This window comes from Seriola lalandi, unplaced genomic scaffold, assembly GCF_002814215.2.
Source record: "Seriola lalandi dorsalis isolate HSWRI2012SDOR001 ecotype SW California unplaced genomic scaffold, Sedor1 jcf7180002054364, whole genome shotgun sequence".
In the NCBI taxonomy this organism is placed as follows: domain Eukaryota; kingdom Metazoa; phylum Chordata; class Actinopteri; order Carangiformes; family Carangidae; genus Seriola; species Seriola lalandi.
This window is the reverse complement of record NW_019524917.1, coordinates 1-71216: the sequence shown is the minus strand read 5'-3', so window position 1 is coordinate 71216 and position 71216 is coordinate 1. Positions and strand designations below refer to the sequence as shown.

The following is a 71216-nucleotide window of genomic DNA, read 5'->3' as shown; positions in this document are numbered from 1 at the left end:
CTAAATTATGGTATTTACCATTATATTTGTGTTGTGTATTCAACATAATAAAGGTGAACGTTCCCTGTACTGTGCCCATGTTGCCTCATAGGCCTATTGTTTAAAATGCACCACAAGGTGGCACAATAGTCATTATATGGTTGTGGAAGAACAGTGTTATGGTCCGCACAGTGTGAGGCTGAGGTGATTGAGAGAGCATGTTTGCTACTGATTAAATGCTATAAACCTGCCAGGACTGCTTTATCTGCTGCTTTATCAAAGTGAGAAATGGTGCGTATTTAATGACGTCCTTCACTTAAAACAGAAACGGAAAGCAGAGTCTGATCATAGTGTTGGTTTAATATAGAGATAATGAATTTCTTCCTCCTGTGCCAGCCTGATCATCTTTAATAACTGTGACTTCCAACATCTTTCTACGGAGGATGCGTGGATGTGTCTGGTATGAACTGTAGCTAAAACAATAGAACAACTCATTTGTGACCATCTATGAATCCTTTGTCTCGAGCCTTACGTCACATCTGGCTGTGGCTCAGCCAGGCTGTGTTCTTCATCACATCCTGACTGAGGTGGGGGAGGGGAGGGCAAATTTGAAACCCCACTGATGGGATTTGTAGTCAGCGCTCCTTAAACGCTGCTACTAGCTCCTTAAAATGCTGCTATTTACTACTAGTGGCAAATGAACATAAAAGAATCTGTCACAATATTGAGCTGGATATGAAGCCATGGCAGCATAGGAAAGGCAGAAAAACTTGTTTTTGCTATTACATCACTGAATCAAATCTGACAGCAGGCTGATTTCCAGTAGTTTAATGCTTTGAAAGGTTTATGACAAAATTTTGGCTGAAATTTATTTCAGTCCTGAATCAAAAATGTGACCGCACAAGAGTTTGAGAGGACACTCCGACTGATTCTTACCTGCCGCCTCTTCAAATAATCCAGTGCTATTTGTACATTCTGGAGTCTGTGGAAGCGCATCCTCCCTCTCTCCCGAGGCTATGGACATAAAGAGGGAAGAGGAGCCATGCATGGTAATCAGGTTCTTCTCAATATCACAGAACAAATTACAAAAATGATTAGTGGCATAGAAGACGCAGGACATCAGGACATGCTTTTAGGTTCTTACCCGCTGATCTGGTGAGGTAAAGACTTAAAAGAACACACACACACACACAAAAAAACTCTACCAATAACAGGAGCATCCATTCCTGCAAGTCCACTCAAAATCTGTGCATACTGTACATATAATCTACCATCCTAGAACATTTTCCACCATTTCCACCTCCACAAATTCGCTCTGAACTTGCTATAACAGATTAAGTAACATAACCTGCTCGATAACCCGCTCTGACAGCCAAAGGTGCAATTGAAATATATTTACGCTCAGTTCTCGGTGCTGTAAAATGTCGTATTATGTGATCTTGTGTGGCAAAATGCACGTGGACGGTCAGGGGCCACAGCGTGAGGTAATGAAATGGAAAATGCACTCAAGCCGGGGTGCAGCAGCAACGGCAAAAGACTTGTGCCGCATTCAGCCATATCTCTACGCTGATGGTAGGAAGAGGATGACGAATCCCGCTCATCTCAGTAGCAAAGCAACAACACTTCATAAAAACCCATGTCTTTCATTCGGTGAGTGTCATTCACTTATGAAGCCTTCTGCAAAAATACTCCAAAGCAGCGGATGAGAAGTGTCCTGATGCTCACGCAGGTTCGGAGCACTTTGACTGTATGGTTCAATAATGTGCAGAGTTTTTTTTTTTCTTTTTTTTTTTTCTTTGCAATTTATTACATCTTTTTTTTGCTAGGCCAGTATGCCAGACTTCTTATTGTTTCCTCTTTTTTTTTATTATCTCAAATATACTGTACGTTAAAAAGAAGATTTGAGCAGGAAGCTGCCTGGGTCTCTGGATCATCGCTATCATCTGGTATGTGAAACAAAGATTCTGACATTGTTTCCTGATCAAAAGAAGTGGCATTATGAAACATAACGTTCCATAGAAATCACAAATTTAGCAAATTGGAAAAAGGGGAAAATACTCTATAAGTGTATAGAGGAACTACAATATCTGCTAAAGCAATTAAGTGAGACTATACACAGAGACAAATCATACAGTGGGATTGTTTCTACACCTCTGTTAACTGGCCACAGCACGCTCTGAATTAGTTTGTTACAAGGGGGTGGAGGGGGTGAGCCACACGTACCCCCTTATCATCATCCACCGTGTCTCCATGCTGCTCAACTGCACATGCTTCTGTCCCACTCACCAACCGCAATGTCTTCAGAAAATCACGCTCCCTTGGCTTATCACCGAAAAGGCAACACATGGGGAAGAAAGGAGGACATGGACCATACACATACAGAAACACACGCACACACACAGCGGCCAAACCAAAGGAAGTTAGACAATGGACAGAAAACGATCAAAGAGTGGAGAACAGAAGATGGGGAAAGTAGGATGTAAACAGAAAATAGATAGCTGTTTAGAGGATGAAAGTTAGTCACAGTGGAGAGGGGGGTAACTGCTTGGGTTCCTCCTACAGGAATACATGCAGTTTAACTATATAGTAAGGGACATCACAGCATGATAACATTGTGTAACTTCACAGAGACTGTATCAGCATACTTCAATATAAGAGGAAAGAATGGCATGTTAAAAGAGATGAAAATACTACTGTAAATAACCTGCTTAATAACATGCAGCACATCAGTACCATGTGTCTTAGGCCAAAGCACTACAGCTACATACACTGTGCAGCTACGTGCTCTATATGTGAGCGATTAGACACATACACATACTGAACTGTGCATGAATTCGAACCCATATGATTTCCTTATTAACGAAGTTAAAAAGGCCGTTGTTTACTTCCACCATCCCTATTTGTTAGGAAATATTGTAATATTTTCGGCTGAATAACAAAAGGGAAAAAGTGCCTCTAGGGGCCCTGGATTAACACATTATCAGATGATGAACCTAACTACAAACAAATTTGACTGATATCTGTGAAAGATTTTTGTTTCTTATAATTTCCTGCTCATTCCAAGTTTTGACTGACTGGAAATTGATTACACAGCCGTTACCGTGATCACTCCAGCTGTGCTTTAATCACCGTAACACAGCAGCTTCCTGCACTCACAAACACTGCTCATGATTGCATATTCAAGCTGGCTGTGTGTCCAGTGCAGTAATGTTTGTCCTTTGAGTGACTTTGTGTGCACAGAACTGCAGCAATGTACAACAAACAAGCATGGTAAAGTCCATAGCAAGTTATTCACTGTATTGTTATTTATCTTGTACAAACTGTTACATTGGTGCCTTCTCTACATACATACTGTATCCATGTAGGGTACTGTATTCATGCTAGCAAGTTAACCTTTGGCAGTTAGTGAGTTAAAAAAAAAAGCTAGTTAGCGAGTTAAACTTTGTTAATGACCAATTACTGGCTGCCAAGAACTTGCTGGAAACTCCAGTGGGCAACCAGAGAACTTTTCCCACTTGTTAGATTTCTCCCGATGTGTGTATAACAACTTGTTGTGGGTACCGTAGTTTATATCTCACTTGAGCATCACTGCTACAACTGTGGCTCAAAGTTCCCCATCTCTGCCTGTATTCTGACTGTACGCGCAGGAGATTTAAAGCAGGGCATACTATATCACCTTGTTTCATATTACTTGCACCTACTAGCACCGCAAAACTAATCACAGTGATTTGCACATCAGTTGGTTTCATTGATATCCCAGAATGGACAAGGAAGAAGAAATGAACAAACGAAAAAACCTGCATAGAATTTTGAGTAGGTTTCAGTGAATGCTAAATCACACAGGATCTGCTTACAGACCATCAAATCCCAGGATTCCCTCTTCCCTCCTACCATCAGTTACATAAGTCAGGGGGGTGGGGGGGGTCTATATGAAGAGGTTCTCTCACTGTCCTTCATGGTGTCTAATGACAATCTGAATGTTTTGTGTTTTCATGACACTGATCTCAATGGAAATTTTTCTGACTAAAATTTCAATAGGTTTGTTTTGAGCTCTTATCCCTTTAAGAAAAGCCGACCATGAAAACGAAGATGACAGAAAAGCATGAACTCACCAATGTGTCTCCAGACAAAACCTCCAGCAGCGAGATCAGGTTATGTCCATCTCGTAAGTCTTCGTACAGGTCATTTATATGCTTCCGTACCTGCAGACAAAGAGGAAGAAAGCAAAGTGTGAGCAAACTGAAGGTATCATTACTGCTTACAACTGTTAATACATACTGTTACACACTATAACAAATACCTTTAATCGACTACTGTACATATAATCAACGTCTTTGAGGACATTCTTACATCTGGCATAACTACACCTCACGCATTGCCTTTGATGTTTCTTACTTATGTCATTCATTCAACTTGGTGTTCAGTTTCCGGTTAAAAAACAGTTTCGGCCCACATTTTACAACATGATTGTTTTTTTTCCCTCACATTTCTCTCTATACTGAAATGCATATATCATAAAACACTAGGTAATAATTGCCCGGGCAGCATATCTTTGTGACACCTTATCTAAGCACTTGAGCAAGGCACTTAACAAGTCCAGTCCTCCCAGCAGGCCCATCTCTCCTTCCTGTCCTAAATACCGCGTGTCTGAAATCACGCTGCTGCCCGTTGACCTGCTTTCACACAGGGCTTTCAGCACTGTAATCCCACATAGCAGCTACAGCTGTGGAGCCAAAATAGACCTGCACCCTTATGTTATGGGGTCAGCCAAACAGTTCCCCAACTATTACTCAGCACCTCTGATTTCTCATGGACCATACGTGTAGCCTGCTGATAAAGACCTAACGGTAAGCTAAAGATGCCTGAAATACAGCTGTCAAAACCTGGCCGTCCAACGTGAAATAAAAGGCAAAAATCCAACAGGTTCAAACCCCTTTGGTTTTTATACACATGTTGTTATTAATCTCTGCAGCTTCATGTGCATGTGTCATATTTTTATTGCAGAACTGTAGAGATAAAATATAATTTCCTTCTTTCTTAAACCAAGATTGTGAGAAAGTTTCGTGGAACAGTTTGAGGTGCAGCCGGCACCTCGTGAAGGCAGAACTGGAACCAGTAGCTCCTTAGGGCCTCAAGCATCTTTCTAATTATTGTCGTATTGGCAATAATAAATGCATTCCAGTTTGAAAACATCACACACAAGTGTTCATAAAACTAGTCATCAGCACGGATCCATGGGAAGCCCAGTCCCTCATCAAGTAAAGACTGGTCTAATTGGCAGAGACCCTCTAACTTACCCTTCAGGACACCAAGCTTTGAAGATGATTATCAAAGAAACCCCCCCCCCCTCAGGGGCAAAACAGTAAATACAACATGGTAGGTAGAAAAAGAGAGGCCCACTGTTATGTAATAATTTAAGTCTGTTCACACTGTGGCACTTGATTTGCATTTCTGAGGAAGACTGGTAACGGGTTAGCTGCAGTGTAACCAGCTGTGGGGCTGGACCAGAGGTTTTGTTTTATAATGAACAATAAGAGAATAAGAGTCCACAGCTATATTATATTATAGTATTGAACAAATTCAAATTTTGATGTGATTATAGCGCTTGATGAAAAGTCACAGGACGATCAAAATTAAAGTTAGTCCAGAGGATGACATGTCTGAATTGAGACAACAGGAGATCATCACAGTCTGCAGGATTCACCATCTAGGAACAATGAATGTATCTTACACAGTTTCGGGCAAATCCATCTAGTTTATATTGAGATATTTCACTTCACATGTGAAATCTTTGCCCTGCTTGTGGGACTAGAGGAAAGGTCAGGGAATCGCCAGCATTATGAGCTTCATCCTTTGAAGGTGTACAAAGTTTTAATGGCAATCCATCTGCAAACTGCATCCATTTTCCAAAGCATACCATTAGTTTTTGATTGATTTCCTACCTTTCCTGCATAATTTGCATTTCAATATGGTATGAATATACCAAGTACTGAATACTCTTTTTATTCCAGTGAATTTACTGTCACATGGTACCGCTTTTGCAAGAATGGATGACGGACAATAAAAAAAAAAAACTCATCTTGTTGAGACAGCTTGTGCAAAAGCAACCAATTTTCTATGGTTGATCATCGCTCTCACTGGCTCTATAACTGAGCACTGAGCTGCCAAACACAATAAGCCACATCTAGCCACTTTATTTTTGAGAGTTACTGCCAGGCTAGCTTGAAACGTTTCTGTTAGCTTGACCCCATTTTCTGCTCTCCACTTTTATCTGGCAAGCAAACGACTACTTGAAAGATGTCCAATTTTCAAGACATAATGCATCTAGTACCAACCAATTTCACGTCTAAAATTTTTTTATTTTTTTAAAGTCCCTTTAATTTAGAGGCTATATCACAGATCCATGTTTATGTCTTACATACGTGTATGACACAAGAACCCTATAAAGTACAATATTACATTTGATTCCCAGGCAATGATTCATTTTTTTTAAGAAAGGCGTATTGGCAGTGACTTGCTAACGCTTGTCCGTCTGTTAATGTGTTTCATTAAATTCAACGGACAGATGAAACAGCGGAGTAAGTGATTCAAATGCCTGAGTCAACAAAAGACAACCTGCTGCTGCAGCAACATAGCAGCACATGTCATACTAAATGACTTTTATCAAGCTTTAATAAGGAGGGAGGAATGTTAGCATGTTGGGACCTAACATGGTAAATGTTATTACTGTCAACACCTCTCTAATGGATTGTTTAAGTTTGAGGACGTTTTGCTGATCGTTGGAATTTTAACTATTATTTAGGTTTCATCTCTGTATTAGTGACTATAGTTTCCATATAAACACATAGGGCGCAAATGAGTTCGATTTCTAGATCAGCTTCCATATTATGAAATTCTAAATTAAATAGACAGGACAAACAAACTGTTCTTACCTTCAGCAGATGCTGGTTTATCCATTTTGTAAATGTCTTCTTCTGCACTCTGTCTCTTTCATCTGAGGAAGGGAGCAAGAACAGAAAACACGTCTTGTGATTTTTTTTCACTTTATAAAGCAATCATCAGAGGTGTACGGGCAGCACACTTTTTGTGAAGGTTTCTGGAGTAGCTTAATTCTCCTCTGTGTAAGCCGGTTATGTAGCCTATTAGGTTGCATGGCATTTAATGGCATACAAGGTCAGAGACAAATACAGAGGGCACAAATACATAACTGCATCTGTTGAGCATGTGAGCGCCTCGAGGTTTTGAAGCATTTCATTTTAGTAGCTAAATCCTCTGTTTCCTGTTGCAGACAGTCAGTTATTTATACTTTCATTGAAAGTGATGGAAGAACTAATGAAGACCTCAAGTCCCTGTGGCTGAAAAAGAAGGATGTTGTTACCCAGAGACTGAAATGGCATCACTCTTTCCTGCATGCTGCTGACCACATTATGTTTCTTGTTTCCCATCACCATAGCAACCACACTTCCTGCCACCAGTGACATATGTGAGACCAGGATGCGAATGGATGCAATAAAATAGGGAAAAAAAGTTTTATCCTTTTTTTTTTTTTCTTTTTTTTGCTCACTCATTTTTTTTTCTAGTAGTAGTATAATGAAGAAAAGGAACACCAGTTCTTACACTGCATCTCATATATGTTTTCTTTACAGTATTATGAGCAACTCATATTTTTTGTCACCGTATTTTCTTTAAGACTGTCCTTTATGCAGTGTCAGAGCACAGGAGGATTCATGCCAGCCACCACAACCATGACTCATGTCACGGCTGCCACGCCTCCCAGTATGACAGAAACAACTCCTCTCAATTATCCTTCAGCGAACACCAAAAAAACACACACGCACAATCGATCACATCTACAACATCATCTGCCAACTAGGTCGCATTCAGTTCACAACAACTAGGTGGATGACAATCAGCATTTTCCTGAACTTTGACCACGGGACTTACAACACAGATAACATCCTCCCTTTAATTTTCCTCAGTGCGGATTACAAAATGAGTTTTGCTCAAGGATAACTTACCTACTATTAGTCATGAACGAGCACGGACATGAATAATCTCTCAAGGAAATGACAAGAAGCAGTAAGATTAATACTGATTAATACTGACCCATGCAGCACATGAGAGTAACCAGGTGAGTCCTACGCTCCCTCTCAGTTTTAAGCGGGTACTTCATTCTCTGAACCAGCTCCCGAGGGCTGTCAAGAGGATCGTGGTTCAGGTAGACGGATGCCATGTGGATAAGCGACTGAGGAAGGAGTTACAGTCGCCGTCTTCTTGCCTGACTGCCTTGCTGCCTGCCTGCCAGCCTCTAGGGCAGCCGTGACTCCCTTTCTCATCAAGCTTCCAGAACGAGTTCTGTCAGGTTTTCCATCGCTACACACTATTTTGAGTTTCCACGCGGTTAAGTGTTTATCTAGCAGCAGCACTCAAAACCACACAAGAAATCAGTGCTTCTTGTAAAAGAAAATGAAGGGGGGAAAAAAAAAAGAAGAAAAGTTCCTTGCTGACATGTTTAAGGAAAGACTGCGGCAGGATACAGTTCAAGATGTTATTTAAGAGAAATGTACCATGATTTGTTCTGGCAGCATGGTACACTTGATTAAGGCTAATATCTTATCCTGTGTATCTTGAGCAATATAACCATGCGCAACTATATACTTTAATGTTCAAAGGTGAAAACATTCTCAGGTCATTATATTGTGCATCAGCAGAAACAACTGAGAACACATCCAGACAAATAACAACATCAACACTCTTCCTGAAGCAACCTGACCAAAAAAGGCCAAGCGATCTTTCAACGCAAGTTATTCAGATCTGATTTTTTTAATGGAATTTCTACATTTGTTTTTTGATAATTTGTGTACCAGTTACATAAGGCAGTCACAGAAAACGAAAGCAGGCCTACCTCTGACAGGGTGGCATCTTTTTCATTTGACAGTTGCTGTGGGTGGTTATTCTTATATAACAGACCAGGCTGACTTATCATAACGCCTGAAACACACATTTCCAGGACAACAGGGGTACCTTAAGAGTCCTGTGACTGTACTCTGCAGATTTTTACATTTAGTTCATCTAAAAATAGTCCATGTGTAAAAGCTGCTGAGAATTAGAAAGTGGGTTGATCTGACAATTTATCATTATGTATGTTGGTCTAGATGAGGGCCTGACATGAAGCTGAAACATCACATAAAAGAAGGAACACTTTGGCCTGTCAAAGCAGTTCGACTAAGATGACTCACTAAACGTGATCAATTAAAGAATCCTACCAAATAAGGAAAGTAGTCTGTGATCACATCGAAACAGTGATGCAGCGAGAGGCCTTTACCCGGCAGTGCTGCTGTGTCATCGCCGATGCGTCCGTCCCTGTGACTCTACAGTAGAGCTGAATCACAGAGAGAGATAAAGCAGTGCAGTCTGCAGTAGGATACCAATTTGGTTTGTAATGCCCATATCTAAGCTCTCTGCTGCATAATATATAAACCTCCACTGAAAAACTCATTAATATAGATTGGCCGGGCAAGTATTCAGGGAAACTCTCCAGCTCAGATCAAGGACAGGCTCAAACAGAGTGCTATCAGATGTGGTCAACAATAGGCTGCTGTGCTTCACATATTGCACAGATTACTGATAACAGACACACTGAACACATCACATCAACATCAGCTAGTGTCAGATGGTGAGATACCCGGTTATTCATTATTTATGCCATCCCTATTAAATCTTTAATACTAGCAGCATAAACAGAAACAGAAGTAGGCAGCAGGTTTGTATATGCAATAAGATGAGTTATTTCTATACATGTGCTTCCCAAAAAAACATGAAGGTGAGCTTAATAGTATAGTGCCCTCTTGAGGATCTTATGAGAATAAAACGTAAGGATTAACTGGTTTATTGTCAGTCCAACAGAAACTGAATGCTCCCATCTTTTAAACAGCAGTCTCAGATTATTTGGTCATAAAATGAAAACAGTCCTAAAGATAAATAAAGGTCAAATATCAGACATTAAACAAATCAGCTTTCCCCCTCTAACAATAACAATGACATAATGTCAGATCAAATATGATCATCTCATTCTCCTGACGTTGCACAACTTTATCCGCCCAATCAATCTCATTCTACTTATCACATCTAATAAAATACATGATTATGCTACTTGGACTTTCACACTTTTTTTACCTATTAAACCCCATATCTGATTCAATTAGCGACAGTACAATACTGTGGCTTATTGTGCAGACGTGTGTTCCATTTCTTTATTGCTTTTCTCATTATTTAGATTTGTTTCATACGGCTTACACAAGGCTTTCTTATAGTGTAAAGAGCCTCCAAATTGTGATCACTGACGCCAACTAGAACTACATACAGTAACTGCTTTTACTGAAAATACAGTACTTATTCAAATCCACCACACTGCTTTACGTATTTAAGAATAACACAAATTTTCCTTTTGACGTTTAAACATTCGCACACATTCAAGTAGTTAGATGAATCACATCCAGCAGAGGTCTGGGAACAGCTTAGAGTATAACCAACAGCTTGTGACCTTTGACTTTAATGGGTTGATGTTTGAAGGATCACATGAAAAAGCCAGACTAACCACCTGTCTCTCTCGTTATATTTGCACTTCTTGATGTTTGGGTGCCATCTAAAAGATTTTGCCATTACAGCCTCCCTGCAGAAGTGCAATTTTACACCATGATAGGAGGTTGACCTGTGAGTAATTAAGGTATTATTTACTGTACAGTACATCGTACACACCGGTTTGTGGCCTGTCTTTTCCCTGACTATAAACTAAGCCCAGCACTAGCCAAGAGTCCACCACAGCATTCAAACGGACAGCCATGGAGCTCCTGAGACTGTTATTTGTAGACCTCAGCAAAGCACATGTGCACAGCTATAAATAGCCACAACTCTAAACCATGCTGCCATTGAAACTGCAGACCACATAATCTGTGGCCCTTAGGTGACGTCCTTCATTTCCTTACGTACAATAAAGATGACTGAAGTTAATGTACGTAGTAAAGTTAAACTTATAGTAGAGTTGTCTTTGAATGAATGAATGAATGATAGTTACTAAACTGTGTCCAACAACGCACAACCAAACTGTTGGAAATTCAACCGGCAGCAGTAAAGTCTACAGCACTTCACACCGGCTTTTCATTACAATATTTTTACAAGATTCTTTGAACAATAGAACGGATAAACTGTTGTTTTCCAGAGAATGACTTGCACAGGGGGGGCTGGTGACATCCTTTGGCATCTTGTTGCGTCAGGATGCCTAAAATATCCTCACATGATTCTGAGCAGAGCAAAGTCAAAAAGTCCTCGCAATCAAAATCCAGCCTGTGTAATCCTCTTGACCTCGTATGGGAGGGGGATCAAAACAGACAAAGTGTAAACTGAAAAGCCCTCAACCTTCCAGCGTATGACAAGGACTCGCTAAACATTCTTGCTCAACAGCTCTCATTTCACCTCTTGTGTGTCATAACCAGCTCAGTGAGCAAAGACATGTATGCCTCTGCTTTGTTTTGGGTACAAGGCCATATACTGCGTAGCAGTGGCAGAGATTTTGAAGTAGGTACTGGTCTTTGTCACTGTTATCCTGCTCGAGGTTAACATCTTACACCTCTGACTGAACAGGCTTCCCTTTGATGAGTAGCAAAATTCTCAAAATGTTCCTTAAAGTACACATCGAGGGAATCTCCTTCATAGCAGCATAATTCTGTGCGTTCATGGTCACATATACACAGTCAGTGTAAAAGTATCCAAAATGAAAAAGCTTCGCTACATCCTACAGCTCAGCTCTAGATCAACGTTCATGCTTCATTAGGACACGCAATGTGCAAAAGACATTGTTCACTCTTCCAGTGCTTGCGGAAATGGTGAGGCTGTACTATAGGAACAGTGGTGCTTTGAGCTAAATGCACAATGACCATACTGAGATGCTGATGTGTAGGGAGTATAAAGTTTACCATGTTAGCTTGACTTGTTAGCCTGGCTTGTTAGCATTGCTTATTGAACAGAAAACACAAGTACAGATGAGGTTGATGGGAATGTTATTAGCTTTAGGTATTTGGCTATAGATTAATTAAAGTAGAGCTGCAATGATTAATTGATTAACTGATTATTTGACCAATAGACTGACACCGCCATCCTTTTTAGCCATGACAGTATCCTGGCTAAAAATGATCTGTTGCAACTTACAGATCAGTCACACTTGTGAATTAATGTATATATTGCCCTTTATGACTGAGGCCCACAGGAGTGGTGACTCAGCACAAATGGCTACCACTGGATTTTACTGTTTGACAACTCTGTCAAAGTGGTATCTGGGTAGCTAGTAAACAAAACTACAATGTGAGACGATGATGGGGAAATACCTGTCATTCTTTGTAAGTGAGAATACTCTTTTCAGAGGGGCAGGGCTGAGTCTGAAATATGTAACTGAAACAGGTTGTCAAGGCTTCAAAGCAGCCCTCCAACTCAGCCTTTGCTTTGTCTTAAGCCTGGAGACTAAATTAAAGGAGACTGCAAGAAAAGGGTACAATGCCTGAGCATCTGTGCAGAGTATTGTTATTATCTTGTCCGTCTTGTTTTGAGCCAATTCCGCATAAAATTTTCAGCATTCTCCTCTGATCAGTATTTTCCTGAACTTCAAACTAAATCACAGTGAACAGTGGCTTCTACACAGAGCAGTAGTGACTGATTATATACACAGAGCTTACTGACTAACTTTGTGACTAATTTTACTGTGTAGTGCATCAAGAGGTGTCTTCTTAATTAATGACTGGCTTTTTATTCATTAAGTTTCAGGCTATTCAGATATAATACTCAGTATATTCACCAGTGATGATAGAATATTCCATGAACCTTGATGAAAAGCAAATGGAGGATCAAGGTGAAGCTGTCAAAGTACCCTTAGGCATGAGCTATCACTACAGAGGCACTCAGCAAAGTCAAGGAGAGGAAAAGGGGGAGCATTAACGACAGCTAATGGGACATACATACACACTAACGGTACTAACATGAACGCACACACAGTTACTAACACTCACTTTCTAGCCTCCATATGTGCAACAGCTGCAACTGCCACATTTAAGTGAGTATTTGCTCATGGAAATCTGTTCCCCCTCCTCCCTCTCACTTTGACTACGGAAAATCCTGATCAAGATTTATAATTTATGATAATTCTGTGTAAATTTTTAGCTGTGATACAATTACACAGGGGCTGTTAAACACATTCATCCTTTTTTGAAAAAACACCATAGAAATGTTGGCTTGGCACTGCCAAAATCCCAAAAAAAAAACAGCTACCCACTGTAAATATATATATTTTTCCAATATCATCCTAAATAAAGTTACAATTTTCAGTCATGTTGAATTATTTTGCATAAAAATGAGCTATAGCAACTACAAAGAGGGGCTACTTTCCATCATTTTCAAACAAAGCTTTTCTTGATCAGCCCAACTGAAGGAGCTACTTGTAAGTATTGATATTGCTACACAGTCAGTGTTAGCATTAACTGCTGGTTAGCGTACTTATGAGTCTTGGCAAGAGCTTCAGCCGTTGCTGCATTAAGAAGACAATAAGTTATAATACACCATCTGAGCAGCGCCACTTCTTTAGGATTAGCTTCTTTAAGGTATCAAAGTAGAATTGACATGAATTCATTAGCTAGTATATATTGATGATAATTACGTTAGCAATATAAAATAGATTTGGTGAGTTGTTTGTTTTTGCAACTCGCATTTTGAACAATCTTCACTCTAAAAGGTAAAATGGTTTTTGTATGTTATTACTTAAATTATACAGATGGGTGACAAAGTAAAGAAAAAAACAGATTCTACAAGCCTCTGAAACTTCACTGAAGGGATAAAAACTATTTCTTTATAAGATATTCCCATATTTGGTGTTTTGATGATGGTGCCGGAGGGCGCTGTCTCACACAGTGTAAAACGCGAACATAAAAGTCACAGTATATGATTCACATCATTTTCATACTCATCAAAACATTCAGCGGTCCCCTGTACCCTATATGGAAGCATCTGTATTTGTTATGTTTCTCCTCTCTTGTATTCAGGTTTTTCCTTTAATTCATCACCAGTCTGTATCTTCACACTAGACCCACTTCTCACTAATGGGCACTCAAAAAAAATAAATCCTTTAATGTTATTTTCACAATTAGCTTCTGATATAATCCAATTCATGTGAGGATCACAAAGGTTTTAAAACAATAGCTTTTATGATGTGGAGTTCACATAAAAGCAGATGGAGCTGCCCGTTTCTTGCCCACCCAATAAAAAGTGGAGAAAGGAAATCTGTTTCCTGCTGCTAGTGTGTGATTGCTTCCCAGCATCTGCTGCATTCAGGAGAGAAGGGTGGTGCCGCTGGAGCGGGAGAGGAAAGGCAACCGAGCATGAGTCAGGGGTGGGACAGAGACTCAAAAGATGATCTCATGTAAGTGGAGCTAAGCAAAGCTGTGGAATGAGGTTCGGCCACGCTGGTCTTCCCGTCACCATGACAGCATATAAATACAACATTTAGAAATATAACAGAGAACAGGCATCACGCTCTGGCACAGACATGATGCAATTGAATGTGACTGCACTGAAGTTATATTTCATTTAACTTCCTAAACATATGTTGATAATATTAATCAAATGTATTCCAAAGGGGCAATGCATGTGCTACCTATCTATAAATGAGTAATGCAGGAATAATATATGATTGAAGAAAAAAACAAAAACAAAATAGATTTCTGAGAAAGACTGATGGAGCAGTAAGAAGCTTTCTGCGAGCCCTGGTTTGGATTACACGGCCCATTTTAAATGAAGTCTATTGATCAGATCAGTGAGGAGCATGGCAACAAGAACAATATTATGTTTTATCTTAAGTACTTCTAGCGTAGTGCGTATTTACTGTTAATGGTTCATATTTTTTAACATTTTGTTTTTCCACGGAAAAAGCTTGACAAACTGATGGACAATGACGGCAAATGCCCCGACATTGGGTTTCTGACTGCAGATAACTTGCATTCTGATCTGAGAACACATATTAGTGAAGCCTGTAAAATGAAACCATGGGCAGCTGTTTTCATTGCTTCAAATCAGCCTCTGCTCGATGTTATTGTGAGGTTATGGAGCAGAAAGTTGAGCTTGTGCTGGAAACTGATCCAAAGATCTGATGCACTTAATTAGCTATTAGAACTTAGCACTTTGAATTCTGGCCGTAGTAGCTGAGAAATTACCCTAGAACACACCATACACTATAATTAGACAGCCTAGTGATTATACTATCTAAATCATATTTGCGCACATTTTTGCTATCAAATACATCATGTCCAAGTGCCATATTTTTTTCCTGATAATCTTCTAGAATGGAAAAAAAATTTAAATCAAAATTAAATCTTGCTTTAAGTGGAAGTAATTGTTTCATTTGATGTCGTTAGAAAATTATTGGTTGGCAGATATAAAGTGTACATACTTGAAATAATATGTATTCTCCCTTTCTACCAATCTGAAAAACAGGGTTTAACTTAAACCTATGAAGCATGATCCTGTTGTTTGTGAACAATACAGGTTAGTGGTTAGTGCTACAATGGCCAGCTGTGCACGTGCAATATGCAGTACGGAACATTAAGTCGTAGGTTGAATTAGGTGGAAAGAGACCACCTTCAAAGTGAGGCTCCTTGATGTTTAAGCCTCAATGAAACGCCAAAAAAGGAGTGACACCATCATCAGCTTGACACATGAACAAGTCTGTGGAACTTGGATGTTGCTCGCCCTAAAAAACAAAGTGTCTTTTGTATGGCAGCAGACAGTCTCCATAGAAGCAGCCTGCTGCATGTGTGGGCCACTGGGCCATTTGAATGTGATGAGTGGGCTGTCGACATAGAGCAGAGGGGTTGGGCTGGGCACGGCCCAGGAGGATGGACAAAGGCAGTGACTGTGCAAAAAACACAATGCTCTCTCACTCATCACTGTTTGACAACACAGGATAATATGAGTATAATATAAGGGTATATGAGGGTGATTTGAATAATAATAAGGTATTTCTTATTGTTTCTACAGAAGTCCTACTTGTAATGAGAGATTAAATCATAAGGCAGACTGCAGTGATTCACAGACAGAAATGTCAGACAGCCAGTGAGAGACCACACCCTCATATAACACATAACTTACAAAGCAGCCATCCTACAGACTGGTAGTGTATATGGGCGTCTACTGAAAGGAATTAAATCTGTAACAGTCAATACAATATACTGTATATGTCTGTAATCTAAAGCCTTGCACAAAAGATCGTTTTTTCAAACTTGGGAAATGAGCTTAATGGATGTTTGATAAATAATAGATCAATGAATTAATAATAAATTAATAAATGTAAATTTAAACATTGTCTTCTAGTAATGTTTATTAAGACAAAAATATATTTGGCCACAAATAAAAAAAAAATGGTGTTCATGCACAAAAGTCACAAAGCAAGTCACCAAATTGAAAAACAATAAAAAAAATTAGAATTTTCTGCATATTTTCTGCAAGACTTTCAGTTCACTCAATAAGCAAAACCTGCTCATTTTGGGTCCACCTCTAGAAATATACTTTCCTTCCATCTACTCAAACTATTGACTCCATATGGCACCTTAAAAACAAAATGAACCAACTGCAAGAAGAGCTGACTGAACCACCAAATGTCTAATCCATTAAATCTTCCCTGATGTCAGAGGATGATCATCTGCTGGGAAACTCGCTCCCATCATGTTGAGGACCGACCAAGCAGGCTCTGCTAGAACAGTGCAATCCAACAACAGCCACTACCCAGTGTATTTAACTGTTGTGTGTGTCCAGGAAACCATGTCTTTAACTCATTCCTCAAGTTAACAGTCTTTTGTAAAGCCTGCATTGAATTTCATCCTGGCCTAAAGCAATTCCATCGCAAAGTGTATAATTAACTCTAATACCTAATTAGTGTGACATTCTTAAGGTTGGAGCAATACGAACTACATGCATGGACCCAGTCAATGGCAATTGTGCTTAAGCTCAAGAAACATCCGAAACTCACAGTTCAGCTCTTCATATGGTTTTTCCTTGATCTTGAAAATTTGCCAATTTATTTCTAATGGTTAAGTTCACTAAGGGTCACACTGGAGGTCAACAAGTGCATGTGTCGCGCCACATGGCACTCACTCACCACAGTGAAGACTACAGTTTTGTACAGTTTTCTCTAGAAACTGACAGCTGACATTATCTCAGAGGTGTTTGATGACTCTGGAACCAAGCCAAACCACCAATGACAACCACCCACGTAAACACAAAGTCACCAGTGCACGTACTAACAATAAATTACAATGTGTTTGCCTGAACTTCCACTGTCCAATATGAAAAGGATCCGATCCTATATCTTGATTTGGAGAAACAAAGAAAAAACTGTTCCCTACTTTATAGCTGGCCCTCTTGCTGCTCTGTTTACTGGTTTGTTTGTTTGGTTACTGATGATGACTTGGCGATGAAAATGTCTCTCTTTGATAAGCTTAGCATCACATGAAGAGAAGCTTGGGGGCTCTGGCTAATTCTGTCAACTGCAAATAAAACTTTTAAAAATTAAAAACAAGGATTTTTCCTGCACTTAGCCAGCACTCTATAGACATATTAAGCAAAGAAATGTTTTATGAAAGCAAATGTTTTATGGGAAGATTGGGATTGATTGGGAACTAGATCATTTTAAGAAGGTAGAAGGTATTTGGCTCTGATGTAAGGATACATATTTAGGCCTAATCATCCTGTTATATATGCTGACATACTGTACACTGTGCTATGGTGTTGTATACCTAACTTTCATAAGCTAAGATCTAACTTTCTAAAGCTTTGCTAATATTCATTTTTATCAATTGTCGTTATCTCACTCACCACTCTCCAGCATTATCAGGTACAAGCATGGAGCCCACTACCTTGCAAAGAAATTATGAATTCTTCATGTTTATAACCCAGCTATAGTCTCAGCTATAGCTCCCTCTCTCCTTAGCTGAACCCTGGTAAATAAATGTTGATAGTGTTGAAGACTTTCTGCTTCAGCTCTCTAAGCTGGAACTTTTTTTCCTGCCAATGATTAGCCCATCTGCTAAACTCAACTTTCTACCAGGAAGGCTCTGTAGCCAAAAAAAGACAAATCTGTGCAGAATGCTATTGATAAGCCAAAAAGACACTTAATTCAGCCAATTTTACTTAAGAAATAGTCAGCATAATAAATTGGTTGGATTGAAACTACATTAGAATTACTGTAAGACGATAACACTCCAGAAAATTTGGAAATTTGTTGCTAAAATTATTTTTTTAAAAATACAAAAGAATACCTTACCCCTCTTTGATACGTTCATTGTTCATGCACCAGCTGGCGGGGAGTCAAATATCTCCCAAGAATCAATACTTAACATGTAAAAACTAATGCGAGTGGTAGTTAGTGATATGAGAAAACAGAAAAACTAAGTAAGCTCATTGTGTGTCAAAGCTCCTCTGCCTGAAGAAAACAGATACAGATTCCTAATGATGCTACATCATATGATCCCATTAAGAGTCCAGTCAGGGCGTTTAAGCCGTATACCACAGCTGACTGGCCCTGCTGGCTACAATGCTTCAACAGCTGAGAGAAAAAGCTCATGGCAAGCATGAATACAATAGTCCACAGTCTGTTAGTTATTGTGCTGTTGTTTCACTTTGTTAGCCTGATTGAAAAGGAAACTCAAGAGTTAAAACCTCTGCTGTCAGTGTGAATGCAGCTCCACTGGATCTCCTCGGGCCTCAGAGTACATGTGTATGATTTTGTCAACGAGCTCTCGCTGTCGCAGAGACACTGAATAATATAGATCTCTATATGTGTAATGGATTTGATCTAATTAATGGGACTGACCTAAAAGGAGCAGCTACATGAAACGACACGAGCCACTGATATGAGCTAACGCCTCACCCTGCTATGTCATTGTCCTGTCTGCCTTGAGACACCACATAGGTCAGCGAAGCACTATTCACTCAGTGGTATTTCTATAGGCGATCAGCCAAAACCTATACAAATACATCATTTATATTGTGAAAGTACAATTAAGTCAAACAACAGACTTGATTTATCTGTTTAGATCTTTCAGACTGAAGGTAAACAATGCAGACACTGTAATCGTCTGGCTTGATTTCTTGTTTTTCCAGGCATATTTCGAGCTACAAATTTTCATACCACAGCTAAACAAGAGAAATAATCCCATAATCTAATGATCAGATGTGATCATATAATAAGGCCTTTGTTTTGGCTACTAAAAATCAGCCTAAACGTGATGTCATGCAGGAAATATTCTCACTTTTCCACTGCGGGGATAAGGACACTAGGAGCAGCCGGTCACCAGAGGAAGAGAGGGGCGCATGCTGACATTTATCGAGCTGTCAAGCAGTAATCAGGCAATTTCCTCATCGTCCCAAAGCTGAAGCAATTGGCTATCCAATCACCATTGATCCTACCTTTGTATTTTTCCAAAACATCCTCATAGGCTTGGAGGTATTCCTGTTCGTCGGAGAGCACATAAGCCTGCGGTGCGTACTGAGCCATAACCCGGGCTCCACAAACTGGACATTCACCAGCGGCGGACAGGGACACAGCGTGTGTGAGTGTATGTGTGTGTGTGTGTGTATGTATGTATGTATGTGTGTGTGCATGTGTATGTGCTGAGGACTCGAGAGTGATCGGCGCTGTTGTTGCACTAAAGGAAACGCCCTAAGTCCCTCCCTTGTCTGCGTTCTGTCCAATAGTGGCCACACTTCCTCTCTGGAGTTCACGGATTGATAGGGAGGACAGCCGGACGTGCTGCACTGCAAAAAAAAATGCCTCTTTTAACAAGTCAATCAGCCGGACGGCGAAAGTGAGATTTATATCTTACTCTCTTATCACGAGAGGATACATCTCAGCAGGTCTGACGCCCATGTGCGCGATTTTCGCACCAGTGAGTAAAATTACCTGCGTAAACCAAACTGAATGGTCAGTTCACTTTTTATAGTGTGATAATAAACTCAGGCTTCTCAGTACCGGCTCGTGACATGGACCACTTTCTTTTTCGCTGCTGTCCACCTGCCAAAGACTTTAAACAACTCTGGCACATTTACAGGACTTACTGTTTGAGAAGATGTCAGTCTCTTTGCTGCCAGTGGTTCAGATCAGCTGTCACCATACTGTCACACTAAGCTGCAAGCTTTCATTGAAAAGTTCACCCACAACACTCCCTATATCGATCTGACTTTATTTCTTATGGCGTTTTTTTAAAACGTCCAAGAGTATCATTATTAAATAGCCTACACGAGTGCTATAAACTTCAGCTCTCTAAGCTTGTTATAAAGAGTGAAACGAACAAGTGTCCACATGAGAAGGATTTTTTTTTTTTTTTTTTTTAATTTATAGGGAACAAATGTGACCTTTGGGCATTAAGATGCGTCCTCGTGAGGGTTAGGGTGTCTCAATAAATAATTTAAATGAAAAATGAAATCATACATTAAAATGGGCCTTTAAAGCTACTCATTGACAGAGGCTGGCTCAAAGAAAAATACAGTTGTTTCCTTTTGAAATTACACTACATATCCAATACCGCTTTGGTTCATTTTAAAGCACCATATCCAGAATAAGAACTGACCAAAATACCATCACATGTACCACAGGTCCATGTCACTTCAGACCCTGTGTTTAGGTCCCTAAATAACACTGGGTTTACCAGGAAAAGATACAGCTTAATAAGTCGCTATGAGCTCATCATTCTCCGTATATTGCAGCATATTCCAGCGTTGTTTTTCTCTTTACCGCACTATCTGATAACCGGACAACAACAAGGAGTCAGCCGCTCACCTGCGATCCTGAGCACGGCTCTCTCTGCCGGATCCAGCACGGATCCTCCTTGGATTTTCCTCTTGGACCGCTCGTGTCTGGGCAGGTTCCAGGGTAAAGTGTCCCCCGGAGCCGGCGATGCCGACCCGGATTTAACGCTGTAATCATCCTCGTCTGAGAAATCCGCCGAGGAAGACATGGAGCAGTGGAGGGAAGGGTTCCCCGAACTGGAGCTCTGTGAGACAAAAGAAAACGGGGGATAAAGAGAGAGAGAGGAAAAAATGAACAATGCTTGTCTTGATTTCACTCCCAGGCAAAAATGAAAGAGAACGTGGCGCAGGAATAACAAGCGCAAATCAGATGATTTCTCACCATTGCGGGTCAAAGTGCGTAATGTGAGCGCATGTTAGGTGTGAGGACGCTCCGTGACATGAGCCGACAGCTCGCAATCATCCATAACAATTAAAAATTGAGCCAAATAAAGGCGATGTGAAATCAACAGTAAATGGCTCCCCCGCCAGGTCAACAATAAGACTTACCACTGTATACATGGAGACCTGTCAGCTGGAAGAAGAGAAGAAGAAGAAGAAGAAGAAGAAGGGGGAAAAAAATCCTATTTGTGCGTTATTAGCTTCCACTCTTCAGTCACACATTTCGTGCGTTAATTTCTCAAGGTGCCACGCCCTTTGAGGGATGCTCCGGCCATCGGAGCATTAAGGATGTGAGGTGATGTCAGATCTCCGGAGGGCTGATGGGGATGGTACGCTGTGTGCTGTCGAGGCAGAGCTGGACTGTGATGGGGAGAGCAGACTGCATGTGTCTCCGCGTCACAGCCGGTGTAGCCAACAACAGCAGCTCCAACAGCAACGGCGGTGTTAGAGCGCCATCCCTGCACAAAAAGAGGTGCTGGCTGGCTACACATTTACCTCCGAGGCGAGTGTGTGTGTGTGTGTGTGTGGGGGGGTAATAGGAAGACAAGGGCTCCCACGGTTTCTCATGGCAAGGACTTCGCTACAGATGCACATTATAATCTCCTACACTGTAGGTGGTGTGTAAACCACAGAGGGTAGGGTGGGAAGCATTCATATACATTGTGCTAATTACCTGAGAGGATGGAGTGGATCATGGGTGTACAACAAAAGCAGTTGGATTAAGTGGGTTTAACCGGGTTTAATTATAAACCCGGTTAAAGGCTACTTTAACCAGAAAAACATATAATAACGCCATTAAATGCAACCCATCCAGGATTATCTCTGACTGTTATTGTTCCTTGAACTTTTGCAGACATTTTCCAGCTGTAACTCGAGCTGCTAATAACATAATTGCTCACAAAAAGGAAAATTATGAAGTAATGACTTTCCTGCTGCACCCTGACACACCTGAGGTTGAGCAACGGAGCAAATGCAGGTTAACACAACCTGACTTAGAAGGAGATGGGTGGGGCGCTAAAATACCTGTATGATGACACCTTATTTGCTTAATGATAAAGGGGAAATGCAACCTAAAAACTGACTATGATCCTGCCTGGGTGATATTTTTAATATAGTAAATCTGGATGCATGAAATGTAAATGTGCAGGATAAACTTGAAAGTGTCTGCAAATAAGTTCTGGTTTAAAATAGCAGTAGAGGAATCTGCTTCGGGTTCTAGTGCGGGGTCATTCAGTGCAGAATCTGTAAGAGCTGATAAAAGCAACACACTGCTAATATTAGCAGCCTTTTCATCATTGCATCACTTTTCGTCAGGATAAAACTGCAGCTTAGCGTTGCACTTTTTTATCAGCTTTCTGCTTATTCATAATTCCTCCTACTAAAAGGGGAGAAAAAAAAATCTCCATGATTTGAGGAAATTTAATGTGCACTATTATGAAATAATTATTAGTTTGGGCTGTTATGATTTCCCAAGTCTGTTTTCCACCTTCTTTATGAGGAACAAACTGCACAGGGATAAGAATAGTTGACAGACTGGAGGCCCTCCCCCATCACTTCATACACAGCTTATCCTCTCCCTTAGAGAATGTACAAAATTCTTTATTCTTTAATACCCAATATTCTTTGTTCAGGAGCTGTTACTGTTAACAAAAAGGGATATGAGGACATTATACTATATCTGTGTATCAATGAAAAAACACAAAATATAGGTTTCACCAAGACATGGCAACCACTCTGGATGATTCATTTTTTAGTCATGCAAATATATCATGAATGATGCATGCTGGGCCGATCGAGGCCTGCACTAGTTTATACTTCTCAATTACATATTAAAGTCTGCTCATTTACAGCCACATCATGGAGCTCCCACGATTCCTTAAATCTCCAAATAGTTTTTAATGTTGTGATCCCCAGTCACTTTTCTATTATTACAATAACAATATTAGCCAACACAGATTTGCTTTTTGTTCAATGCCACATTAAGTATTTCATTTGTATATTGTATCAATAATATTTTAAACATTTTGGTTTTGTTTTACCCATGGCAACAAAATATTCGATCTAAAGGCATCAGAAACCACAATAACACATCGATATGCACCTCGTTGTGGTGGCAACGTAATCATTGGCTGGATTATGTTCAGGTAGTTGTATATAAACATAATTTCCATCAGACAAGATTGTGATATGAAAAGTCTTCTCTACTATAGGTGGTTCTAGTCACATTGATGTGTGTAGTTTGCTGACAATGGCAATAAGAAAAAGAACCAAACTGTTTGTGTCTGTTATCTGCAGTATTGCAGAACAGAAGCTTGACATTGCAACATGTTCGCACAGATCAATAAGTTCCTTTGAACACAGTCAGTAAGTTCAGCATCAGCATCATGTCAAGTCTTGACATGATTTGAGATGTTTAGTATAGGGATAAATGTTGGGTAGGATATTTAATGTTCTGGATACAATAAATGACATTCAACACACCCAGAAACATCCAGAGACTCTGTGATTTGATCATTCTCTCGGATCCGAGCGGCAGTACATACAGATAACCCAGCAAACCTGAGGGGGTCATGGCTATGCTCTCTGATTCACGTCCCCTCAAGTCAATATTTCCAGTCTGGCCCAGGGTTTCCCGTCTCTCCTCACTTTACATTTTAACTGCACTATCTGAAGCTGATAACGGTATTGAAGGATGGTGAGCACGCTCTTGTTCGGAAACAGAGCAGCTGGTTCACAGGGTGACATAAAGATGCAGATATGAAAACCTGAAGGCCTAAAGCTGTGGTGAGTTAACAAAGGGCTGAGCTGTTGATCCACATGAGACACATTATGTTTTCATGCCAACATGGTAAATTGTTAACAGGCTTCGAATGGATAAGAGAGGACACCTGCTGAGATGCTGACTAAGATGACTACAAACCAAGGCAAAATGAATAGATCCCATGGAATCTTTTGAAATGGAGGAACTGGAAATCAGTAAAAATCAATTTGTTCAGGTTCTCAGGTAAATACCTTATAAAACCTGTGATTCTTGAATAAGTAAAATGCTCAGGGATGTGTTTGTGAAACATATTCAATACCGCTTTTTAACACCAAGGCTGCTACACCTTTAGAAATTGAACATTAATGTCAAAATACTGGACCAGAGTGGTTCAATCTAATGTAGAACTTCATATCAGGTATGAATTCATGGTGTCATTTTGTGATTACTAAATATTTCTTATTACACAAAACAAAACAAAAATTGTAGTTGTAGTTGCTTAGAAGCATTTAAGATTTTTTGGCGGCTTACCTGAAGAAAAAGTAGATTACCTCCAGGACAAGTATGAAATGGTTCATGCCAAATCTATGGGATCTGTTGTTAAAGGTGCGACTCTGGAGCCTTATTGTCTTTTGTGCAAAAATCCGTGACCACCATATTTGTCATATGATGATAAATAAGTCAACAATACACCTACGGATACAAGGTACCGGTTTTCATTTCATAAGACCTATAGTGTAAAGAGACCATAATTCAACAGCACACCCAGGGTCCAAGCCCTGTAGTCAAACACTTGCCCTGTGTCCTTGAGTAAGTTACTGAATCCTTACCGGCTTCAAAGGCACAAGGGTGTCCCTGTGGAGGGGAGCAAGCAAAAAAATAGTATCACTTTATCATCATGTGTTAATCAAGGTTACAGGTAAGGGGGGGTACCTACAGGTTTGCGTGTGGGGGTGACTTGTACAGACTGGTAAAATTCTGGCAGGACTCTCTTCTTCACTTTGCGTTTCCGTAGAGTGGTTGATGAGTCAGGTTCACTCTCAGGAACCTCAACCAGATTGGGTTTTTCCTCTGTCACTCGAGCATGTATGCTCCTTCTTGCGTGACGTGGACTGTGCCTGAAGCCCTGGGAAACCATGAACAAATGTCAAGCACACAGCAGATAAGACTTTCAGCAGATTTAGCAAGAGAAATTATAAGCTTCATTATAAAAGGAATAATAATTGTGATGTGATCCAGGCTTCTTAAGCTAGGGGGGGATCTGTTGTGTGACCTAGATTTCAGAGTCAGAGAAAGATGATACAGCAATTCCAATCACCACACAGGAAGGAAAGGAAAATATTTCAGTGTAAATTCCGACATTTCTAACTATCGCCCTCTTCCTTCGACCCTCTCTGTGTTTTTCTTTAAGAAGCTGTTTATTGTTACACGTTAAGTTTGAAGGTAATAATCAAGGAGACTGGTCTCAGCAACTGTCCTGCTGTTGTGTCCTTGAACATGATACTGAATATCCACCAGCTACAGCACTGAGTTGGTAGGGATTCAGTGTCCTGTGGTTAGATAACATAACCCGCTATGGAACGGCAAGCTTTTGATTTAGGAACATTTTAACCACAGTCAGTCACGAAAAGACAAAGAAAAGACAGAAAAAAGAAGACCGTACGCATCAGTGTATCAAATGCAAATGTGGCAATGAACCTGAATAATCACTAAATAATGAGTTTATGTGCTAAAATTGCTTTTCACCAACCCCTCTTTAGTTTTAGTTTTAATGAAATTACAGACAAAGCCTCTCCATACAGACCATGCCAGGAAGATAGATTATAGAAACAGCCTATTTTGGCAAAGGCTGCCTACTAAAGCAACCTTTGCCATTATATACAATAATATACAATTTTAAATGTTAAGATGCCAAATTTGTGGTGATAATGGTTTAAATTTGTTTTTATGCAGTTGATGTATTTACGAGCTTTAAAATGTCAGGTTTTATTTTGAAAACAATATGCGTAAAACGGAAACGGATCGCCTGAAGCTCTACTGGACGCATTCACACAAGCATCAAACATGAAGGATGAATACAGTTTATGGACCATACATTTGAGTAGCTTTCTCTCGGCTCACTAAGACCTGAGTTTCAAGCAATGCGTTTTGGAGAACACAATTTAAAGAGTTTCCATCCACCTTAAAGTATGAAACTGCAAAATCACCTATATGATTTATTGATAACACATGCGCATTGCGCACATCATGGTCCTTAAAATAGTCACGCAGCCCTTCGATAAAAGTCAAAAGAATCAAGACTTGTGTGTGAAGCATTCGTTATATTATACATAGAAGGATCATGCAGCCTGAACAAAGCTTTAACACATTTAAAGTACCATCTCTCCTGGCTATTAGATAATATTGAATCACAATGACTCAAGCCCATAATGTAAAAAGTTCATCCTACCTCTGATCGAAAATGGTGCGTTCGGAGGCCAACTACAGGACAGATAACAGATGTTAGAATGGGGTGTTATGATCAAATATTTACCATGAATGTATGACATGTCACATATCAGATATACGTTCGTTCAATATAGCCTATTATAACTTTAAGACATTTCTGACCAGTTTAACTAAAACCTTAATTGCCTTAAAACCTTCCGGAAAATCATGTGTTTGTTTGATCAGCCCAAACTGCAGAGGTGCAATTGCTACAGACTTTTGCTACTAGCTACAACAAATAAGAGAAACATACTATGAAGACGCACAGAGGATACAGTAAATGTCCAGACATAAGATGAGCTGGCAGGGTGAGGAGATGCGGCTGGCCTGCGCTACTCACCGCGGCTCTTGGAGCGTCCGGACAGCACAGATTTTATTGGATGTTTTCCATTACGAAGCCTGCGATGCCAGCAGCAAAAAAACAAAATAGTCGCAATAGTCCCGAGCAAAAGCAGCAATAATAGCAGCACACATTGAATACTGTACGGCCTTAGCAGGACCAAAAACGCCGCAGCGATCATCATAAGACGAGATGTAGGACAGATCCCGCAGCATCAGACAGCTGGTTCCTTCCCCTGCCGTTACACCGCTGAAAGCTCAAGAGGAGAATAAGGACGCTGAGCGACATACGTGAAGCATCGCACAGCAAACCGTGTCAAGCGTGTAGGTTCAAAGTAGACAGCCCAGACTATTGATATCATTATTGTGAGGCACAATGCATGACTCAGCAGAGACGCAAGTTTTATTTATTTATTTTCTCTAACAGGGGGCAGGGAGAGTCAGCAGATTCATCTGAGCATCGCAGTGATGTGCTGCAGAGTCGACAGCCCAGACGGATGATGCTGTAATACTAGTAGTAACAAGCCTATAAGGATCCACATAGACATTCGTGGGTATGTGAAAGTCAACAGTCCAGTGATATAGTTTATATGGAACAGATTTTGCATTCACAACCCATGGTATACCTAAAATGTTACTATTATGTTTGGATCACTATTATTGGTAATACAAAATGCCTGTCTGATACAGTTTATTATGAGTACCTAGGTATATTTTTCTGTACAGGCTTACTACCCCTGTAAAATGTAGCATGCTGTGCTGGCAGGCCCTGCAACGAGGCAGGTGCTATGCACAGACACTTGCAGGATTAGGGGGGAAAAATAGAAACCAAATCTAATCATAATCCAACATGGATTATATAATTTTTTTGATGAACTAACATCATGTGCAGGTTTTTTCTTCAGTCAGATGTAAGACTCGGACAAGCAAAGTGTAATGGGTGAAAAAAAGTTTTATTTTCAAATTTAGAAGGGTAATTCTGCACCCAAACAAAAAGCCAGAGGCTGCCATTGATAAACATAGTACTAAACATAGTATGTTAGCACGTGTTATACAACAAACCAATATAACATTGTATTATATTTTTTACATGTACAAAATAAATCTGAATACAGTATGTTATCATACATATGACTCATTAGAATGTATGTAGGCTACTGTATAAGGTTATTCTTATATAGCATGTATTCACTTATGTAGCATTATTAAATACAAAGTAGTGTTATTCCCACGTCAGAAGAGGCAGAGTATTCCATGTACCCTATGACAACCTATGCTCAGTTACATTGATATGTATGTTAATATACAGAACATTCAGTACTTAGACACACGTGCAAAATCTAATACAACAGGTTAGTCGTAAATTCTACCTATAGATAATAATGTTCACTTTTTCATGACACTGTCAGACATATTAATTCAATGTTTTTTATTGAGGTTGTGGTTGGCAGTGGTATTGCACTGGACAGCATTACACTGAGAGATGTTACTGATGTTTTGCCCACCCGATTTACATACATGAGTGGGGAAGAATATTAGAAACATATTTCAATATAATTCAGCCCAGGGAACCTCCGGCACTAAACAACCACAACAATAAACATATAGTTGAATAAACATATCTCGGAAAGTTTAAACAAAAACTGGCTATAAGATTTGTTAGGATGGAATATGTGGCAGAGATGTTGTATTGGACTGAGTTAGATTATATACAGTATGTGTACCTAATAGAGTGACCAGGGGTTGCATCTGCAAATACAACTAATTGTCATGTGTGCCGAGTTCTGAGTATGTCAACATGTGTTCTTATTTGCTAGAAATGCTCACATTATTAGTTTATTTATTTAACATTTTGTTATACATGTCTTAGATTTATGTAAGCGATGCACTGTATAATCATTCTTATTGTAATACATGTAAATGTATACCGTGAGCTTGCATAAATACCATTATCATTTGTATACACACATTTTCATAAGCAACCACACACTGGCATGAGGCTGCAGTTTCAATGTTTGCTTAGTCTTGCTTTATTTTATTTTTAGGTGGGGAGGGGTGGGGGTGTTATTTCTTTTTGTGTGTTGTTCTTCCTGTGTGCATACGAATTTAAACACAGAGGTTTTCAACTGGATGCTGCAAATTACTTAGGCACTAGTGTTTTTTTTTTAAAAGGTTCATACTACAACATCTCCACATAATCACAATGCATTTATGTACTTAACATTTGTGCAGTCATTGCCGGTCAGTACATTTTTGTTGCATGGATGTTACATACAGTATAGCATAACTATATGTCAAATTCATTCACTATATGGTGTCAGAATAATTTAAAATATGTGACATGTATGGATACATAGTTAACTAGGCTACTGCTAATACGTTTCTCAAATGAATGGTGTCAATTACTTACAATGTATGTTTAGTTATTCATCCGACTGGGGCAATTAAAACATTCAGAGAGTGATACCGTGCCACAGCTTCATACTTCGAGCAGAACAACTAACTACAGACGGGCGGAGTTTGTCCCAACATCTAATAACCCCGTCCATGCGGCACACTCCGCGCAGAAAAGGAGCGCTTCAGTGACACATTACGTCGCAGACCAGACTAGCTGCGTTTACTTTGATTTGGGATGTTGTAGCTAGCCGCTTCTCTTCTCAACTGAGGAATCAGCGGAAAAAGCAGCAGGTAATGTGATGCTCAGCTTCATTCATCAGCTTGTTTCAATCATATGTGATTAACACTAACCCAAGTCCCAGTTTGGCGTGTTTAACTTACTGTAGTTTAGAGGTGCAAAGCCCTTGCAACTGCAAACGAGAGAGAGCTAACGTTAGCTTACCCGGAGTCCGGACGTTGGGACCGTTCTGGATTGCTGTCAAAATAAAGCGCCGATTTCAAAATCTCGCTGTTCATAAAGTTGCTGAAAAGACGACGGTTTATAATACAAACCCATCAGATTGCAGGTGAATTTCTTAGCGACAGATTAGGATACTTCACGTCGATGTCAAGTGTGTGTACGTTAGCAAACATACGCGTTACCTCGATGGAGTGCCGCTAAATGCCTATTAAACTCGAGGCAGTCCATGCAGTCCTTTATGGCGCGTAACTTTATCCTCGCTCCTCCTGGGGTTGTTGCTTTAGCAGCTCGGCGGCGCTCACTGCTGCCACCGGAGGCCGAGGGCTATATTGCAACAACAGCGTGATTTAAGAGTATTGTAGACCGTTGCAATTTTGCTTCCACCCGTCTATGGCAGCATGAATGAGAAGCAATGTGAGCGGTACACGAGGAAGAATTTACCCCGCCGCCCCCCTGTTGGATTTTACATTGGTTGTATTGAATTCAATGGAGCGACTTGTATAGCACCGGAGTAAGTCGTGTTTTTTTGTAACTGTGCACAAGCCTGACATCGATGCAAGGTTCCCGGATCAGTTGCCGGGTGTAATAACTGCACTCCAATGTATTTTTACAACGGTTTAACATTTGTAATTACGTATATCTAATACGAGAGCTGTACGCTACTTGGGTAGCTAGCTGAGCCGAGGGTGCTGTTTACTCAAGGTCTGGCTAAATCCAATGTCTAAGTGAGCAATTTTTGGTTCTAATGTTTTCTGGTTGACTAAGCCAGAATTGCACTGTTGAGGGTCGTATTGAAAAGAACGGTTCCCACCTTCGACTGACTGATAGTTCACAGGTCTAATGCCAAAGTTACAGTCGTGGGCGTGCATTATTGCTCAGGTACTTGATTGGCTGGCCTTTGTTGAAAAGTGCACCCCCCCCCCCCTTTTTTTTTTTACCTGTGTTCAAAATTAGGATTTCAACTTCAGATGTTACTTTAATTAGTTGTTTTTCCACAGAGAAATGTCTTCTCCAGGTCAAGCAGACGAAGATGAGTTGGAAGAAGACGTGGAGTTTGTATCAGTAAGTCATGTGTAAATTTAATCAATTTAAAAAAAAAAAAAAAAAACCTTCAAAAGGTTCCAAGGATAAGATAATCAATTGCATTTGCTTACTTTCTGTCTCTTGACATTGACTGGACTAATTGTGCAATAACATATCGATCTAGACTGATAACAAGACTGATGTGCTTTTAATTTACTTCCTGAATATATCACATTTGACTCACTGAACAAAATAAGCTCTGTATATTATATTTTGTGACTGCAGTGATGATTCAGACATAGATCACTCCTGTTTTTCATGGGCATGTTAACATCAAGAAACCACCCTTTTCACATTGCACACAGGCTTCGCAGACTTCTTTGATAAATGTTGGTGTATTTTATAACACTAAATGACATGCTATCTTTTCAGGAAGGCCCTCTCAAACCAGTATTGGAATGTATTGATCTGCTGAGTGATAGTGAGGATGAGGGCTGTTCATCATTAGCAGGAGGGGTGAGTGGCTGAATAGAACACCTTTCTTATTATATAGTGTGAAAACCTGTCTATAATTCTCTAAAATTGTTGTGCCTTCTCTTTCTAATATAGCTTGAAGATAAAATCACCCGCCACAAAGCACGTGTTACATCTACACTGGACAGACTAGCACACCAGGTGGCCCTAGAGAAAAAGGAACGAGCAGATAAATGTAGAGCATTCAAGGTGAGATCACCTCAGTATAAAATGAGCTGCTATCATTTGTTGCCTGTCAGATTGTAATTAAGCTATTCATTTTTTTTTTTGGAGGTGTCTGTATCAGGCCATTGTCTTCACTCATTCACCCCTTGCATTTAAAAGCAAAATGACTTTTGCTCATTGTAAGGGCATGTTTTTAACAGAAAATAATACTAAAGCCAAAAAACGGTTAATGCATACTCTATAGTTCCAGCTTTCAAATTTTATGTAATCTATACTGAAATAACTTCTACTAGTGTTTCCATCCAAATATTCACATGCATTCTGCACGGACAAACTAAAGTAAATATGCCTTATATAATCTGTGAGATCTATAGTGAATCAGAATGTAGATTGTTCAGTGTCAACTTTGAAATATAATATTTAATTTATAGACTACTCTGTAAAAATCATCTTCATATCCTTAGTCAAGTCCAGTCCAGTCTGTAGCATCAGTGCTGACAAAACCTCCTCAACAACCTTATAAACAGCTGTTATTTGCATTTTATCATTTAATGGCTAAATGTAACTTAAAATGCCCAGTAGAAATGTGTGTGTTTGTCTGTGTTGTGTTGGTTTATGGGGTCAATTAAGGCCAGTTGTGACAACAACAGTGCCACCCTGTGGGCAGAATCGGAAAACAAATAACTGGTGCGGCCTGTAGTACTAGGATGAATAAACAGCAGTGTATTCATTCCATATAACAACATTGTATGTTCTGTTGTCATTCATCTCTGCATTTCTCTTTTTCAGGAGAAGCAAATCTTACAAAGAGCTCATGGACAACAGGAGCTGGCTTTTAGTTCTGCAAATGGAATTAATCAGGAAGCAAAGCGCTGTGTAGACATGTGGTTAAAGATGCCAGGTACATTGTCACCTGTAAATTTGTCAGAACATCATGTGTTTTCTGCCATGTAGTGTTTGATATTCTTGCCAGCATACTATCTTGGCTGCTGCATTGACCCACTTTCATTACAGGGATGATTACAGTGTCATTTTGATTTAATAGATCTAGCCATGCAAACGCCAACCTATTACCATGCTAATATGTTGTGTCAGCTGACTGACTCTGTGCACCTGGTTATACTGTACCTTTGTGTTTATTTAGGTCTTCAACCCGGAATGATCGGTGCTGGCTCTGGAAGAAGGCACAGACCTGCGTCTTTCCCCATTAATAGTTCAACTAGACACACGTGTCCAGTGATTAGCTGTGGTCGAATTTATGACAATGCGTCCCTCCTTGATGGGCACTTAAAAAGGTAATCATTTTCTGTTCATTTCAGTGTGGGTGTAATGCTTTTAACCATTTTCTTGTTTACAATTTGGTATATTTTGAAGTAAAATATCTTGTGTGCAGGTTTGATCATTCCCCTTGTGACCCAGCTATCAATCTGAAGGGGAGTCCATCTGACCTCTTTGCCTGTGTTGCCTGTGGTCAACATTTTCAAACCAAAGAAGCATGGAGGAAACACCTCGAAACTAAGGTTTGTGCACACAAACTCTGCTCTGTGAATGTTTTAACAATTAGTTCTTGAAAGTCAATCTGACTATTGATTTATAGGAGTAAAATAATTCTAGTAACACTCAGTTTTGAACCTTAGGCGTCCTCATCTGCTGCTGATAATCATAGCATCACTCAGACCTATCAGCGCATTGTGTGTTTTGCCTGTCCTGCCTGCTACCTCCTCTTCAACCTCCGAGATGAGTGTCTGCAGCACATGTCAGCCAAAAACCACTTCACAGAGACACTCACCATGAGTGGTAAGGTTTATTGAACAATTTTATTTTCTGTACATCTTCATTAAAAACCTCACATATCCAAATCTCCTAAACTTAAAGAAAGGACTTCGGCGGTATTATATGAGCAAGATTATGTGTGACTTTTACTTTTCTCTTCTTGTTAAAGAACCCAGAGGAAGAGCACTGCCTGTTCCTCTCCCACAATATGTTAAGAATCGCCTCATTGCTTTGTGCAAGGATGTGGCGTTCAATGTCCGATGCTCTTTATGTCACAAAGTACTGATCTCACACCAGGCAGCTCAAGCTCACTTTAAGTAAGTGTTGTTGAGATTATTCTGGCATGCAGTGTCACATGTTTATATAGTAGACATTGTTTTTGTTTGCTTTTTTGTCTTTTCTTTTTTGTGGAACTGATTTACTGTGGTTTTCTCCTTATTTTCTTTTCAGTGTGCACTGCAGACAGGGCTGTGCGGTGGCCAAGGCTGATAAAACAATAGCGCAGGTCATGAAACAGCTGCAAGTGCGAGGGCAGTGCTCCCTCTGCTGCAAAATCTTCCTCAGCCAAGCTGAAATTGAGAGACACAAAGAATCGACCCAGCATGATGTGGAGGTCAACCTAGCAATGGAGAAAGCACTTCTTCAGCACTGCAGATTTGGTGAAATTCAACACAGCCAGAGGGCTAAAGAGGCACAAGGGAAAAGACTGCATGGCCTTGAAACATCTTTTCAGAAAAGAATCCGGAAGGAAAACGATTGTGAAAAATTTCCAGCCAAGCGGCAGAGACTTAGCCCGACTCTGCATGACAGCACTAGCAGAAACCTAGCAACAGCATGGTACTGCGAGTGCGGTCTACAGTTCTCAGAGGAGGCTGCAGCCAGTAAGCATCTCCTGGCTGTGAACCAGATTTTCCATCAGTGTGGTGTGTGTGGGAAACACATGGGAGAGTCTTCAATTACCCGCCTGCATATGAGTCGCTTTCATGGGGGAGCTCATCTCTCCAACTTCCTCTTCTACTGCCGCAAGTGCAAGGTGGAAATGCCCCGGTATGAAGATATCCTGTCGCATGTGTCAGAAGCTCACAGCGGTCACACCTACTTCACTGAACAAGAAGTGCCTGAGGAGGCTGTCACAGTCATCGATGACAAGCCCTCCACCAGCCACGAAGTCCGGCGACATTCATCGTCCAAGTCCACAGTCCAGCAGAACATAGCAGAGCCACCTCCTCCAAAAGCAGAGCAGACTTGGATGTGCAGGATGTGCGAGGACATCTTTGACTCGGAAGCGGCCGTCCATGAGCACTGCAGCGACGTGAGCAGTCACAGCTTTCAGAGGTTCATCTGTGGACATTGTCCACAGAAGTTCTTTAAAGTGTCCACTGTGCGTAGACACTGTATGAATGAGCACGATGGGCAGATAAAGAGCTCCCACTTCTGCGGCCTGTGTGACAGCATGCAGTTGGAATCTGAAAGCGAGTTCTTGGCGCACTACAAGAGTCTTCACAGTAAGGACTACTACTGTATGGATGATGCTGACGTTGTTCAGCCAGCCATTGCTGAAAGCACCAGTCAGCTTACATGCCCATGCATGGGCTCAGAAAAGCGCAAAGAGGAAATGAAGGCTACATATACACAGTGCATGAGGAATCTGGCCGCCGAAGGAAAATGCCAGTATGTGTGTACTCCTTGTGGTGTATCTGTGCCGTCCTATGCACAGATGAAGACTCACGTCCACACAAAACATGCAGCCTTGAATCTGGAGAAGACGTTTGATGTAGAGTGCGAAGCTTGCCAGGCGAGTTTTGCGGGTGTACCAAGTTTCCATAAACACTATCACTCCCAACACTGTACACTGCAACCCTGCATTAACTCCAGGACCTGCAAGAAAGAAGTGAAAGCAGAACCCGCCACTGTAAACATACTGAGTGCTGTGGAGATCGAACCAGACAACAATGGTAAATCAGTTTCCATCACATTTTTAGCATTTATTATTTATGTTTAGGGCGAAACACAGGTTAAGATTTTAAACATCTGCCGAGACAACAAAGAGTCAAGCAAATGAAAGTCAATAAATAATGCATAGCCAGTGTGTAATGTATGCATAGAAAATTAGAGAGGCAAATAAATATATAATGTTATATGACATCACATTTCAGTGCTTTTTTTTTTTTTTAGGGAATTTTTGCATGTCTTTAAGTATCTAATAATACAGATTTTAATGAACCAATTTCTCCTTTTTTGTGTGTTCTATAACAGAAGTTTCAGATGACGAGATGAAGCATGCTCTGTCTGTGATTGATGAAGAAGCGAGAGAATCAGCAGGTACAGCATAAAAGGATATAATTGTACCAACTCAAGATATTGATGCACTTAATAATGTTCATGATTTGCTTTAAAAGTTAGATCTAAAGCAATAAAATGAAATATGAACAAAGTATTTTTTTGTGTTACGATTGTGTGTCAATTTTATTCGAACTTACTGTGACAGATTATCTTTTTTTTTTTTTTTTTTTTTTTTCTTTACAGAGTTGGAAGAAGCACTTAAAAGAAGTCTTGTGGAATACTAATGACCTGAAAACTTTTTGTGACAGTTCATGAGACATATTGTAATGTTTTGTACAAGGTAATTGTATCAGAATATATTAAATAAATGTTAGTTGTTATTTTCCTTTTTTTTTTTTTTACATATTTAATCATTTTAAAATCAAGATCGGACATGACGGTCTCCATTATTAGAATTCCTGTCTACTTCAGTTACAGAGCACCACTCAGATCATACTGTGGTTGGCAGATCCCATGTTTTGAAAGGTTGGTTTTTGGCTGCTGATTTACGCACAGTCCTCTGTTGTAAAAGACTTGACAATTCAGTGTGCCAACACGTTTGCTATAGATGGCATTGATGACACTGCAAAATGCCTTAGCTGAACTTGTGACCACAGTGCTAAGAGTGTCTCGAGTTGCAGTCTCTGTTTTCATTGCAGACATGAAATCCAGTGGATAGCCTGCACCAGTCTTTCCTGAAGTGCACTAGATCATCCTTCTAAAATGAAAACCACTTCTTTTTTTCTTTTTTTTTGTCTTTGTTATGCTGGTCGGAGGTCAACCATATTGAGAGAGGCATTATTCTCCTGTGCTACAGAAATGTAATAATGCGATAACATAAATTGGAGTACAAGGTACACAATGCACTAGAATAGAATTCTTACGCCCATCTGGATGAAGATGAAAGAAACTTTGGAGAATAACCACCAAGGGCCTGTTTTGTGCTTGTTGCAGCAAATTGTTTTTGTGCACTGGTTGGAATATAAACACTGTCCCAGTGGAAGTCCTGTATAATTGCAGTTGCCATTGCAATTCTGGCAACATCTCTTTGGGCACTGTTAGTTTCCTCATGTTGTCGTTAAACTTTTTAGTGGTGACTGACTAATTCCTTTTAAAGTGGATTCAAACTGCAAGTTGGCATTCAGATGCGTTTTGTGATGCTGCCCTTGTAATTGGGACGTACTGTAGTGTAATTTATTTGCTTGTTTGCTTTTTCGTTCACATCCTCTAAGTCACTTACCAGGTGGTAAACGGAGCATGTTTATGCACTCATGCAACAAAATCCTTCAGATTGAGCCCTCCTGGTTGTAGAATTTGGCAGCTTCTGTCTAACTACAGTTTCAACCACTTGTGTGAAATCACTCTAATTCTCACTCAGCAGCTTCGGTGGAACATGACAGATAGATCTTGGTAATTAGTCTAAGCATCCATAAAATACCTAATCTTTATGATATTCTACTCATTGATAAAAATCAGTATAGTCATTAAATGATTAGAAAAGGAGATTAATGTTGGAAAGTGTTTGTCCTATCTGATTTGCCAGTTTTGTTAAAAAACAAACAAACAAATGAAATCCCACCCATCTGAGGTCCACTTTAAGCCAAGGTTCCCAAAACTAATAATTCTTCTACTGCAATAGAGCCAAATTAGGTTTTAAAACCCCCTCACATTAATATATTTGTTAAATATGAAAATAAGCATTCATATTTACACATCTGTAAATTACATCTTAGTCTATATTCTTGGGGACCCACTGGAGCTCCTCGAGGACCTGTAGTGGTCCTCGGACCCGACGTTGGGAACCACCGATCTGTTCTGGGCTCCTCGGGAAACTTCTGCGAGGAGCGACTGAAGGAAGTTGCAGCCCATGTTAGGAAATGTTCTCCCTGGGGCGCTGCTGTAGCCGGCGAAGTTAGTGTCAGCTGGACGGCTCAGGGTGTCGATCGCACGTACGGGATTTGCTCTCAGGCACGAATCACAATAATAACAATAAGAAGAATCATTTACCAGCATGGCTCAAGCGAAAATACAGGCGAAAATGAACGAAGCTCCCTGTAGCAAGTTCAGCCGGACACTGTCCATGGCAGATCGCTCCGGACGACTCCTGGAAAATTTGGATCTGCTGGAAACGAGGTACAGTCAAGTAACAGGCCTGAACCATGTGCGTTATGTACAGTGCACTTGAGGAGATGTTTGAAGATTTGTCTTGTTTACATTGTGTGGCTGCTTACAGCTTTTATAGTAAGTTTAGTGACAGTAATAAGTGGGTATAGGAGAGGAAAAAATATATATATCTAAATATGTATAGAGACATAAGTACATAATAGAAAAATCTGTTTTTATTTTGTATCCTAACGTGTATTGATTGTGAAGCTCACGTTCATCGACCTGTTATTGTAAAAGCCGTTATTTTTTCACAATGGAGGGATGTGGTTTTGAATGGGCGGTGGAGGTTGTGACCTGCCTCTGTCTCTCTATCAGGGTGGAGGCTTTACGCGAAGCAGCATCGGCCATGGAGCAGGAAAGGGAGTGCATCCTGGAAATGATTCAGTCCATACAGAACAGTCAAGAAATGCGAAACATCTGTGCTGGTGAGGCTTCTGACTCCCACTCTGCTTTACTGTGTTTTTGACACTGACCATAATAGAGTCTGATCACACCTTGTTTGTCTGTTTTTCAGTGGTGTGTGTGTGTGTGTGTGTGTGTGTGTGTGTGTGTGTGTGTGTGTGTGTGTGTGTGTGTGTGTTTTAAATCCACGCATAGTTGAAGCTGCAGTAACATTGTGATCCAGTGAGGTTATGCTTTGAATGCTGCTTTATAGTTGGGTGGTGGTGTTCAAGAACCACAAGGGATTGAAAGAGGAGTAAGTCAACATGGGAGTTTTTGCACCCCACCCTAAAGAAGACGGAAATTTGCATCAGAGATTCATAGCTTGTTTTCCTTCTTTTTATATATTGTAGGATGCACAAAGGGTAGTTACAGTTAAATGATCATAAACAATGTATCACAATTACAATTTCCTGATTTCCCAACTTAAGTATGTCCACCTTACATCAATACAGCTCCAGTCTAACGACACAACACTGTACATACAGGGTCTGGAAGTTACACGAACACTGTCCAATCCACCTATCCTGCCATTAATAAATAAAAACCACTGTGAATATTATAGGGAATTATGTATCAATTTTGTTGAGTTTGTTTGGTTTACACACACATATAAGCATCTAATACAGTATAATGCTAAAATCTTGTTTTGTCAGCTGCATGAGTTGAATCAACACTTCTCTGACAGTCTTGAAAATGAAGTTCATAAGCTCCACAAGTATAGTGAAGTTAACTGCAGGGCCATCCTGTTGGATTGTATTGCATTAAATTAGGACTGTTCATCTGAGTTGTATGTCATTGGCTTGTGGGAGGAAACTGGAGCAGGAACATTGAAACTCCACTCACGAGGTTGAGGACAAGAACCTCGTTGTGTGGCAACACTTACAGTAGATTGCATATATGTTCTTATTATTGTGTCCACTACTGTACCAGTGTATTTTATTTATTTGAAGACACACTGATTTATCTCTTTATGTTTTCTAGGGGAGAGAGAAGAGTTAGATTTAACTGCAAACCGTCTCATGGGCCGGACGCTGTGTGTGGAGATCTGTGTTGGCACAATCAGAAACTCCCAGCAGGAGGAGGCACTGCGCAAGGCCACATCTATAATAGATGAAATGGTGAAAAAGTTACTGAGTGACATGGATGGCGGGCGGCAGCGGCTGCTGGCCCTGCATGCGGCCTGTGTGTCTGAGGCGCCGCCCGTCCCCATCGACCAAAAGTTTCAGGCCGTCGTGATCAGCTGTGCTCTGGAGGACCAGAAGAAGATCAAGCGGAGGCTGGAAATGTTGTTGAGGAACGTTGAAAATGCTGAGAAGAATATTAAGATTATGGATCACCAAAAACTAGAGGAGCCACAAGCCAACGGCAGTCAATAAGTCAATAAGTCACCAAAACACAACACGTGTCTTAAAAGCTACTAACCTCACGAGAACTGTTGTAATCCTACTAACTTTTAGAGAGACTCAACATGTAGCAGAAAGACTAGTTACTATGGGCAATGAGTAAAGCACAACTCACGAGTGAGCAGACACTAGTATTCTCCTTTAAGGAATATTACAGTGATTTCTATGCATAATCAAGTTTTACTTTTAAACGATCATCATTTACACTGACCTACTTAATATGAATCATTTATTGTGTAAACCCACCAAACGTGTGTTCACGTGTGCACTGAAGACAGAAAAAGATACAGTAGCAGTGGTTCATTGGAGGTCTGTTCTGTTAATAAACTTATAATGAAGTGACCATAATTGTCTACATAGCAGTTAACAGGTATTTTATGACTTGGTTACTGTTACTCTGATCAGGAACATCTGGACTGATCCAAATTAAAGTGAAGTAATTGATGAATGAAGGTCAGAAAACTGCTAAGTGAGCCCAGTGTGAAAGTGTCTTTTTCTGTTTCACTCTCACCTTTTAAATCAGGCACTTGTTAAAGGATTTCGGGTGTGCATACACTACCTCTTTGTGTGACGGCAACACAAATCACATTAAGCTGTGGACTTAGTTCATATTTGCATAAAACCGTTTTTAAAGTTTAATTGTGTGTCAAAAAAGCAAATTCAAAAAAAGGCTTTGTCTAATAAGTGAATATGTTGAAGGTGGACTTTTGCTGTAATAGATGGGAATAAAAGTTATCAGTTGGTTTTTAGGGAACCTATTCTACATTGGTTCTAACACCCTAAATGAACACTTGTTTATTGTCTTCCTTCAGCTGAACCATCTGGTAACATACACATGTTAATCTATAGACTGTATCCTGTTGGTATCAGAGATATTTTTTAAAATGGAGACCAAAACATTTATTTAGGATGGGTATGAAGCTATAAACAAAACAACATCAACAAGCAATGGTGAAATGGTGCTATAGTCACGCAAGTCAGCTATAAACATCTTAGTAAGCTTAACTATTCTTCCTCTATGGATGGAGTTCGAGCAAACTCCCATATGGTCGGAGGAAAGCTAGTGGTTACAACGTTGACTTACAAACATTTTTATTTTCTGTCAAACTACTGTTTCTAAGGTTAAGACTAACTAAAGTTCCACACCCAGCATGGTTACTAATACACCATCTATTAGCAACAAAGTTTACAGTTTAGTTATTTTCTTGCTAACTCTGACCAAATGCAACTAAACAAAATGTTTTAATGTCAACAGGAGAGTAAGGTCATTTGAAATGACACACTGGATGCCCGAGAAAAAAGTAGTTTTATTTAAGTCAGATTACCGTCAACTTTCCCCCCAAACTGAAGGTGCACAGTTGTGTGGCACGCTTCAAGTTGTGATACATTTGTAACTGTTAAAACAAAAAAATCCAACAGTTGAGTGTTGTTTTTGTCAGACTCTAAGCATACATATATTGGTTTGTCTATCTAAATGTGTGAAACTGGTTTGTGAAGTTGTGTGTGAAAAGCAGCAAGACACAAAGATTATAACAACACCTGAGTGACAGCACATAAGTATGGTTAGTTTTAACTTATGGTTCTTTAAGATTATATGCCATCTTAATGATAAAGTGCGCTAAATCCATTCAGTCAGAAAGCAAAAAAGCCAAACGTAAACACAATGTTACAAGAGAAAGTTTGAGAAAGAAATATTTACAGATTCACTGTGCAGGCAGTCTTAAACAAACAGCAAGAGTAGGATTAAAATGCTTACTGGTGGTCAGTAGGGGAGAATGTAAACATGGACAAGGCATTGTGGCATTGTGACCATGGTTGAACATTCACTGATGTGGGAAAAGGCTTACATGCATTAGTTGCCACGCTTTTTTCTTTTTTTCAAAACAGAATTGTTCACATACAAACAAATGAGGGAGCTTGAAATGTGACACAATTTAGTGCCAATGGTAAAAATATTGAACACATTTTAACCGACTGTTGGGATTTTCACAACAAACTATGAAGTGAAAAAAATGAATAAATTCAGTCCCATCTGAACTTGTCTGTAGAAGCTTCTACCACAGATCTGAGATCAGTTACAAAACTTTTAAAAAGACAAAAACATGCATGCACATGTAATCCCAGATGTCCTATGTAGTATAATTCCATGTAAAATACTTAGAATCGTAACTATTAATAAAGAAATGTTAATAATTTCAGACAGGATATTTAATATACGACTTATCGACACTACCACATATTTCTTTGTGCTTGGTAAACCGGTGTCTTTCAGATAATGAGTTTTGGAAAGAACAATTATAAAAAGGCTTGATTGATGCAGACAAGGCAATAACATACAGTTCACAGCTAGCTGCACTGAGGAGTGAGCATTAGTCTGGGAGATCTTTTTTGGAGTACCCTCGTGTAGTGCGAAGAAACTGGATTTGCTTGCATATTCAGGCAAACACAAGCAGTCAGAAGAAAAATATCCAATCCTGATGGTCAGCTTTTTGTAAAACCTTCAGAGAACAAGGCTTTGCATTGTCCTCAAGACTCCACACCACAGGGGCAGATACAACTGAGCTATTCCCACTCCTCCCAGGAGCAGAATGATATCAATAAAATAGTAATAACTGATACGATACAACAGAAGGCATACCAAAACTATAAGTCTTGTACCATTTTTAGTGTTTGAAATGTTATAAATGTAGTGAAAACTGAAAACAAAAAGGTACTGAAATGTATTTACTCTGAGGTTGTGGTGAGTTACTCAAAGCTGTACCACAGTTAAAGAAAATCTCAGTTAAATATGAAATGTGTAAATTGTAAAAGTGAAATCAAAACATGGTACCATAACTGATTGTGATTTGATGTACTTTGATTCAAAGAGCAGAGTATTTAGGTATTAAGGAGGACTATTGTTGACAATAGCTATTGATATTTGGTTATACATAGGAGCACATTCTATTAATTTCATGTTACATCCAAATCACTGCAGTACTAATATTTAACTACAGCTCAGAAAAATGGAAATTTGGCACTATGTCAACACTTAAGTGAAAATATCACTCAACACTGTTGTGATTCGTACAAAAATACTTCTGCACAGAGAATTAACTCTGGATTTGATAGTGTTTTGTCCATGAAACAATAGATAGAAACGATAGTCTATCACTAAACTTAAATTTTCTATCTAGAGTAGGCTGCAACTTCCAAAAGGATTTTTATTCTTCTTGGTCCTTTGTTTGTTAGGTCGCAAAGTGATGACCTCTCTGCCGTTGCTGGAGCTCTGGTTGCAGACATTACTACTTGTGGTATTAAAAACACCTTTGGAAAAACACAATATACGAGTTATCTCACCATACTTAAGAAAAAACACTTAATGTAGCATGAAAGGTTATTTCTTACCTATTTTATTGCTCGTTGTGTGGACCACCTCTGTCTCCTCTGCTGTTTGCTGTTTGAGTCGCTGAAGATACTTCTCAGCTAAGTACTTAAAAACTATAAAGACAGAACCAGCAAAAATGTTACGAAAGTAACATTAAGAATGAGACTGTTTCACTTGCATAAGGCTATTTGTCCACATTTTCAGTTACCCACCCTCGTTGACATTAAGGTCCTCTTTTACCGAAGCTCGATAAAATCTCAGTTTAAGTCTTTTAGCCAAGGCTTCTGCTTCCTCGCTGCAATGCAAGTGAAGAGAATACATTTCTTGAATTCATGGTAAGGTATACTGCCTGAATTACATTTCACAGTCATTACCATTTGTCCCTAACATTCAACTGCTTTACTGTTCCACTGTGATTTTTACAAAGAAAAGAAAAAAAAGAAAAAAGAAACTTACTTTTTTATAACAGTCTCTTCCAGGAGGTCGATTTTGTTCTGCACTAGAACTGTGGGAATATCTCCAACCTCAGCCTCCACCTTCTCCCTCCAGCTGTCAATAGCCTGATACGACTCCCTGTCTGTGGTAGAGAAGACTAGCACACATGCTTGCGCGCCTGGAATGCAAGACAACACACCATGACAACAATTCACATTTTACAAGCTGCTGAATCTAAAAAAAAAAAAAAAAAAACTTAATCTATTCTGCTATAAGTATGAGACATAATTCACCCTCCTTGAGGATGTTAAAACACTGTGAACTTCAAAACAGCCTCTTTGGAGAGGCATGTTTACAGTGGTATTGTGTGCCAGAATATGTGCTCTGGTTAAATGCTCCGCTGCCTGTAAACCATAATCATCTTTGAAAAATAAAACAAAAAAAACCCAAAACCCAAAACCCCGGTGGTCAGTGAGGTCAGTGACCCAAAGCAACAGTGATACGTTTGTTGCAGTGTGGGGGTGGGGTGGGGGTGGGGTCTTACCACGATAATACGCCTTGGTGATGGCGTCAAACTCCTCCTGCCCAGCAGTGTCCCACAGCATTAGTCTGACCTCTTCATCATTTACACTAAAACAATGAACAGGTAATGAGGCTATATAAAGTATGTAATAACTCCTAGTTAGCATAACAATATCCTACCCAGCACAACACAGTCATTTTTTCTCTATAGGTTTGCCAAACCTGCTCTTGTTAGAACATTTTTTACATTTTATCTCACTGTTTCCTAATTAAATCAAAATAAAATGATGCATCTTATTGGATCTTCATTATTGGAATGTAGACAAAAAAAATCTTTATTAATAAAGTTGCAGTTGTTGTCTCTCAACTTTACAATAACCTTAAAAAGTACAATATATGTCTAAACTGTGGTACATCAGAGCAGAGTAGTAACTACCTGATAGAGAAAAGAGAATTTCTGTGAAACAAGCTGCTTACAGTATCTGCCTTTCCAGGAAGTCCACTCCAATGGTCTTTTTGTAGTCCTTAGTGAAGATGCCCTTGCAGTAGCGTTGGATCATACTGGACTTTCCGACAGCTCCGTTGCCAACTACGACCACTTTGATGGCCACTTCCATGTCCTCCTCCAACATGGTGGCGACGTCTGGCTGCTTTTCTCAGTTCCACTCTGCCCAGGTAGATTCAGTGATGTGACACGGACACATATACCACCTGAAAGCATAAATTAAACAAAACATTGACGTGTGGCACATGTTTAAATACTGTAAGTGAAACATCAACACGAGTGCAGCTAAAATACTGTATTGTCATTTAACACATCCTGATCTAGTTCACATTTGAAGCCATCACGTCAGTGACTCAAAGACCTCTCTTTCATCAACATGAATGTCCACTTGTTATTAGCACTTTTCCCACCAAAATACAGCTCTGATTAAATTGGTTTGATAAAAGTAGTGGGTGTAAGTAGTCAACTTTTTTAAACTTATTTCTTATCCAATGCAAACAGTACCTTTATATTACAGGTTACTAAGGCTGCAGCAAATGTTTATTTTTTGTTATTGATTAATCTTCAACTAATCTTTTTTGTACAGTATACAGTGGGGTCCAAAAGTCTGAGGCCATTTTTGGGCCCCACTGTGTGTCAAAAATATCAACAAAATTAAAAATTACAAGAGTATGAAGCTATTGCCTCTTCTGCTTAGCCAACAGTTAAAACTTTATAAGTATCCAATTAATATTTTTATAGATCATCCAATTTGAAATCTTATAAATCTTAGCACTACAGGTTATCATAAGAATTTAATTAAGGACAAGGTACACTCTAATAAATGACTTTATATACACAATAACTGGAATTGCCCTTTTAACTATTATGTGTGTGCTCAAATTGAACAAATGATTGTAAATTTTACAGGGAACTTGTTTGGAGTGGCTATGCGATGTGTTTATTCTTCCATTAGGACTGAGAGCAGCAGACTTCGCATAGCAACGGGGTCTTCCACAGTTATATGTGTGTAGCTGCTGAGTGCAATGATAAACAACATCTTGTGGGAAAGCTGTTCCCAATGGACACTGACAACCTACTGTGTGACTGTGATGTCCAACAGCCTGTCTGTCACAATATGTACTGTAGTAGAGGATATTATTCATGAACCATAATTGAGCCGCATTATGCAGCAGTTGTTATTATATATGTATATATTGTTATCGTGATAACACTTAATCAAAACATGGCTTAAAATAAAACAGCCTGCTCTTTATTTGTATGCTCTTTTCAGGTTAAGTTAATACAATACACTTGATCTAACTCAGAACCTGTTCTTCTTTTAACTTGCCATCTCACAAGCAAAGTTAAACATTTGCAGTTCTTTCATATCTCAGTCTAATCATTCCTAGATGTGCAGTTTAAATTACGGTTAGGGTTAGGTCACAAAAAGTGATTCAAAGTGGATAATAATTGGAGAACAGTCGACTACTAGTCTTAAACAGTCTGCTCAGACACAATAAAAAAAAAATGTAATATCATGCTATTAACATTGATAATAATGTTGGGCAATTATTTGATGTGTATCACTGTAATCACAAAGCGTGGTATAATCCATCAATACAAAGTAATAAAGCAAAAAACGATCACAATGATTTCTGAGATATCTGAAAATACCAGATGAAAAGTTTGACTGCACATTAACATCAACTGCAGTATGATCACCACAAATTACAATTAAACAGATAATTTTCCATACCTGCACAGATAACTATGCTAACTATATTGAGGGTCCTCTGGTTATCGTATTTGTCACCTACAATGAGATCATCACCCCATTCATACAACATATTTATATAATACATAAACAAACTAAAATATAGCCCTGCCGTTGACATGAGAAGTTACCAGGGTTGGGTGTCCTGTGCATTACAATGCACATATACAACAACTCTGTTAAATATGTAAAAGATAATACACCTCCCCTCCAAGTCCAGTGAGTCATCTTCACAGACACACCGTTAATTTAGCCAGGCGTCAAGGCGGGGCACAGTTAAAGCCAATATTTTAGGGCACAGGGAGAATACAATTATTGAGGTGTAACAACTACTTTCTGTCGAAATTTACTGCTACTGTAGGCAATGTAGTATTTCCAAAGTCTGTGGGTGGAATTAAGTTGACAAGTAAACTTTTCAATGTTTTTTATTTGCCCAAATCAGACTCCCTCGCCCTCAAGATATGACCTGTTGAATAGCGGCTTTAAGTACCGAACAGCTGCTGGTGTAGTCCCTTAAAGCTGATTGAAGGAAACGGTTCTGGACAGTGAGAATTAAAAACTAGCAAACCCACAGAGCAAGCAATTTCTTACCTGTAAAATCACGTTACGTCTCATCTGATGTCCGCCAACATTAGATGAGGTAACCAGCCAGATAACCGACAATCACATATCTACAGTCTCCCCCTGCTCTACCCTGAGGCAAGAGGAGGCGATAGTGACTCTGGTGCTAAGGTTACCTAGCTAAGGTTAGCCACTTTTCCCAGAGAAAAGAAGCTTCTGCTCCGCCCGTTAATGATATCTAGCTAATGTCTGCACAGAGCCAATGTGTGTTTTCCGCTTCAAAAAGGCTGATAAAGTTTAATTAACGTCGACAGCTGAGTAAAATCTGTGACATTTACGGGATGAAGATTACCATCTATCGGCATTACTGTCTATCGGCGAGCCAATGTTCCAGCTAACTACGTTGCGCATGAGAGTAGCTAACCTGGCAACTGGCTAGCTCGCTAATGTTTGTTGCTAAGCAGCAGAGCCAAAGAGTGCACAACGCAAGATAGTTAACATGAAACACACGTCTCGACGTAGGAGTCTTGGGAACATTTGTAGTTCTAAAGGCACGACTGTAAATGTTGAGGTACTTGTCATGTCGGTAAATCTATAATGACTCCTTCCCGACAATGATATGATATGTTCTTCACAACTATCATGTGTGTGTGTTTTATTTCTGTGGCTGACTCAATGCGAATGCCATTATTCTTCTTGGTGTAGAAAGTATTCAGATCATTTTCTTAAATTAAACTACCAACACAACAATGAATAAATTGAATCATAATTATTCATAATTGAATAAATAAATCAATACATTTTAGTACTGTCTCTGTGTGACATGGACAGTAGCCTAGTTGACCATCGACTATATTATTTACAGTCTATGGTTATGGACATTGGTGGTCATTAGTATCTATAGAGTTCGTTGTATTAAGTTCAGTCACAGAACAACGAAGACGATGGTTGAGTATTTTCTATTGACTTTGATTATTAATGGCAGAAAGCGTCTCGATAAATAAAGACGGGGGGCTAAGATTTGGTACGTATTATTATCATATTCTAGAGAAAAGAAGTCTGCATTCGAGGTTATGGGTAAACCCACATGTTCTGGGTGCGTTTGCTATGTAGTACAGATGCCCCCGCAAGTTCCTGTTGCACCCAGGTCGACGACAACAAAAGAGTCATAGAAATGACACAATGTAAAAACCATGAGTTATTTTAAATCTCAACTTCTCCGGATACACGCCTGGTTCAAATGTATCGTCCAAAAGTGAGAATACTTTCTAATCTTTCCATGGAAGTCGTCAACAACGGGAGAGGCACACCGTGTCAGGCGGAACAAGAAAACAAGTGCCCTCTTTATGACAAGGTTTCTCTTCCTGAGTTGGTTAAAAACGTCATCGTTTACCCGCGTTTGTTGAACAGCCCACTTTGTTTGGCGGGATTGAGTTTGGAGGCAGCTGCTTCATCATCTAATCGGTAATGTAACTGCAATCTTGCAAATTAATTCTTCTGCCAGTTGCTTGTTTGATAAATTGCTCCGTTTGTTTTAGAGCTCGGCCGATTTCAAGTCAGTTTCCAAGGTAGCTTACTGTAAGTTAGCTAGCATCTACAACAACCCTCAAGTTGCTGTTCTGCGTTTAGCTAACTAGACAGTGTTAATTATAGTCTGGTTAACTTTCGTCTCTGATACTCTCTAAGTGAAGTCTCAAGCTGCTGGTCTGGACCCAGTGTGACATAATAAAGCTAGTAGCTTGTCAAGTAAGTTGTCAGTAAGTTGTGAGCTCACGGTTGCAGGGCTAGATTGTGTATCGTGGAATTAACCTCATAATAGTCTTTACAGAGTTTAGTCAAGGTCAGCTTTCTAGCCCAAGTAGATGCAGCTAAAAATATGTTTTGACAGAGAGAAGATGCCTCATGCATGTGTATTTTTCTTTCTTCTAACTTCCATATTCTACGATGGTTTGTCTTTGGATTATGATGATTTGTAAAAAAGATTAGCTAGTGTCACTTCTGCACAGTTTTGATGGCACACAGTTGGTAAAAGAGTTTAGGCAGTCATTTTATTTATTTGTTTATTTATTTATGTTGTGAGGAGAGTCACAGCATTCTTGATCATTTCAGACCAGATCATCAGTTGATTGTAATTGTTGGCAGTGGGTGTTATGTATAAAGCCAAACAATTCTTCCCCAATATACCATATTTAGTCCCAAAATGCCAGCACCCCGGTAAAGAATTGTGCATCTTGTTTAATTTTGATTAACTTGTCTTTTAGGGCTGCAGCTGATTTCCACCTCACTGTGTGTGCATTTCAGTTGCACCAGATATCCCAACAAGGTGTCCACTAGTGGCCTATTATCTGGTGGTACATTAAACATACTTTTCCTTTACCATTAGGCAAGATGCAGTTTGGTAGCAGAAGAAAGAAGATTGACACCAGCCCTCAGACGGAGCTCTATGGACATGCTCTGCAGTTCTATGTGCAGCCTCCTCTTGAAAACATCTCTCTCTCTGAATTTGAGACATTTGCTGTGGACAGAGTGAAATGTAAGTAGTTGGTCTCATGTTGATCAAATGAAATTTGAATTATGAAATTTGCTGTAAGCACTGTTTTCTCAGGTGTTGTGAAATACATTTTTTCATATTAAAAAGGAAGTTTTCTTTTAATGTCAATGCAGTGTTGAAGACCATTGAGAATTTGGGAGTGAGCTACGTGAAACTGTCAGAAGACTACAAAAAGAAACTGTGGAATGAGTCTAGAAACCTGAACTTTCCTTACAAACTAGAGGCTGTGAGTATTTTAAGCATGACATACATCAAAACTCTGCAGTGCAGCTTGTATAAACCGTTATACTCAAATGCATACAGTTTCTCAATGTTCATTTACCAAGTGTTGGCTGTTAGATGAAGCGTACAGGGCTTTCATCCTGAATTGTCACACTACATTGATCCATATTGGTAGTTTGAGCTGTAGGTGAGGGATGGGAAGTGGTATATGTATCGGTAATGTTGACTATTCTGGCTTTTAGGTTGAGTTTGTGCAACTACAAAATGTGTTTTTGCATGGACTCTGAACAAACATCGTTGTAAATATTAATGGTTTTAACATTAGTTGAGGTAAAATGTTTAGTCTGCTACAGACAGACAGACACATATTAAAACACAAGAATTAGTCAAAGTATCCCATTATATTAACGTAATTGTAAGAAACTCTCCAAATGCATCTGAATATCTTGTGTCACTTCCGTTGTTGCCTCAATATTCATGTTACACGAATCCCATCTTATCCATGGCATCCTTTTTCAGGTTGTCCCTGTGTGGTACATGCATGTGCATGTTTACAACAATAATCTGCTATAATGTTTACCCAAAAATAGCTTGTACTATGCAGTCACTATGTAAACAAACACTAGTAGATTACACCTGTGGCAGGTTAGCCTCTAAAAATACTCAGGGTGCAGTCAATTCTCAATATTCCAAGACAGATTATGAAAATTTTTTTTTTTTATATGTTATTTACATAATGTCATTTAAAATGCCTTTTTTAGTCTGTCAAGGATGAAAAAAAGTCTCAGATTGGACAAAATGAATATGAGAAACGAAGAAAGGATCATATCTCCCACTTCATTCTCAGGCTCGCCTACTGCCAAACGTAAGTACAAATGATTTTAAATTTAAATAACAATTGTATTCTTTTTTTGACAACAAATGAGTGTCATTCAAAAGCAACCAAACTAAATATTCATTTTCAATGATCTCCTAAAGGGAAGACCTCAGGCGGTGGTTTATACAGCAGGAAGTTGATCTTTTCCGCTACCGTTTCGATGGCATGCTTTCAGATCAAAAACGTGAATTTCTGCACAGAAATAATCTGCAATATAACACAGTAAGTTTCTGAAGCCTTTATTTTGCCTTGATTTAAAGGAACTATTTGTAAGTTTTGCTATTGCTACATAGCCAGCATTAGCATTAACAGCTGTTTAATTACCGGTCCTAGCAAGAGCTTCATCCATCATTGCGTTTACAAAACGAGGTTATAATACACCCTCTGAGCGGCGCTACTTCTTTAGGGCAGACTTAAGTAATGAGTGTGTCATGGGAGACAACAAGCTGTATAAGCTGCCTCCATTCACAACATAGTGATATTCAATTGTATTTTCACTAGATGGAGCTGTTTGATCACTGTAACAGGATCTATAAATGGTGAGGTATTCTTCAGTGGTAGTTAAAAAGTTTCATTTTTAAAAGTGTTTTTTTTTTTTTTTGCTCTGTTTTTGGTAAAAGATTTATTTGTAAAACAGATTATATTTCAGAGATGATAAATGTAGATAAATGCTATTTTTAACAGTTTCCCTAATCACTTGAAGAATAAAAGTGTAATAATGGTGTGTTTAGTTTCTGTTTTACTTAGGTCCGTCTAAAGACACACTTTAAGGAAAGCACGCAGCAGGTTTTCATAAATGGAAAAAACTATTGAATAATTCATCTACGCATAATGAGTTGACGCAAGAATGAAAATGGTGCATTAATTTGATAAATGACATTTGGTTTCCATGAGCTTCAACCCTCAATGTATTAACACTGACACAGCTCTGCCTTTGCAGCTCTTCACTGAAATTCATCATCCTCTTCAATAACTTTTCAGATTACTGTAGAGGAGAAGAAGGCTCTGCAGGAAAAGCTTGTCATCTCCAGTTACGCCGTCAGTGGAGTCACTGTTGAGAGTCAGGACTTCTACAAAGTGAGTTACTCGTCTCTGTCCATTGAGTCCACTAAGAAAGTTAAGTGCTGATGTGCCCATAAAATAGTTTCTAGTCCTTTTAGAATCCAGCAGGTACAGAATCTAGACATGGGACAATGAACATGAAATGTTTTGTATTCTGAATGTTAGAGCTTTAATAAAGATTTGAACATTTGTATCTTAACAGCCAATCAGAAAATGCTTTTTATGTTACAATCACCCTCTCCACTGTAATTATCCTCACAGTGATTCTTCCATTCACTATCAAAAGCTCCAGGATTTCCAGCTGATGGTCATTTCTTTGTAATTTTGAGTTAACAAGTTAACAAGTTTAACAAAGTTGTGGGTTAGGGTTAGTCTTTCAAAGAGACTCTTCTGGAGTGGATTGCCACATTAAAGGGTCACTCCACCAGTTTTACCCAGATGATGTCATTGGGGTTCTCTCAGATAAGCCTCACATTTTTAACAAAAAAGGTTTTGATTAAAACTGGAGGTGTGGAGTTTAAACGTTGTGGCGTTAGTTAGTCGGGGAAGTTCTATAATGGGAAATGTAGGATCTTGTGATTTTGGAACCTGACCCACACTACGGACTAAAAGGCTGTTCCTATTTGAAGCCATTACAAAGTAAAGTATACCAGGTTACATAATTTGGGTCCCATTCACTACTGATGAGATACAAATCACTAATGTTAACCATTAATTTGAGATATTGACCACCATTAATACATGTAACAACTCGGATCACAGAAGATCAAAAAAGGTTGGGTAGAATTTAGAGAGAAACTTATAAAGATTCATAGATTTTTAACTTTTGCCTTTGGGCCAATGTTAAGCTTGGAATAACTGCCATAAGAGCTTTCTTATTAGTGTAAACCATTCTGTGTAATACTTACCTGTTCAAGAGTGTACCAGTCACTCTTAAAATACTCTTAAAAATAAATAAAATATTGATTACACTGAAGTAAAGCCTTCTTAGCTCTATATTTTTACTTCAATTCCCCTACCCCCAGGGCCAATGTTTTGTCAGATCAAGTCAGAACATTTTCTAATATGAAATAAATATGCAACTCTTTCTCCCTCAGGCAGTTTAAATCAACTTATTGGAGAATGCATACTCTCCCAAATGCATCTGAGTATCTTGTAATACTACATGAGAAATGTTCTGACATAATGTTGTTAAATCATTAAATGTTCACATAGTGGAGGAATCTCCTAAATCAGTGTGAATAGAGAGCCTGAAAAGTAATTGCCTGATTGACAGATCACCATCATAACCTTTCACAGCTGACTAAGTTTAAGTCTCAGTTTGTCTATTCACAAAATGAAAAGGAAAAGGGGAAAATGTCATGGCCTGCTACATGACTTTCATTTTACATTTTATGCTTGTTGCTGATGGTCTCTTCATTGAGAATGTAAATCATTACACTCGCTTTATTGAATATCACTAGAATAAGTCTAAATCCTTGGATCACATTTTAAGTGGCCAAAAAATATAAAGGGCAAAAGGGTTAGCATCAACCTCCTGACACTATCCTTACTATACATGCCAACGGAATATTAAAATGTATCTTTTGAATGCATTATTTATTCAAAACATTTTCTCTCCAACTCTTGTTTTGTTTTTTTTAAAGGTTCCCTTTCAAGATGCCCTGGATCTAGTGCGAACAAGGAAAGTGTACCTCAAAGCAGGCTATGTGTACATCCCTCATCAGGAAATTGTCACCATTGTTCTCAATGATTTTCGCACAAGGCTATCTAAAGCTCTCGCGGTGAGTGTTTACATCTCTTCACTGTTTTTGAAAGGCTGAATAATGGGTTGTGTTCCAGAAAGCTCAAAGAAGATGAGAATGTGTACTTGAGAGAAACATGGCAACTTCAGGCGTATTTCACTGCAGTTCATGGTGTAAACGTATAGCAAAGATTTACCCCTTTTTATATATATATATATATATATATATATATATATATATATATAGCATGTGCATGTACAACTCTGACATAAATGAAAGTACCATAGATTTGAATCAACACCTTTCTGACTCACTACAAGAGCTTCACTTTACATTACATTGCAAAGTGTTTCTGTTATGTCCACTTCCTGTACATGTAGTTTCTGTAAATGTATTTTGTGTATACAGTAATCCTGGGTGCATAAGGTGTATTATTAAATTGCAATCATGGCTGTTCCCTTCAGAGCCCTGAGGGAAACTAGAGAAACTCATGGTTCAAATGAGGGGAATGAGTATGCACACATGACATAAAATGTCTGGAGGGAAGACTGGGGACAGCTAGTGTGAAAGTGCTTATTCTCCCTACAGGCATGATGTTTTTTTAAAAGGCTGTTGAAGGGGGTCTGTGAAGTCGCAATATCGGCACACTTGTGCACTGCATCGAATGCCCTGTAGGATGTGAACCATGATGTTTTGGGAACCAGAGGCATATATAATACATGTGAGGAGACAACCAAAGTTCAGGTTATATCGTGGTGATCAACAGCCAAAGGCAGTGGCACTGTACAGTTCATGAATAGGCTTCTGCAGGAAATGTACTGCAATTATTAATTATCCACCCAAATACACCAATACAGCTATTTCTGCAATAAGCTAATATCGGCTAATATATTGGGCTAGCTCTAATACCTATGCACACATACATGTATATCATGTGTCCTCTTATAGTTTGATGATTTTTCCAACTAAAAAACACTTTGTCAAAAGAGACACCAGATGCCTTGTCTTTCCAAAGCAGCTGTTTGTGTCTACCTTAGGACAGGCGGTTTGTTGCTTAGCGCCTAGAAAATCCTTTAGCAGTTTGAACAAAGGTTAGTTTTTGTTCTGTGGTTGTGTTCTGCTGTCCGTCCCTCGCATTCAACCGAGTAGTCACTTTCAATCAGTGCGTTTTTGAGGTAATGCCTGTGTTCACAACAAAGAGTGGACTCTGCTCAGCCACTGATCTAAAATGCCTATTGACAAACTGAATCTCTGGTCTAAAACTCACTACTGGGCAAGTAAAGAACTCCACTGGCTGTAGAATTCATTCTGATGTCCAAATAATGATTAGGTCGCTGTAATATAGAAAGTCATTATCTCTGTATTAATGTTGGCATAGTGGGCAACATTTGCTTGATTTGCTTTAATCTGAATGCATTTCCTCCCTTATAGGAGGACAGGCAGGCAGGATTAGAAAAGGAAAAACAGAAAAAAAACCCCAAAAAAAACATAATAAGGACAACTTGGTCCAGTTGGGCCTTTCTCCAATTTTCTGGTAATTATCCGGACCACTAACTGCTGGAATGGAGTAATGCTCCAAAACTATTTTTTGTAACTGTGCCATTGTGACTGTTTCTGTGTTACTATAATGTCTATTCTCCTTGTCTGGGGACAGCAAGGGGACATCGCCAAAAATGTGCCATTAAAAAGGCATGAAATGGAAAGCTGCTTCTCCATATGACTCCAATGACCAGTTATTTGTTCGCTGTTCATTTCAACAGGCAGAGTATTGTATATTAAACTGTTTTTGTCTATCTGTAGGGCAGACCTTGAAATGGTTGAGACTGTTGCCGATTGGACTCGTGTTTATGATGCAGTTCATCTAAAGCTTTTTGTTGAGGAGAGATGTGCCTCCATCTCTAGGTTTGCTTTTGAATTAAGAAAATTAAGCTCAAATAGACTGAGACAGCATGAAAAAGTATCTGGAATTTATTCCTGATTGATAATACAGTGTATTTACATGTTTGGTTAAATCATTTTTAATTTTTCCTGATCAGTTTGGATAATGTGGTCTTATATACGTATACCTTTAGTTTTATTCAACCCACATAAGCTGACTCCATGACCTTGTATTTTAATTCTGGTTCTGCGCATTACTTAATCTTTGCACTTTACCTGCAATGGTCGGCTGTTCTAATCCTTTGACCTACACTGCTCACCATCACTCATGTGATGTCCGTCTCTCTGCAGCTGACTGCCCGCTCACTACCAGCAGTGCATTCTGATGAACGTCTCCAACCGCTCCTTAACCACCTCAGGTAAGCAGCAGGATTGATAACTTTGTTGCCATTTTTCCAGAACTCTGTTGAAAAAGAGATTTAGCAGGATTGATCTTTGGCACCAAGGAGGGCTGGGGGCTTGTGCCTGGTCTGATTCAACCCAATCGGTCCCTGTAGACAAGTCCAGATGTTGTGGAGACTTATGGTGCCCGGCCACGTGGGCACCATCATCTATTTTTATTGTTAGTTAACTCAGTCTTGAAGCAGTAAGCACTATGCAACATGTGCATTATGTTTCCTACAATTTCTCAAACACTGTTATTGCATTAGCTGTTGACTGATGGGGGGGCATGTTTTCCCCCCCCCAGTAATTGCTTTTTGGGATAAATTACTTAATTGATTTAGAATTTTAAATTGTAATGCATTTTCATGATCAAATCATAGATTAAGCAGAGCTCAGTATGCAGCCCTCATAAGTCAAACTCCATATGGTGGGAATACCTGCTTTATGTCATCCTGTGAGCAGACTGTGATCAGCGCCTGTGATGCGGACACACTGCAAGTTATTTTCCATAAGACATGAATGCTGCAGTAAAAGGTGTCACTTATCTTGATGTATTATAGTGTTCAGTTATGCCAAAAAATGCAATTCAAGCCTGTCACTTCATTGAAGTGCCGCACTAAACCTGCATCTTGTTTTATCAGACCTGCATTGCAATATTAAAAACCACCTTAAATGTTGATATAGTTTTTTCAAACAATTGAGCTGCTGCTAACTTCTGATACTAAGGCTCACCTCTTGTGGATAACTGGATGTAAAAACCTTAAACGTGTTCACCACTGAAAGTTGAAGTGAATCAGCAACAGCACATGAGTGTGCATGAAAAGGCAGCTGACTTCATTTCATCTTCTATAGCCAAGAAGATCAACTCAGAGCACAGTGAGGGTGTTTATCTTACTTCAGATAAAAGTAGGAACATGAATGTAGGGGTGGGAGAAGTCGTGTCGCTTGATTGTTGTTGGGGATTAGTGGGCAGGTTGTTGAGATTAGTGGGCAAGCCACTAATCTCTGTGGTGGGGGGGTAACACAATGTGATGTGAAGCACTGCCACACGGGACTTGATGGATTGCCAAAGTCATCGACTTAAAAATCTACTGATAGCAGCTTAGCAGTTTCAAGTTTGTTTGGCAGGAGGTTACAGGCATGTGTCCCCTTGTTTTTATTATTGCAGTAAAGTTTTCATTATTTTAGCTGTGTCCAGTCTTACTGTCAGGTCTTAACCTGATTTTCTATCAAGAAGATTTGATTTGAGTTAAGGGAACATGCCTCGGAAAATACGTTCACTTTTTATGGCAGCCCCAATTGCCTCTAAAATTGCATTAATATTCCTAAAGGAATACAGTCTCATTTGTCAAAATCCTGATATTTTTCATGTTTTTTTCTTCTTTCAGTCATGCCTATGTGGGACAGGATTACAGCATCCAGAAGAATGTTGGGAAAATCTCCTTGGAACAAATTGATTCAGTGAGTTGCACTGACCATTTATTCTCGAAATGTCAAGTTCAGGGTGCCATGTTGCCTGGGAATGGGTGGCGTAAAAGGGGAGAAATGATGCTTGTGTAGTAACTCTGGTGGCCCAGAGCTAGGAACGAATCGAAAGTGTATTTAGTGTCACGTTAGTTTTAATCAGTCAGTTCACATTATGTTTAACATGTGGTCCATAGAATGGAAATGGGATTAAACAGGTACTGATGAATCACATTAGTTTATTTTTGCTTATTAGTCATTAATTGTGTTCTGCCTGTAGCTTTCAGGAAAGTCGTTCCCGCTGTGCATGAAGCAGCTCCACCAGTCACTGAGAGAGAACCACCATCTCCGCCATGGGGGACGTATGCAGTACGGCCTCTTCCTCAAAGGTATCGGCCTCTCTCTGGAGCAGGCGCTGCAGTTCTGGAGGTCAGAGTTCACCAGAGGGAAAGTGGATGCAGACAAGGTAATGTTGACGATATTAATGCTATAATATTATAATGTAGGAATGTGTTGTCAAAAGAAGATTACAGCAAACTAAACTTTAGTAATATAATGATTATAATTAAGAAACGCTCGACAGCAGTGTTAATGTCTCAGTGCCTTCTCCTCTCCTGAGTGCTTCTCAACACTGGAGTCGGCGGTGCTGTTTTATTGTTGATGAAGTGGCCTCATCAAAGCTGTATCGATTAAAAAAGAAAGAAAGTTCACCGGTTTCATTTGTTGCACGCAGTACTGTAATGAGTCTAATGAAGACTTAAGTCGTTGTGGGTTCAGTTGTTGTATCTCTCAATAGAAGACAGATTCACAGCAAAGAGATTAAAATTGTTCTACATGAGGAGAACAACAACTCTTCATGTGGATAGTGACAGGAGATGCCAGCTCAAATGAATCATGCTGTTTATTCTTGTCGTAATTTCTTTTAATTTAAATGTATTAGACATAAGCCAGGACCACACCACATTTTATTTAACAGTTCTGAAAAGGTTTTGCAGTTTTTCTTCATTTCTGAAATCAATAGCTACAGCATTAAGTTTTCTTTCCTCAATTAGGTCATTAGGTAGCTGTGGACATGCTGTTACACAGTGTGCCTTACTTAGCTTGGCTTGAGTGCATGGTTTTATAAGTCTGATCGTACAAGTGCTAATTCCTGTCCTTGTTGACTGTAAAGGAAACAACTGCGTGTTAGATAGATAATTGCTTGGATTGCATCGATTTGCTTTTAGGAATATTGCTCTATACACTAAAGACTGTTAGAACATCCCCGTCTGCCTCACCTTGGTTGGCCTGTCTTAAAAGAAGTAAGATATGGCTGATTCAGACTTCCCTGTTTCTGAGTAGTTTTTTTTTTTTTATTAAATGCTCGACAACCACACACAGCCACTTAGGAATTTGTTGTTGAGATATTATGCATGAAACATGAAAATGAAATTTCAGTTCAAGTGATTTAACTTCATTCTACGCCATGTTCTATATTAATAAAAAATAAATATTAAAACACATACTGTATATTTGAGGGAAAAAAAAGCTTGACGCTACAATTAATGGATTTGGACTCGTGCCTCATTCACTTCACCCCACCTCTTCAGCATGTCAGTGATTTTGCTCTCAGTGGTTCCCTGAATACAAGCCAAAAACAACCAAATGAACCTTGTCCTAAAAAGTTCAGTATGAAGGCAAATTACAATATGAATGGTCAGATCACACAATATTAAAAATATCTGCAGGTCCATAACCCCCAAATATGATTATGAACCCTTTTTGTTGTTTTAGTAGTGGCATCATTTGCTCCGTGAGACCATTACACAGTTTGCTGCTCAGCCACAGCAGGGAGTTCTTGACTGCAGAGCTGCAGCTATTGGTCGATTAATAGTTTGAATCACTTAAAGGAAAAATTTGAAACATTTGATGGTATCAGGTTTTTAAATGAATTTGACAACACTTTGGGCTCTAGGAAACAAGGACGGGCTTTTTTCACTGCTCTCTGGTGTTTATAGATAAAGAGATGAATTGAGAAAATAATTGGTAATAAAAATAATTGTTTGATGCAAACCTACTTCGCAGGTAAATATTAAACCAGCATGATTTGATTGCACTGTGACACTGTGAGAGACTTGTCTTATTTTGACCTGTTTTTGTAATAATTTCTATTTTGTAAATTATATTTGCAAAGTAAACGCTTAAAATACTGTCTGTCTAACCCTATGACCTGCTCTGATAAACACCCATCAAGAGCTTAATCTCAAACACATGTGTGTTGCATTTTTGAGTGCTGTTCAAAAGATGCAGTATTAACAGTGTGTAAGGTGCCAAGAAATCATTTAATTGTGCTGAGTTGAATAGAAACCCAGTGCAGCAGTCTGGCACAGCAGTTCATGTGGATGGGCCTTGATCCCTGAGCAGTGTTGTCTTTTAATAATGACTTGTAGTAGTACAGTGTATCACATGGTTGGCACCCCTACCATGTCACTCCAGGTAGTCTGCATATTTTCCAGTCCAAGGATGTGTTTTACATCAGCCAGACGATGTCTCCAGGCGTGTCGTGGGAATATATGGGGCATCTGTTTCTGCTGGTGCGTCAGTTTTTAGTTGTAATGAGACAGAAGAAGAAGAATTCTGACCACACTCTGATGCACAAAGATGCATAGAGACGCTTTTCATGTTTTCACCTGTTTAAAATCCAGATACTTCGCCATTCGTAAGGTTGTTCTCATCTCTTTGCAAAAGCATTGTAGAAATGGAGGACGAAGTACACTAACATGCAACTGGTTAGAGGCCAATGTGTAAAAGCATAACGCCATGTCCAGAACCAGTGTAAACATAGTGTGAATAGGAACAAATTCAGGAGTTTGGTAAGAATTTTAATGTTTAATGTCTAACATAAATTAAACAATCGCTGTTGAGCTGAGCTGTAGATCACTATGGGAAATTAAAACATAAAGCCACAACAAGCTTAATTGTTTCTGAAACTTTTACAATTTAATCAGATTTCAAAAACATTTTGTTTTGGTGCCATTTAACTAATTCTGCTTGCCCTTACAACATGTTCATATTTTTGTTTTTGTTATTCTAAACATCAGTGTCCTGCTGAGTAATGGTTGGTTGTCATTGTTGATTGCAACCACCACCTGTATTTATGACTAAGGAGAAACATACAGCAAAATAATAAGACTACATTTCTAATCTGAGTAAAGTGAACCAAAATATCAGCAGTAATTTGTGTAGCTTTTTGAAATAGTTTTGCACTGGAGCAACATATGCTAGAAGTCAGGGTGGTTAGTTCCTCACTCTCTTAAGATGTAGGTCAGTCAGTTTCTTTTGTTGGTTTTTGTGAGCCCATATCTTTAATAAAAAGAAAAACATTCATTTTCAAGTATTTTCATTTGAGCCATTCAAAAATATCCCATCTCTCCTGCCCACACTCTCTCCTGTCCTACTGTCTGTTATTGGCCCCTCAGTAAGAGCCTCATGGCAACTACAGAGGACTGGATTCATGTTACATCCCTCTTTGGTGCCCCATCTCTGAAGTAGCGTGTACAAGCTCCAAGAGAAAGTGTGATGGGCTCTGCATAAAGCCCAGCCCTTGCTCCACAGCAGAGGCAGCAGAGTGGTGCTGACCAGATCGCAGCTCTCACAGTGATGTATGTGTTGTGTCAGGGACTGCACTTTGTGGCAGGCTGCACAAAGCCTGCTCATTAGTATGCGACTGGCACGGAGAAAAAGATGGGAGGCAGCGATGCCGAAAGGGAGGCCTGGAGGAAGAGGCAGTGTAATATTAGACTAGAGGGAGAGGGAAAATTGATGAAATCAACTTGATCTAACCATTTTTCTTGCCACGGAAGTCAGCCAATTCATTTGAAGGAGTGTCTATTTGTACCACATTTTAGTGTGTTGTTTAGCCTCAGGGTAGGACTGCTCTGAACTGCTTGTTTTACAGATGTTAACTTCAGGTTAATTAATTTCCACTAACTGAAACTATTTTTCACTTTATAGCGTTGGTTTCCTCTGGGGTCTTTTCCAAATGTAGAGGAGATTCATTAGATGACACTTTGTATTAACTGCTCTTAAAGTATGGTTACAAATGTACACCATGTTATTTTAATCACTGGTATTTTCAGTACATTTCAAAGTAGCCCCGAAATCCTCCTTTGCTATGGGTCTGCCTCACTTTTGAAAAGTCTTCTTCTTGAAGAGATCCAAGAGAAATTATTTTGTGTTAGTGAGATTTTTGTTCTATTTTCATTTTAGAAAGTTAAGGCTCCAATTTAAATAAATGAATAAAATCCAAATCTTAAATAAACAGAATATTGGCTAGTACATTGTTATCTGAAATAGGTGGTTGAAAACAAGTCTGGAGAATCGCACTTAGTTTTACTGCTCATGCTGAATATAAGTTGTTCAGGTGACATTTGCTTTCATGCAGAACCTAGGACTATGCAGATGCATATCTTATATTGGCTTGTCATTAATGTAGCAGTATATTTTCTCTCCTTTCTCCTCGTTCATTGTGAGTAAATGACCATTTCAAAAAGCAGTTCGTTTCTTCTTTCCGCAAAATCAAACTTCTTACCTTGTGTGTATTTGCAGTATTTTTCAGTCCCTCACCTTTTTTATTGTTTTTAGGGTGTGAAAAGGCCAGTAGTGCAGATTTAAAAAACTATTTTAATGGTATTATATGTAAGAGGGATTGGAGCTACAGGCACATCAGTCACTATGGACTGAGCCTAAGAAGCCATGCCAAGTTTACACACATGCACATACACACACGTACATAATCCCTTTGATTGTGTCCTATTTCTCTGTCTCCATTGCCGCAGGTTTTTGTGAATGTGTCCTAGAGTGTGGGGGGATGTTGCAGTGATGTAGCCCCACGAGCCAAGCACTAGGAGAGCTATGGCTCTGCTCCTTTTTAATGCATCTTTTGTGCTTGTGTTCAGACTCTACTGTTTTTTTTTTCCTCACTTCCATCAGTTTGGAGGTCAACTGTATTAGAGTATATCCAGGATTATCTAAAGTGTAGGCTGAAGTGTAGGAACACACTTGGTGATTAGAGGAAGCGCAGCAAATATATTGCATTTAAAGGAGTTTCATTCAATATGAGTAAAAATGGGACAAGATGAGAAGAAACTGAACTGCACTGTTCAACATCTCAGTGCTGAAGGGAATCTGAATGCTGAGGGGAAATCAAATACAGTTTAATCTCATCAGATATTGCACATTTTAAGGTTTACCTCTGGAGCCATTTGCAGTTAATCCCAGTATATATGAACAGACTGTTTTGGTACCTGTTGTTCATATGAAGTTTTCTCTTTAATCAGACCTCCTCAGTCTTATCTTTCTCAGTGACAGTTCAATGCCATATCAAGTGTTTGTATCACTTTTTTAGATGACGTAGGATCTTTTTATGTCCTAATTATTTCATGTAATACATATTAAACACACTTTAATGCCAGTGGAGTTCCAGGATTCGTTTTAATAGAGTAGGGTGGTCTTAAATCGAGATACAGCCTCTTGAATCCTTAGAAGCTCTACATAATTAATATTTGATTTATTGTACTTAAGGAAGATTTTATGGGTTTTTAAATTGCTATTGCAGGTTGTCACATTAGCAAGTTCAGGGGGTTTATTGCAACATTAATGTGTTATGATGGGTGCAGTCATGGTGATTGTGTTCCGCCACTTCTGAAGCACACAGTGTGTATTTTACTGTTTGATTTTTAGAGGCAGGGTCCTTGTAATTCATTTTTAATGGTTGCGCAGAAGTACGGTACACATAAAAGGAGTTCACCGTGGAGATTTTGTAGAATGACCCCTATCAAAAAAAATATTGAGGATTTTTTGGTTTGGAACAAACTGGACAGAATATGGTGTGAAGGTTTGCAGAGGTCTGGCACTTTAAAGTTTATTGATACAGTTCACTTGTGTCCTTGACTTTGATGTTTTTTCTTTTTAGGTTATCATACAAAGATTTTTCCAGATATTAATATAAAGTTTGTTTGAATTCAAACCCTGCTGCAATCCGGTCATAGATCAAATACTTCTACACAAAGTCTAGTTTTGTCTGACTGTGAATGCAACCTGTTGGTACATTTGTTTCTCAGTAATAAGTTGGAACTAAACTGTAAATCAAAAAAGGCCAGAGAAAATATATTCAAATCAAAATGTGGATGCTCAATCGTTTGTTTATTCAACTTAGTAGAATACAAATCTTATACGAGCCTGAGGCTGCAATTAATGATCATTTTCATCATCACTTACTGTATAATTTTGAAGATTAACTGTTCAGTTATTAAAATGGTGACGACTGTCCATCATAATATCTTAAAATCAAAAGATCTCCTCAACACGTTTCTTTATCCAATCGACAACCCAAAACCCAAAGACACTTTATTAGCAGCAAAAACTTAAGAAGTACGCTGATCCTTTACTTAAGTAAAAGTACTTGCTCTACAGAAAAAATGACCTCAGTGACTGACACACCATCATATATTACTTTATTAGATTGTTAATATGATAAATGCATCAATGTATAAGCAGCATTTTGCTGTTGTAGCTTGTTGAGGTGGAGCCAGTTTTTACTACGGAAAAAAAATCAGATGCAAAAATGTGTTTCCATCTTCTTGGACATTTTTGTCTTTGCTTTTATTGTGAAATTATTTGATAATTTGCCCCATCAGAGAAGTTTAAATGGGAAATGCCTCTGTGGTAGATCTGCAACAGGTCAAAAACTCCTGAAATGTGACAAGGGGCCCAGACTGTGCATATTAACACGGATCTCATACATCTAAACAACTTTCCCGGACCAATAAAATAGTAAAGTGCTACATTTTTAGGTAGAAATGGTTAATACATCACGCTGAATACTGATACATCATATTGGGATTTCCATTCTTCTATTTAAGGACACATCTTTTATTTATTTTATTTAAAGACACATTGTATCAAAGTGCTCTGCAAGACAAGGGGCACAATCACTGAGAGCGAAAGATGGCCGTATTAAGGTATCCATAATTCAGCTATCTCGAGTGTGGCGACACCTCTACAGCAGGTTCTCTCTAATAGCTCTATATTTCATTGAGGAAAACACCCTGTCAAAACTGACATGATGTATGACAATGTCTCTTTTCACCCCAACCTTGTCCCTCTTACACTCTCATCCTCACTAATGCCCTCTCTTCCTCTCTCCCCTCTTGTCTTCCTCTCACTCTCTGTAGTTTGACAAAGCATATGCCTACAGCATCCGCCACATGTTTGGCAAAGAAGGCAAGCGAACAGACTACACCCCCTACAGCTGCATGAAGGTGATTTTATCAAACCCACCCAGCCAAGGCGACCATCATGGTGAGTTGACGGCTGTTGGAAGAAGCCATTACCCATGTGATGAGCCACTCAACTCTAATTATCAGGCTTTCTAGTTAACGGAACTTGGCTTGGAAATAGTGACACGACTGACTGGGTGTTGATTATCGAAATCATCACCCAAATCTCTGCTCATGCAGTTTTCACATGCTGAAAACTTCAGTTTGCTCCTATTGGTGAAACAAATAATTGTTAATTCATGAAGCAAATTATTTGAATTCATTTTCATGTTTGTAGGATGCCCATTTCGCCACAGTGACCCAGAGCTACTGAAGCAGAAGCTTCAGTTCTACAAAGTGTCTCCCAGTGGAATCAGTCAGGTGGGTGTCATCTTTTTTTTTTTTTTTTTTTTTTTTTCCAGTGGGTAAAAATAAATAAAATCTAGAGTTAGAAACTGGAAAATGTTAGTACTACTCACCACACCCTCACACCCTGGCTGAGAGCAGCTGCCTTTAGAAGCTGTGTCTTTATAACATTTCAACTACAGTATAGAAAATATGCAAGTTGAAAGTAGTTACAGATGCCAACCTGTAACCGACGTTGCAGGTACTTGCATGAACCAAAATATTTGACAAATTATTAAGCTGACCTAATGATGGCGCCAGATGAAAAATTAATGGATCACCAGAGTCATTATTTCATGGTCGTCCATGCAGTGGTTGTCAAGATATTTCATTCAAAACGACATGTCAACCTCATGATTGTGCCAGAGGAAATGAAATTTCACAGGTTATATGAAATCTTTGACCTGCCGGAGACGCTACACGAAAAGTCAGGATCACCAAAGTCATGAGGATTCATCCATGAATGCCTGCACAAAATAGTGTCTTTCACAGGGTGACCTACAACATATTCCTGCAACAGCGGGTTTATTTCTAAAAGTACTGACAAGTAAAAATAGATAGTTAACGCGATAATGTGGATGTTTGACATGTTGTTTCTCAAATCCCAGAAGAACCTTCTCGAGTAAAGCACACAAATAGGAAGTGAAGTACTCGCATCACATAAGTGCGATATTTTCTCTTTTGCAAAAGAGAAAATAGGAATAAAACTGAGAGCACAGCTAGTGTTTGCCTTTTATTACCACTCTCGCAGATCTAATACCAGCCACAGTGGTTGAGCGTGCTAGTGGCAGTATCACGCTGGAGGCAACCTTCAGGAATATAGAGAATAATGACGGAGCCAAATACAGGCAGTCTCTCTCTCTAAGCGAGTGATGAAGACCTTGGATTTATTTTTCAGCAGGTAAGTCACCCTGAGTGTACAGTCGCACTAACGCTACAGGGGATTTTGGTGCCAGAATGTGAGAGTGCTTGTGCCACCCAACCAAAGCCCGGGCTTCGAACTGGCTGCTCCCACCCTCCCTTTCCAACTTTACAGAGCTTCCGAAAACCAGGAATGAAAAAGCAGATAGAAATTCTGAAATGTACATGTACCAAAAGAGTTGAAGGTGTAAACGTTGCCAACAGTTCCTACATTCTACAAAGAGTTGACTCAGGGCATGAATATTTAAGTGATCTGTTTTTGATTACATTTGCAAAGATTTCTTGAAGGATGCGCTCACTGCTGTCTTAATGATTTATGAGAGATGTTTGTGTAGGTAGTTGATCGAAAAGCCAATTAAAACAATTTGGATCACAAGACTGCAAAATCACAAAATGTTGGCAATACCTTATGTAAACGCTCTGTGCCGGTTTCCAAAGTGTAACAGTTTAACAGTGTGAGAATGCAGATGAAATTTCTACCCTGATGTTTTTTTGAACTTTTCCTATCCTCTACTTATTGTTGCAGATCCTGGAGCTGGTTAAAGGAATGCACTATCAGCTGGCATGCCAGAAGTACTTTGAGCTGACTCACAATGTAAGTGCAGATTTAATTTGAAGCGGGGGGTACCTGTATCGGAGGCAGGTGTTTGGTCCTCACATGTGATGCATGACGGCTGGGGAGAGAGACCCAGAACTGTCATCACATCCATCATTAGCCGGCTGTCACAGCCACTTAATTTTTAAAGGTTTATTATGGCATTCGGATCTATTTTGTCCCCTGTGGATACTTACTTAATTTAATCTGTTTAAGTTTGGATGCTTGAGTCATCATCCCTTTCAGTCACACTCAGAGTCCTGGTTTCAGGGAAGAGTAGTGACTTGAAAAAAGAAAACAACAAATAAACAAGGTCTTAGACTCACAATGTATTTGCTTGTGACTGCAGTTGTCATTCAGCTGAGTTTGGCACATTGTGATCAGTAGTTTAACACGTGCTCTGGTTTTTCTCTCTCTCTCTTCTTACCAAATTTACACAGCTTGATATATTGTGTCTAAGGTGAAACAGTTATTTTGAATGCTCAAACGTTAGGTGTCATAGTTAATTTTGGGAGGGAACATCATTTCACATACTGTACCTTTTTAGTAGATCTATTGCAAGTGATGGAGTTGTATCCCTGAAATTGTAATAACAGTGACTGTACACAAAGAATTCACGCAACGTATAATTAAGTTGTTAGTTTATCAGTTTTTTTTATAAAAGTTTAGACTTTGTATCAATTTATTTGTCAGTTTCAGTACAATCAGCAGCAAATACACTGTACAATACCTCTGAGACACATCATGGTAAAATCCACCTTTACACTCTTCATGAAATATTTTCTTCTGGATGTAGATCAGTAATTACACAAACTGCCTAAAATTGTGTCCATGACACAGTCCTGGTGTCTGCTAACATTAGCCACCAGAAGCTACTGGTCATACCAGACCACATCAGGATGTAGCAGCAAAACCCCCGAGTACACTGAAGTACACTGTTCAGTTCTTTATTTGTAACAGAATGGATGTGCTAAAAAATTAGTCTCATTTTAAATGAAACGTGTAAATATGGAAGACATTAAAAACCAAACAGACATTCTTTTACATAGTCATAACCCTGGGCTCCTTAGCTCCTTGACTGGTTATTGACCTTAATGAAAAATGCAGTTGTCATATTTGCTTACAGTCACTACACTTACATTAATGAATTTAGTCCAAACAACTGATGAAAGAACAAAGATGTTGTACTCTGCAGTCATGTGTAAAATTAATGAATTTGCTTCACAGGACAATTTATGCACGTTGAAATCACATTCTTATGAAGCTACTAGCTGATAAAAGCAATGATTAAACAGAAGTATGTTGTCACTCTTCCACCCACCTGCAGATGTACATTATAGTAGTTAAAGTGCTCGGTGCACAATTATTTCCTTCACTCTAGAAGTTCAACAAGTAAAAATGGCAAAGTGAAATGTGTTGTGTACAAATCTGTCACAGTAACTTAAAACATCACTCACCATTAAACAGCTGTTTAAAAACTAAAGGTCACAGGACGAACTTCTGAAAGAGCTCAAACTTCATTTGTTAATTGATTCATAGGTTTTTACTCATCATGAGTGATTTTGACATTTTATTTCCTGAGAGGACATTTCATCTTTTTCGCTGTGTGCTCTGATGGAATAGCTAGCTGGTGACTTAACTCGCTAATGTGCCTGTGAAAGTTCTCATTATTGTTAATTAGTAAATTGTTGGTAAATTAGCAAGCCATTCCACATCTTGCCCAATGAAGCAGATGTTACGTGATCATCTTATAAAAGGTGACATGAATCCATCATTCACTTCTGGGAAAACTGAGACTGCTGTTCTAATTTCCCCTTGACCTACCTCTCCTGTGTTCTCTTTTTTTTTTCTTTTTATTTGAGCAGTTTGAGGACTCCAATTTTTCGCTCAACCACCCCAACCAGTACTTCATAGAGAGCCAGAGAGTTTTGGGCGGCGGCAAGGATATTAAGCGAGAGATGGAGGCTCCACAGAGGTTGCAGGAAAACTCTGCTGCCAAAGGATCCACTGCAGCACGAGAAGCAGCAGCAAACGCCCCCCAGGATTTGGCCGAGATGCCGGAGGAGCTGGACTCTTTCTTTCAAGACGCCTGATTTTTTTTAAAACATTTTTTTTATTCTTTTTTTTTCTTTCTTTCTTTTTTTTTTTTTTTACTTTTATACATGTAGAAATAAATGTCTGTCTTTTCTATGAGGGATGAAGGTGGGTGGGGGGCGGGGTCCATATTTACATGATTTGAAGACTCTGTCTCTGACATGTATTAAAGTTGCATATCAGTAATCTTTCAATGATCGAGTCCACTTTAAAACACAGCAGGGTCTGAGTTAGCCTCTAAGCGACATCTTCTTAATCTCAGCATTACATTTTCTACCTGATCAAATTCCTTGTTAGCGTCGGTGAGGCTGCATCATTCATTTTTGCCGTTTAACCCATGCGTTAAAAGTAGTCTCTTGGTTTGTTTTCTTTCTTTGTTTTCACTCTGGTCTGGACTCAGATGGCTTATACCCAGTCTCAGTGCACAGTGTTTTGGCAGGGACGCAGTTTTGGGGGTGATGACTAGAACATTTCCCAGCTGTCTCAGAAACAATGTCATTGTATTTGCTGGCAGGAGTATGGATGAATGGTGGCAGGAGGATGGATGAAAATAAATAATTTCCACAGTTGTATTATGCTGCCTTGGAATATTGCCTCATAGTGCACAATGCAATTTATTCAAAGCATACGTGGTCAGGAGATATTTCCTTTTTCTTATCTCGAACTGCCTGCTCAATAATTTGTGAGAAATGGTGGCTGCCTGAAAGTCAAGGACCTTTTGCACTGCTGTGATGTTGGTAACGGAGACTGCTCCTCTAATCTTGGTTCTTTAGGAGGTACAGTTTTGAGCCCTTATCTCCACTCTTACCATGCATTTTACTAGATTACAAACTTAAGATCCAATTAGAGGCGCTGAAGAGTTGGCCCGGAATTAAATGAATACAAATCTGTTTCCAGGAGGCCAAAGGAAATATTGAATGATGGGGTGAAAACCATTCTGTGATTTAATGATTGATCATTTTAAATCTAATTTAATGTTCCAGATGGTGTCGGTGGCAAAGGATTTAAAAAAAAAAAAAAAAAAAAAAATCACAGCATTTCTGCAGATTTCTCTGCAGACACTTTCAGACCACACTTCATCACTGTCTCGTGCTTTATACGTCAGAGCACAAACGCATGGTTTTCACCAGAGCTGCATATAGCTGGAATTAAATTAGGTCTTAAAATCCAGGCATGGTGCTTGACACAGAGAGGATTTATTCAGTATAATAAGGCAACTGGATAACAGTGCGCAGCCGGGCTGCTGTCAGCAAGAGACCCTTGATGTTTAATATTTGGTAAAGCATGACTACATTTGACAAAGCTGGCACTTTCTTAGACTGTGGGCAGGCAGTTGACTAGAACAGTGTTTATCTCCTCCGAATGGATATACAATCATTAGTCATGAACTTGCTTGGTTTCGTCGTGCGATTCGTTCTCTTCCCGTACTCATTACATAGGCGAGAGGTGTTCTGGGGATGGTGCATTATCCGAAAGAGCCAGAAATTCAATTCGAGACCTAACCGCAACATTTGTTTCATGGGCCTCACATGGAGGTTGACATGCAGGGTGAATCTGTATGCAAGGACGTGCAGTGTAGCTGGAGTGAGGCTTTTGTTGCAGCCCTGTGAATGTGTTGCAATCTGGAGCTCGTAAATGCTGCAAACATAACATCCACAAGTTGATTTGCATTGCATCCATAAACAAGTAACATTAATTCAAATGTAAAAATGAAAAAAAAAAAAAAAAAAAAAAAAAAAAAAAAAAAAAGGGAGCAAAACATCAGATACAATACAGGGAAGTTAGAATTGCGAAGTGCAATTGTTGCATTATGATGTGAAAGCACCAAAATAAAACAATAGGTCATTTGTCAGTGGTATTGAATTCTCCACATTGACTCCATTGTACATTTCTATTCAGAGCGTGATGTTTCTCTTTGTCCTCTTCCTAATATAATTTTGCCCAGGGGACCAACTGTACAGCAGTTTGATTTGTTATTTAATATGCCTCACCAGGAGCGGCCCCTGGTTAATTTTGGGGATTTGTGTGAGTTTTGTTTTCTATTTATTTTTTAAGGATTAGATAACATCCCATAACGCATACTTGTACATCTCGCCCTGGAGCTGTGTAAAAACGAGCGCAATTTATTTGATAACTGCCTCATTCCTGATTTCAGATTTCATAAACGCTTGTGTAGTCATGATGGAGTATTAACGTTTCAGTGGGAGGAAGAACAGATTATTTTGGGTCTTCGGTGGATTCTTGTCAAATTAGCCGTACTGCAGTTGCCGCCTTCATCCTCTCTGCGCTGTGGTCGCTGCCACACTTGGAAGAAATAAATAAAGATAATAAAGTTTGAGCAGATGTGAAGTGAAGCCTGGTGGAGGTTTTAACATCTAAGCTAGAGAGATCATGGTGTATGAATTGACTCTTTTAACTAACTTAAACACTTGATTTACTTAGTCTGAAACGCTCCTCTGTCAGAAGTTTGTGTATTTGAACATAATGGCAAAGAGGGTGACATTTAATTCCTTCACTTTGCAGAATCACTCAAATGTCATCCATGAGTACATTCCCTATATTCTGAGTTCACCCTCCACCCCAGGGTCCCACTGGGATGTATTAAACACACAGGCGCTTGGATGTTTACTTGGCTGGCAAAGAAAGCAGGACAAAAACTATTTTACCATGAAAAACATTGCTTCTATCCGCTAACAACAGCCTGAAGAATATGTTCAGAAAAATAAGTAAAATAATAATAATAAAAAAATTGTTTGTGTCACAAGACCAATCAGAAAAGTAATTCTCAATTTTAACAATTTCATTTTCCTCTGAGCGCTCATATGACTCACCAGACTGACATTTAATCAAGAAATAGTCCTGGCAGATGACTCTGCAAAGGTGAATTTGAGAGAAATATACTGTTGTGGCAGGTTGCAAGACTGATAATGGAAATTATATTAAAAGTATATATGTATGTGTGTGTGTATATATATATATATATAT

General features: G+C 39.2%; 5 protein-coding genes across 8 annotated transcripts in view; 3 read left to right on the top strand and 2 right to left on the bottom strand.

The window, feature by feature from the left end:
- The window catches only part of dst (dystonin), a 100770-nt gene extending 73731 nt beyond the window's left edge, over positions 1-27039 (bottom strand). Inside the window, exons 1-7 of one of the 2 annotated variants that reach the window (XM_087174570.1) lie at positions 26844-27039; positions 26466-26497; positions 24954-25142; positions 20846-21059; positions 6912-6973; positions 4092-4181; positions 916-993 (exon numbers count right to left, since the gene is read on the bottom strand). In XM_087174570.1, coding sequence (XP_087030696.1) covers positions 916-993; positions 4092-4181; positions 6912-6973; positions 20846-21059; positions 24954-25142; positions 26466-26497; positions 26844-27027 — 849 coding nt within the window. In that variant the 5' untranslated portion in view covers positions 27028-27039. Of the gene's footprint in view, positions 1-915; positions 994-4091; positions 4182-6911; positions 6974-19476; positions 19682-20845; positions 21060-24953; positions 25143-26465; positions 26498-26843 lie in introns of those variants that run through there. The other variant, XM_087174569.1, reaches the window with a different exon arrangement.
- A 2380-nt stretch (positions 27040-29419) lies between these two features.
- znf451 (zinc finger protein 451) lies at positions 29420-35857 on the top strand. 2 transcript variants are annotated; one of them, XM_023408460.2, is made up of 12 exons: positions 29420-29530; positions 30698-30761; positions 31155-31238; positions 31332-31445; positions 32211-32322; positions 32566-32716; positions 32815-32941; positions 33059-33218; positions 33364-33511; positions 33645-35149; positions 35451-35516; positions 35721-35857. In XM_023408460.2, the coding sequence occupies exons 2-12, from the start codon at positions 30702-30704 to the stop codon at positions 35759-35761; spliced, it is 2568 nt and encodes an 855-aa protein (XP_023264228.1). In that variant the 5' UTR covers positions 29420-29530; positions 30698-30701; the 3' UTR covers positions 35762-35857. The 2 variants fall into 2 exon arrangements, with proteins under 2 accessions (XP_023264228.1, XP_023264230.2); XM_023408462.2 differs by lacking the exon at positions 29420-29530 and adding an exon at positions 30029-30210.
- Positions 35858-37389: 1532 nt separating this feature from the next.
- bag2 (BCL2 associated athanogene 2) lies at positions 37390-40317 on the top strand. The gene is made up of 3 exons (XM_023408486.2): positions 37390-37649; positions 37998-38107; positions 39108-40317. The coding sequence occupies exons 1-3, from the start codon at positions 37528-37530 to the stop codon at positions 39500-39502; spliced, it is 627 nt and encodes a 208-aa protein (XP_023264254.1). The 5' UTR covers positions 37390-37527; the 3' UTR covers positions 39503-40317.
- Positions 40318-40816: 499 nt separating this feature from the next.
- rab23 (RAB23, member RAS oncogene family) lies at positions 40817-47126 on the bottom strand. Its single transcript, XM_023408485.2, has 7 exons — positions 46706-47126; positions 44331-44564; positions 43876-43961; positions 43353-43509; positions 43109-43191; positions 42917-43009; positions 40817-42835 (listed from the first exon to the last, which is right to left on the bottom strand). Exons 2-7 carry the CDS (start codon positions 44483-44485, stop codon positions 42702-42704), a joined length of 708 nt encoding a protein of 235 aa, XP_023264253.1. The 5' UTR covers positions 44486-44564; positions 46706-47126; the 3' UTR covers positions 40817-42701.
- A 951-nt stretch (positions 47127-48077) lies between these two features.
- Positions 48078-70574, top strand: prim2 (DNA primase subunit 2). Of its 2 annotated transcripts, none has more exons than XM_023408470.2 (14): positions 48078-48139; positions 49059-49208; positions 49340-49452; positions 50210-50313; positions 50427-50547; positions 51307-51402; positions 53034-53171; positions 55362-55429; positions 56843-56915; positions 57199-57384; positions 64133-64259; positions 64515-64597; positions 66069-66137; positions 68003-70574. In XM_023408470.2, exons 2-14 carry the CDS (start codon positions 49064-49066, stop codon positions 68228-68230), a joined length of 1551 nt encoding a protein of 516 aa, XP_023264238.1. In that variant the 5' UTR covers positions 48078-48139; positions 49059-49063; the 3' UTR covers positions 68231-70574. The 2 variants fall into 2 exon arrangements, with proteins under 2 accessions (XP_023264238.1, XP_087030693.1); XM_087174567.1 differs by lacking the exon at positions 48078-48139 and adding an exon at positions 48278-48421.
- Positions 70575-71216: the final 642 nt, after the last annotated feature.

Coding starts and splice junctions, on each gene's coding strand:
- znf451 (XM_023408462.2), top strand. CDS start 30,098: ATGAATGAGAAGCAATGTGAGCGGTACACGAGGAAGAATTTACCCCGC. Junction 31,446..32,210: donor ATAAATGTAGAGCATTCAAG/GTGAGATCACCT, acceptor TCTCTTTTTCAG/GAGAAGCAAATCTTACAAAG. Junction 32,323..32,565: donor CATGTGGTTAAAGATGCCAG/GTACATTGTCAC, acceptor GTGTTTATTTAG/GTCTTCAACCCGGAATGATC.
- bag2 (XM_023408486.2), top strand. CDS start 37,528: ATGGCTCAAGCGAAAATACAGGCGAAAATGAACGAAGCTCCCTGTAGC. Junction 37,650..37,997: donor TTGGATCTGCTGGAAACGAG/GTACAGTCAAGT, acceptor TCTCTCTATCAG/GGTGGAGGCTTTACGCGAAG. Junction 38,108..39,107: donor AATGCGAAACATCTGTGCTG/GTGAGGCTTCTG, acceptor TATGTTTTCTAG/GGGAGAGAGAAGAGTTAGAT.
- rab23 (XM_023408485.2), bottom strand. CDS start 44,485: ATGTTGGAGGAGGACATGGAAGTGGCCATCAAAGTGGTCGTAGTTGGC. Junction 43,962..44,330: donor TTCCTGGAAAGGCAGATACT/GTAAGCAGCTTG, acceptor TCATTGTTTTAG/TGTAAATGATGAAGAGGTCA. Junction 43,192..43,352: donor GAAGAGACTGTTATAAAAAA/GTAAGTTTCTTT, acceptor CTTGCATTGCAG/CGAGGAAGCAGAAGCCTTGG.
- prim2 (XM_023408470.2), top strand. CDS start 49,064: ATGCAGTTTGGTAGCAGAAGAAAGAAGATTGACACCAGCCCTCAGACG. Junction 51,403..53,033: donor AGAGTCAGGACTTCTACAAA/GTGAGTTACTCG, acceptor TTTTTTTTAAAG/GTTCCCTTTCAAGATGCCCT. Junction 56,916..57,198: donor CCTTGGAACAAATTGATTCA/GTGAGTTGCACT, acceptor TTCTGCCTGTAG/CTTTCAGGAAAGTCGTTCCC.